The following is a 72,089-nucleotide window of genomic DNA, read 5'->3' on the forward strand; positions in this document are numbered from 1 at the left end:
GAATAAAACTCCACCTATCACCAAATCATGTTGTCTGTGATATTCACACCTCTATTTTCCTTCTCCCGGCTTTTCTAGCCAAATTGGATCGATAAAAACAGACGTGTCAGGCCTGTTATGCTCTATTAAGTCCAGCCTAGCAAAATCATCCATTAAATCTCCTTGCAAGTCGTCCAAAATTTGAATCTTAATCGGCCTCTCGTCTGCAACATTTTTCTTTCCAAATCTTTCTTTTGAATTTGAGAAGAAGGTGCCCCATATCCTTTGACGGGGTGAGAATAAAAATGAGTGCTAAGGACAAATTTGGGTGCTGAGGACAAAATTGGGCTATACATATCCTTGGGTGCTCCTTAACCAAATATGGGGTCCGTTTAGCAACTGTCCTCCGAGGGTGCCTTGAGCAACTTTTCGAGCCGAATTTTCCAAAAATGTTTATTGGACAAAAATACCTACACACACATAAAACACCATAATTAGTACAAAAATAAGCACTACCAATATAAAGAATCGAGACAAATCAGACAAAAAAATGTGTCTATCATGAATGCACGAAGCTCGTGGAACTTCTCAAAGAGTACCGGGACATATTCGCTTGGACGTATGAAGAAATGCCCGGTTTAGATGAAAAATTGGTCACCCATCATCTACATGTCATACTTGGATCCAAGCCGGTTAAACAGTCTCCGAGGCAGTTCAGACACGAGGTAGAAGAGAAAATCATGACTGAGATTCAGAAGTTTCTAGTTGCTGGCTTCATCAAACCCATTCATCATCCAACCTGGTTGGCTAATGTGGTTCCGGTAAAAAAGAAAAATGGACAGATCAGGTGCTGCGTGGATTTCAGAGACTTGAACAGATGTAGCCCCAAAGATGATTTTCCTCTACCTAATATCGACGTGTTAGTGGATTCCACCAGCGGACACGGCGTGTTTTCCTTCATGGATGGATATAGCGGCTACAATTAGATAAGGATGTATGAGCATGACGCAAGTAAGACAGCTTTTCGAACTCCTCTCAGGAATTTTTATTATACTTTAATGCCATTTGGTTAATGCCGGTGCAATATATCAATGCGCTATGACGACAATCTTCCACGATATGATGCATAAGCAAGTTCAAGACTACGTGGATGATATAGTAGTCAAATCAAAAGATCGGGCGTTCCACACAGGAGTCTTACGATAAGTGTTCGAAAGGTGACTGTTGAGGGAATCAAAATGGACCCATTCAAGACCCAAGATATCCTCACGATGATGCCTCCGCGAACTGTGAAGGAACTCCAAAGCTTCAAGGGAAACCTGTTTTATCACAACTTGTTGCTTCATTCACCCCCTTACTGGATAAAGGAGCAAGTTTCATCTGGACCGCACTACAACAGGAAGCGTTTCGGAAGATTCAACGAATATTGTCATCTCCAAATCATCATAAAGGGTTCGCCTATTATGTCAGCCCGGACGAGAGAGAGAGCGGGACGTCTTCATATCTACTGGAGCCGACACCTCAAGGAAGCACCCTCAAGAAGATAGCGATGTCCGCATCATCATGTAGAGAAAGAATCTGCAGCTTGGGAAAATCACTCTGTCAGACTTAAGAGGAATGCTTCAGCGAAACAACGAACATCCAAATGATTATGTCAAGAGGTCCCGAATTCAGGCACTGGAGGGTCACGATTCAAATGTGACTGCACAACAAGTGGTGTAATTGTGCATCAATAGGATGGTACCTGTCTATCGTGCTTTGCCAAGAACCTGCGCTTTCAGACATCCTCTGAACTCCGTGAAGCTGTTAAACGCTCAGTTGCGACAGCACCTTCCTTGCTAGAAAGAACAAGCCTGCCAGTAATGAAGAGCCTCATGATGTTCGTGGAAGCATACATCTCACCAACAGGCAATACAACCTTCAGCCTTCTGTAAGCAGTTTCGCTGAAGCAGCAAGAGGAAAACCACCGAGATACAACATCTTGTGCGTCCAAAATCGCCAACTCCAACTCCAATACCACATGCACGACTGCCACAATGATGAAACAACGTCCAAGATATTCCATATATGTATCGACGGAAGAAACATCAATGAGAGACGCTTTCAGAATGTCTCCCGTAGAAGAAGTAGTTGCAAGCCCAAAGGAGATTAACTTCCCTACTCCTCAAAGACACGATCCAAAGATGATAATGGCAAAGGAGTGTGACTGGGGACTGCTTAGCACTGCCCATCTCAAAGATGGTGAATTTAGAGAGATGCAAGCACGGTATCATTATGATTCCAAGATGTCCAAAGACGAGGATATACTCAAGAGAGCAGACGTATTGTCAAAGACCAGTGATGTTCCTAGACGTCTATGAAACGCAATGCAGATGTAAAGACGGCCTCATGAACCCAGTGTGACAACGTCTATCAAGTCAAAGGCTCAGTAGATACTCGTGGGCAGGGGACTGTCTCCGTATTTTTCACTTCATGAGGAAACATCAAGGAAGCTATCGGTTCCATCATTAGCTTTTCCCTCTAATAACGATCCAAGCTCTACCACTATATGAAGACTGCCAATCCCGAGCTTCACCATAGCAATAACCATTACGGATAGAGGTAATCCGAACTTCTGCATATTTTATTTTCCCATCGAGAAATAATAGAGACACGGAGGCGAGATGGCGATATATTTATTATGGTAAACCCACCGACCATACAAGATAGAACTATATAAATCACGCTTGGGGACTGAGGCTCAGCATGAAATTCCTGCGCTGTCAGTCAAGGACTTCTTCAACACTCTCTCAGGAAGAAGGATCTTCAACTCTCTTCAGAAGAAGGCGTTTCAACTCTCTCCAGAAAAAGGCGTTTCAGCTCTCTCGCCATAAGAAGCTGCTTCAACGCTCTCTTCGGGACCCTCTTCGACGTTCGCTCCAGAAGCTGCTTCAACGCTCTCTCCAGGAGACGCCTCGACGTTCGATCCAGAAGCTGCTTCAACGCTCTCCCCAGGAGCCGCCTCGACGTTCGCTCCGGAATCTATATCAACGTTCTCTTTGGGAGCTGCTTCAACATATTTTTCAGAAATTGCTTCAACAGCCTTTTAAGGATATTACTCATGATATGGCTCGTCCTCATCAGAGTCGAGGATTACGACCTCGTCATGAATAGTTTGAGAATCCAACCAACCATATGCCTAATCTACCTGGGGCCAACCGACATCATGCTGGGGGAACGCTCACTTGGACGCCTCTTGAACGTGACATGCTCCAAGGACAGGACGACCCATCTCTCCTGGTGACATCTAACTTTGTCTCATAAGTTTTATATTTATTTGTCACCATCTAATGCCTACCCCACAATAGTGCAACCATTGCGTGCTAGGCAGGGGAGTTAATGTTGATAGTGGATTTTAGTTCAGGGCTAAAATTGTAAAACCAATTTTAATATGTTGACATCCTGCAAAGGATAAAGCCATTTGATAAGTGATGAGCGCAGAAAACCTCTCGCTTTATTTATTTAAGGCAATTCGATAAATATACAAAATTCACCTAGAATGGATAAATATTCTGTGAATTTATATCATTATTAATTAATGCATGATTTGCCTAGTATTTCCTGTGTTGTTCTTAGCAGAACTCTCATTATTGGTGCGGCATGATGACTGAGTGTTACCCTCAACAGAGTAACATGAATCTCCAAGTGTCAATAGTGAGGTATGCACGAAATGCCCGTAAAGGCTTCACCATTCTCTAACAAAGAGAATCTCGTATCGGCGTGCTTATATTATCCCGATCGAGCATATTTAATTCCCTAAGGGAAATCTGGACTGTCCGTATCAGTCTCAGAAACGATCACGGCCACGCAAGTTGACCGCATGATTTAACCAGCCTAGACGAACCCTAGCAGGAGCAGGCGATCACCATGATGACCACCGACGGGCCCGCTTATGCCCTAGACGGTCGAACACACGCTATACTCCCAAACACCCGTCGAACGCCAGCCCTAAAATAGGGTGGTCGTGTTGTTTTGGGAAAGGCTCGAACGAGCGAGACTGATCAGGTCAGTCTTAAAATCATCATGACCGTCCAACTTCGCCAGCCTAGTTGGACGGCTTGGATCGTCCCGCGATTGATCAGTGAAGCGCTAATCCACACATTGGCGGATCCACTCCTCACCTACCCAATCGACTTTCTCACGGCAATGCCATGGAGCAATGAACGTTTGCTCGAAACATGGTCAGCGTGATGCTTTAAAAGATCGAGGAAATTCCACTACTGTCTTAAAATGATCACAACCATCCAACTTAGCCAACATATTTGGATGGCTTAGATCGCGCATATGACCATCAGGAAGGTGCACATATGTTCCCCGTCAGTTCAACATGGGCCCACACGGTCGGTCTTCCCAAACCTTTTGGCCAAAGTCACGCGTGCGTGACTGTTTAAAAACCCTAATTAGGGTTTGCGGCATGCATATCTGTCGTAGTTTGACCGCGTCCATCCATCTTCGCCAGCCTAAACGGAGGGTGTAGAGATAGACTCAAGAGGTCCCAAGGATGTCGACGTGATCATCGTGGGCCCACCTGTGCGTGTGACTTGCCGGCCTAGGCTAACCATGGCCGAGCGCCTCGAAACGCACGCCCGAAGGTGGCATGTCACGCGGCTTCCAAATCCTTTGTGGCAATGGATTTCTGTCGCAAATCGATCACGACCACTCATTTTTTCCAGTCAATTTGAGTGGCCTAGATCAAGCCTTCATGGGACTGAGAGGTATAGACGTACACAACAACGGACCGCCTCCATACGTGACCGACTGGTCCCACCAAAATTAACGCCCATGCTTGAATTCGATCAAGCCAAAGAGGGATGCTTGTGCACCTCTTAAAAACCCTAAAATTCCATCAACGGTCGTAGATATATGTCGTAAACCATCTCGTCCGTCCAAATTTTCCAGCTTGGTCGGACAGCCTAGGTTAAAAGCTAGACGATCAAAGAAGCACCTCGGTGATCACCGTCCGCCACTCTTCCACAGGGAGTGATCGACCAGGGAATGGCTCGCCCATGCGTCCTCTCACTCGAAGATGGTTGGACGTGATGCTATTTTAAGACGCTTAATCCGCGACTTATTCGGTTAAGTTTTAAAACAGCGATGTTTCATACATATTGATTGTTTTCGATGCATTACATGCATCGAGTATACACGATATTTCATGAATATAAATTTCTTAAATAACTTAGTTATTTAACTTAATAGCACCGTATGCTATTTCCTGCAATGGGTCCCATGATCCCTCATTCGAGACATCAAGGATGTCACAAACTGGGGGATACTTACTGGGGTATTGGTCTGGCGGTTTACGGCGTGCAGCGTGCAACGCGCCATTACAAGAACGTGTCAGGAAAAGGTGTATGGTTAACAGTGATGAGGGAAGTGAGAAAAATGTGTGATCGTGTAACAATCACCACTCCTACACGACCCCACTACTCCATCACTTCACCTCCTCCACTTCCTATAAGATGAGGGTTGCGCTCAATGACTTGTATAAATAAGTCATTCACCTATTTCCAAACAACACAGAAAAACCAAGTGTTGTCACAGTATCCAGAAAACACCCAGAACTGATAGCTTTCATTGTGCAAGCCAGTTCATCATTCTGATACAAGTCATAAACAACCAACACTTCACAATCTCAACACCTTATTCGCTTCCCTCCCTAAGATCAACCCCATCTCCTTCACTTTGTGACCGAAGCAAGTCTGGAACGACCATTTCTTGGTTTAGGCCAGAATTGTATAGATTGATCTCTCGAATCAAAAGCACTCCCGTGCAGTGCATTTGTTTAGGGTTTAGATTAGTTTCTCGTCCGCACACCCAAATTTACCAAAAACCAGTAGAAACAGTTTTCACCCATAAACAATCCTGATAGAGTGAGATATATTTTTCGGGAATACTTGATGGCAAAATGTTTTTCTGATTTTCTATGCTATCCTCTCATCGTTCTTAGATGGATGATCATTCACAAACATTTCTGCTTAAGTATTTGTACTTGGTTTTTTCATGGTTTCTTAACCTTAAATCTTTTTGCTTTGTCAAAATTGCTACTCTTACTCTAAAAATTGCTACTCTTACTCTAAAAAATGTTGAAAATTATGCATACTCCAAGCTACTTTTTGTCAAGAATGGCATCACCTTCGGGAACTTGTTATTTTCCAAGAGGTTTTCTTGATAAGGGCTTTGATCTCACACTCGAGGAGAGGAAAAAAGGAACTCTCGTGTAAGTTGATGACACATCTTCTCAATCTCCTAATAACTTGTCATATATTGAGGATGATGAAAAGATTTCTAATGAAGTTGTTCAAAACTTTATCGATAAGTTTAACGATGCAAAACTGTTGCTTGTTAACACTCTAAAAGAGCTATATGGGTTAAGAACTGAATTGATAAAGGTCAACACCAAACTTGCTCTAATGAAGACACGACTTAAGGATCACCTCCATACCGTGTCTGAAGATGCTGTCAATTCTGTCTGTCACAAGCTTGAAGGTCTTGGAACCAGTGAAGATTTCGTACCAGAACTCTGACTATCGCTTGTGATTGCTATTTCAGTTTTAGAGCTGTCTTTTTTGTCTAGTAAATCTTCTTATGATAATTTATTTCTTATGTTTTTAGAAGAATAACCAGGGTTTGGAATAGCCATTATTGTGAGTACACATAGATATGTCCAACGTTTTCATCTTCATGTTTTTAGATTTATTTATTTAAATTCTAAGTTTTTTGGAAGATGATTTTTGCAATTTTAATCTTTATGATTTTATATATTGCAAATTGTTATGGGATATGTTGTTTACGTCCGTGAACCTGTGACTCTCCCATACTTGTTCAAAAGTTATCTCTATTATGTAGGTATGAAAGTATTGATAAAAGATAGAATGAACTTTTGACTTACAAAAGTTAAAGCCTTTTATGTCATTGTTTGATGGAAGAAAGGATAAAACTTTTGTTTACAAGGATTATGTCTATTGTATGTCATTGTGCAAATAGTGATGGAAAATAGAATGAATTCTTGTTTATTCCGCAATATTGGTCTTCTCCGATCCACATTCTTGTGCATATACTATGTTGCTCCGTAAGTTCTCTTATGTTGAGCATGGCCAATTGAATTGATCACCTTCTTGTGGTTAATTTAGTTGTGTATTCCAATTGAACTAACTATGGGTTCTCTTGTGGTTATTCAATTGAATTTTTTGGATACAAATTCATATTTTCATGTAATTTGGTTTATCCAAAGAAATCCTTCTTTTCTTGTAAAAGCAAGGTTGCCTTTGTTGTTCTTTCGGGAATGACATTTTATGGGGGAGAGTTCTTTTTGAACTTGTGCTTAATTGCCAAATCTTTGTGGGGACTGCGGCTGTGGAATATTATAGGGGTTATCTTGTATCTTTATAAACTCGTTGATGAATGCATTTAGCTTCGGCTTTATGATTGCATATAAATTAGTTGGTATGTTATTCTCTTTTGGTCAGGAAGTATCTCTATGAAAATTTCATGAGGATCCCACTAGTTTTCGTACCTTTGCCAATTTATATTGACAAAAAGGGGGAGAATTAATGTGTAGTTTCATACTACAAATACATATGGTTTACGGATCATTATGTAAGGGGGAGTTGTTTTCATGTTAAGATGAAGAATTGACTAAGGGGGAGTGATACATATCACCATAGTATTGTTGTCAAAGTTGTGATATAATTGAACTTTGATGTTGTGTAATGATACTATGACATTGTATAACAATGATCGAGAGCATTTATTTTCTCATTGTTATCGCTACGGATCTTCAACAACTATGATGCTGAGTTGAACACGTTTAGAATCATGGAGTACTTGGAAGTGACGAGTTTTCGAGTCGTGTTGAAGATGCCCAGGAGATCAAGCATTTGGATGAGAAGCTACAAATTTTTATTTATTTTGCAATCCATATGTATTGATAGTTCTGTCACTAAAATTGACAAAGGGGAAGATTGTTAGAGCACTGCTCGGTTGAACTTGCATGTGTTGCTCTCTCAAGCATGTTTGTCAATGTTAATGATCAAAACTATAAGTCTAGATTTCTAGCCTATTAATAGATGTCTTGGACTAGGACATAGATTGTGTAGTTGAGCTTAGTCATTTGAAGATGAAGAACTCCTACGGCTAGCTTGTGGAACTTCATCGACAAAAGATATGTAGAGACTTAAACTCATCTATCACTTGGAAAGTCTATTTCTACTCTATCTCTTATATTGAGACATAAGTCGTATTACGATATAATTTTCTATATACACATTTGAGATTTCGAGTTGAGTTTAACTCGCTTACATATTTCTCGAAATATGTGTTGGCAAGCTTTCGCTTCGACCAAGTTCATCTTATATCATGTGAAAATTGCCGAGTAACATCTTACATGGTTTGTGTGATACAATCATTGGTGTTGTCTTGGAATTTAATAACTTGAAAATCGCTTTGATGAAAAATAGTTTGTGAATAACAACTATATAACATCCTCTAATAAAGTTTCAATGATTGAAATAAAAACTTACAACACTTAACCATTATTGGATATGTCATGTTGTGCACTCTTGCACATATGTAATCCATGTCCGGGAACCATAGTATGCGCACCCGTTTGCGTACCGGTTGGTTTGAGAAATCCGGGAACCTAAGTATGCGTACCCGTTTGCGTACTGGCGTACAGGTTCATGTCCGAGAATTTCTGTTGGGGTTTGAAGTTTGCGTACCCGTTTGCGTACTGGCGTAACTCAATCGTAGTCCGGGTATGTCAAGTATGCGTACCCGTTTGCATACTTGAAGGTTAAAGTTCTAAAATCGGTTATGAACATGAACATAAAAATTTATATAATAAGGAATGCAATCTTTGCAAACCTTGGCTATAATGTTCGTGATTGATTCAAGTGAATCAAACTGATTTTGCTTCAATTGTGTTCTTGTATAATTCTATGAGAATATAGCAATTGAACAACTCTTTAATTAGTTTCATTTGAGTCATTTGAACTAGTTATGGTTAAGATGAATAAGGTTGATATGAGAGTAATCATATGGCTAACCTCGGTTAACTATTTGTGAACCAACATGGTGTACACGTGTAGGTACGGTTACATAAACCTAAATGAGGGTACATTTCATTTGTGTGTAACAAGCTAAGTTCGGTCTAACGGTTGAAAGATATTAGCTTGGTTGAATCAGATTTTTCACCTAACGGTGAATATTGAATGCTTTGTTACCAAGGTAACTTGGATTGAAAACCCTGATTTGAAAGTTATATAAAGGAGAACTCTAGCAACTGGGAAACCTAATCCCCACACCTCTTGTATGTTACTAGTTACATAAACTAGAGTCGATTCTCCTTTAACCTTAGGTTTCTATCGAGACCCTGTAGGTTAACGACTTCAAAGACTTCATTAGGATTGTGAAGCCAGACCCAACTATTTTCTTTGTAGTTGTGTGTTCAGATCTTGCCTGATTCTATCGTATTGAGTACAATTGAAATAATTAACTCAAGATTAATTTCTCCGATAGGCAAGATAAAAGTAATCACAAACATCTTCGTCTCATCGTTTGTGATTCCACAATATCTTGTTTCGCTAGTCGATTAAGATTATTGTGAGGTGATTGATAATACTAGGTTGTTCTTCGGGAATATAAGTCCGGTTTATCAATTGATTCTTGTTCTCCTTGATTTATCAAAAGACGGAACAAAAACTCTTGGGTATTTCTGTGGGAGACAGATTTATTCAATCTATAGACTTTTCTGTGTGAGACGGATTTGTTTATTAAGTCTTCGAATTTGGGACGTAGCAACTCTTGGTTGTGAGTGAGATCAACTAAGGGAATCAAGCGTGTATTATCCTGCTGGGATCAGAGACGTAAGGAACGCAATTGTACCTTGAATCAGTGTGAGATTGATTAGGGTTCAACTATAGTCCAGTCTGAAGTTAATTGGTAGTAGGCTAAAGTCTGTAGCGGCTTAATACAGTGTGGTGTTCAATCTGGACTAGGTCCCGGGGTTTTTCTACATTTGCGGTTTCCTCGTTAACAAAATTTTGGTGTTATTTCTTTTCCGTATTATATTTTGTTATATAACTGAAATATCACAGGTTGTGCATTAAGATCATTCAATTAGAATATCCAACCTTTGGTTGTTGATTTACATTGATTGACACTTGAACATTGGTCTTTGGTATCGTTAAAGTAACTCCTCTTATATTCAATCGGGATCGCAGATTTCTATTTGCTGGTTGCGGATTGAATTAAGAGTTAGAGATATTAAGCTCTTTGATATACTTTACTCTAGATTGAATCTGTCTGTCTAGTTGATTCTCTAGAAAGTGTACTGGAATAAGTCTTCTCAGATTGCCAAACGAATTGTTGGGTGTGGTTGTTAGACCCCCTCATTTTCATGTGATATGTACATCTTTAAACTAATTCCAATCATTACATTATGTTTCAATTAATTCTGGATTGACTAGCAAAAATTTTAAATTTACAATTTCTTTCATTAAGTGTTCTATAATTAACAATCAACAAATGTCAAACTTAGTCGATCTAAACACAGGGAAACAACATAGTAATTACCAATTCTAGATGCTGGCTCAGTTTCTTGCCTTTTCAAAATGCTTTTATCGATTCTTAAATGTGATATGCCAACTCTCATATCTAGTGTTCTACATTTGGAACGACCATGTAGCAATAGCTCATCTTAGTTTGTCATAGAATAAAGACATTGCACATCCACTCTCAAGTGTAGTTGGCTCAAGCATAAAGCAACAACATAGCAAGTGCATTCGTTGTTGGTTTTACCAAATACCCAATTGCATATGAACTACTAACTCTAGTAAGCCATTAGACATCCTGATTCATTAAACATATACTCTACTAAAATCCAAATACAGTTGGTCCAAATGTAAGCCCGCTACTTATTAACTACTCACTTGGCCTAAGAATAAACCGACTACTTGTCTATATAAGTTGCTTAGCAATCTTCAGATACCTTACAAGTTGCTTTCGAACTCTCGTATAGGTTCGTTTAAAACATAACCGACTACGTAGCCTCCACTTGACCGAGTAGACGACTCTTTATCCAACTGATCGATTATAGGTTTCCGACCGTCAAATTCAATTGTCCTTAACCTAAAGAACTGTATGGCCACAACTTGTTTTAAAAGTAATTTTTCAAACAAAAAATAAACATGTGAATTTTCTTTTTTTTTGAAATACTCAATTGGAATATCAGTGTTATTTTACAATTGGTAGATAAAAGTCACTCATACCGACCGATTGTGGATGATGTTCTTCGTGAATGAAGAACATCGTACTCGGAATAATCGGCACGTTTTTAAGTTTCTGACCTACTGACTATACTTCTTGAGTTTGTTATGTTTAATGTACAAAAAAATTCTGTACAACCGGTAACATATAGTCATTCCAAACCTCCCTATTGTAGAATTTTCTAATTTGGATATTGGTTAAAAATAAAATAAGATTGGGGCTACTAGTATAAGAGCTAGGTATATTGTTACATAGCCTCCCGATTATAAGTCTTCAAAATATTCGAAAATTGAGGCTACTCAAAATCGATAAGTCTATATTTCACGAACCTATTGATTATATAACTATTCAAAAATCCGTAGGTTTGAACTTCACTAACCTGTCGATTTTTGTGCGTTAATAGTAATTTTTCCCTACATCGTTTTCTTCTCTAGCACACTCTCGCGACAACCGATAGGTCATATAAAAAATATACCCACCAATTGCAAATGCCAGTTTAGCCATTATGAAAAATTGTTGGGGAGGGTTTTTTGAAATTACTTAATTAGTCACAACGATCTTATTTCGTTTACAGTAATGATTTGTGTGCCGAGAGATTTTTCCCATTAATTCTCGCAACACACATGTGGTGGGACCAAAAACCCATCACCTGTATTTCCTCAGCGGGTCCCAGAAGCTATGTGAGTGTATCGGGATTTCTCCGGAGAAAATCCTCGGTCAATGTATCATTCCCATTTCGTTTATGGGTACCCTTTAATTATTTTTGATTTATATAGCACCTTCCCTACCACCTAAAGTTATTCAATGTGGTCATTAAAACTCCAGCTGAAGATGTTGATCATGTTATTTTTATAGATGGTTCTTTCAAAAATTAACATGGGTTTTGGTATTGTTCTATGTGATACAACAGGTAGAATAAAGTATTCAAGATCGGACTTTGGACTGATTTCAGATGCAGTTGGAGCTGAGGCAACTGCTCTTATTTTGGCTATCTCCTGGGCAGAGGAGATGAATCTGTCCAAAATTCTGCTAATCAGTGAACGTCTTCAGTTGGTGAATTTTGTTAATGGAAGCAATGAAGTGGTAGGATGGAGAAGCAATGATATTTTGGAAGACTATAGGTTATCTTTAGCTAATAGAAATGGTTTTAAACTTGTATATATTAAGGGTACTAAGAACAAGGTAGATGACCGTCTTACGCGACGGACTAGAAGGCTTTGTATTAAAAATGTTAGTGTTTCTTTTCCTTCATTTTTGGACAGTGTTGCAAGGAAAGAACCAACTGGCGATGCTTGTAATTTACTTCTTAGTTAATGAATCGGCTTTTCTCAGCAAAAAAAAAAATTTGACTAGCTCTCAGAATGACCAGGTTAATTATAGTCTCCTTGGCAATTACAAATTGGCTCACACATGTATCAGTCGATGGGAATTTGTTTTTGTTTTTTTCTCTCTTGTCGTCTTTCTTAACAGGACCGAAAAATAAGCGTGTATATCTAGTTCCCAATTTCCGTTGTCATCAGTGTAGTCATATCAATCCATACTATAGTCCGAAAACTTAGATTGATGTTTGGAAGGTCTTGTGAAGGCCTATGACAAAGTCCCACGGGAGGTAATGTGGTGGGCACTCGAACAAAATAGAGTATCACCTAAATATATATCCCTTATCAAGGATATGTATGAGGAAACGGTCACAGGGGTCAGGACATGTGATGATGTCTCGAATGACTTTCCTATCAACATAAGACTACACCAAGGGTCAGCTTTGAGCCCGTATCTGTTTGCGCTAGTACTGGACCAAGTCACAAAGGATATACAGGGGGAGATCCCTTGGTGTATGCTCTTCATGGATGATGTGGCACTTATTGGGGAGTCCAAGCAAGAGATAGAAGGTAAGCTCGAGTTGTGGCGCCAGACTCTGGAATCGAAGGGCTTCAGACTCAGTAGAACAAAGACTGAGTATTTGAAGTGCGATTTTGACGAAACCGGTACGGATGATGGAGAACTGTTACTAGACGGCCAGATTGTACCAAGGAAAGAATCCTTTCGATATCTGGGATCTATGATCCAGAGTGATGGGGACATAAAGGAGGACATTAAAAACAGATCCCAGTCAGGATGGGCTAAATGGAGACTGGCGACTGGAGTCCTCTGCGATCGTGCTTTAGAGATGGAATCGTCGGCTTCTTAAGTCGAACCAGTAGTGAACCCGGATGCTAGGACTTCGAGAATGTTGTTCGGGCTTTGGATATAGATATCTGAAAGTCTGTTATTGCTGAACTAAGGAAAATTACTATACAAAGGGTCCAGTATATGCAAATTTCCACAATGGTCAGAAGTTTCATTGTCTCATATGTTACGTAAATCTGACGGGAGACCCCTTATGCATCCAGCCTTCTATTGAAACTCCCGTCTCTTAGCGAAAAGACCCCTCTCTTGCCCAAATCCGCTATATATTTGACACGGGTTTGCCGTAATAAGTAAACTCCTCATTTGTGAAGAGAACTGCTCCTGTGGCTGAGTTTCATTAGTACTGGCAAGTTAAACTGAACGTAAAATTCTACAGGACAGCAATCAGACCCGCGATGTTATACAGAGCGGAATGTTGGGCAACTAGAAGCTCGCACCTCATGGCGCTCCATGTGACGGAAATGAGGATGCTAAGGTGGGCATGTGGACACACAAGGCACGATAAAGTTAGAAATGATTGTGTCCGTGGGAAACCTGGGGTAGCACCAATGAAAGATATACTGTCACAACATCGGTTACGCTGGTTCGGGCATCTCCAACGAAGACCACCGGATGCCCCAGTTCGGTTAGGACGCATCACACAGCCGGAAAGTAGAACGAAGCGTCCGGGACGACCGAAACTCACATGGGATGAACTGATTAAACGGGACCTGACTGACCGAGGCTTGGAGAGAGAGTTGGCGCTCGACAGAAATGCGTGGAAAGCAGCGATCCACGTGAAGGAGGTATGTACACGAGGTACGTGAGTTGACCCTATTACCTTTGAATTTTGTCACTTTTATTAGTAGGATTATCTAAATTGTGAACATGTAAACAACCATAGCAGAATTGTGAATCGGGAAGACCCCCCCTAGTAGCTCTGTAGCTCGCGGGATTGTGAATGGGGGAGACCCCCCAGTAGCCTTGCATCCGGGACACAAAATATGTGGATACATCACCTCAATGGTCGCGAACGCGTAATACCACTGAAGTGATGCCCACTGCACCCTCTGTACCGAAAGCGAACAAGACACTGGATGTGTTAAGGAATTACTCTTGCCTTCGGGTAAGTTGCGCCCAGGCCTGCAGGCAGCCGGTGTAAAAAACTTTAACCGCATCTCTGGAGATAAGATCGTTACGCGGTTTATCTTCGCTCGACCCGGTACTTGTTATTGGAAAACGAGCTCAGGTTCTGGTTCTGGTTCTGGTTTGAAAGGCAGGTGAAGTTTTAAGACTCCACTACAAGCTAGGCAACTGAACACCAGCAGTGTTGTCCCGCACTGTCGCGTATAAAGGCGTTATGAGCTAGCGAGTTCCTACCGTTAGATTATATCATCTACCCATCAGACTGGCTAAAATTAAAGAGATAAGACTGATGACTGATGAGTTATCATATTAAATACTCCATCCGTTTCTAGTAAAGTGTTAATTTCACTTTTTCAATTTGATCTATTTTATGCTAAAATGAAAAAGTGAAAGTAACATTTCTCCAGAAAAAGAGGGAGTAATTAATTATGAGAAGCCCTTTCAAGTCATTTTCCTTAAGATTGCAGGTCCCCGCAACAAAAACCTCTTTTTCTTCCTTCTTTAATATCAAGGGGAATTCCACCACGCCACTATTTCAGTCACTACCAACCTCACCACCCATTTCAAAACATTTCACCACTTTAGGCATGTAATCTCCAGATTTCCATTGTAAATACTTGTATGATCGTGACAAATAAGAGGCAATAGCACCATTTTTCTTTAGTGAATAATTGTTAAATTCATAAGACCTATGCATATTCATTTTCCCAACATAAACACTTTTATTACGTTATATAAGTGAAGCCCGAACGGTTTGGAAGAGCAAATGACGGTTCAGGCTTCTCCAGCAATCTCCTGAAGGCAAGCAAAAAGCTCGTGAGGCCTTGACATCATAACCATGTGATCAGAACCACCGATTTCCTTTACATCATCCACTGAATCCTTCTCGATTACCCAACGTTGAACATCCTTTGGTATACCTTTATCTAGTTCGGCTATGATATAAACTCGCTTGACTGATCCATATTTCTGCTTGGACATTGTCATTTGCTTTGACATGTCATCCGCACTGAAAATGCGTATCGGTCTCGCCAACATACTTGCTAGATCCAGATCCTGCAATATAGATATTTATTTATGATCATTAAGGTTTTAATTTGTAAACTAAACAGCTTTATTACGTACCTCAGGTGAACTGAGATCATACAGATTTGACGATATGTAGCGGGGACCAAACATGAAATTTGTAGACGTCCCCTTGGCCGTAAGTATATATGCTGTCACCTCTGGAACCCTGTCACCCCGTATTGGTAATCAAAATTTGACTTGCTACATTTTTGTAAGGGTTAAGTGGTAAAATATCCAAAAATCGATCTCAAGGTTGTGAGAATGTCCCGAACGTTAGGGAAAAGATTAAAATGCTCCAAAATCTTATCAAAATGCCCCATTCCGTTACTTTTACCTATAATAGACAGAATGGAGCATTTTGACAGATTTTGACTGGTCAACTGTGTTATGAATGGTCTCTTTTGCCCTTCGACAGAATCTATAATTTCAGGGTTTAGGGTTCAACGCTTGGGGTTCAGGGTTTGGGGTTCAGAATTTAGGGTTCAGGTGGTGGTGGTGGTGGTGGTGGTAGTGGTGGGGGTGGTGGTGGCAGTGGTGGTGATAGTGGCGTTGGTGGTGTTGGTGGCGGTGGCGGTGGTAGTGGTGGTGGTGGTGGTGGAGGAGGAGGTGGTAGCGGTGGCGGTGGTGGTGGAGGAGGCGTTAGCGGTGGCGGTGGTGTTGGTGGTGGTTGTTCTAGTGGTGGTGGTGGTAGTGGTGGTGGCGGTGGTGGTGACAACGGTGGTGGTTGGTGGTTGTTCGTTTGGTAGTGGCGATCGTCCAAAACAGTCCTCCTTATGTCAGCTTATTTGTGATAAGGGTATAAATGTCATCTTTTCACACGTACGGGATCACATGCTTGCTAATTTGACCACTTAACCATCTCTAACGGCAAAAGTAACGGTTGGGGCATTTTGATAAGATTTTGGGGCATTTTAATCTTTTCTTTAACGTCTGGGGCATTTTCGCAACCTTGGGGTCGATTTTGGGGCATTTTGCCACTTAGCCCTTTTTGTAAATCTTGCAAAATCAAACCTCCTTTCTCTGTTTAAACAAAAACACGTCCCTCTTTGAAAATATCAGGGTACTTGATTTCTTGTAACGCGTTAGAGCAAGTCTTATGGTGGAATCCATCCATCTTCCATCTTCCACGCCACCTCAGCACTTGGAACTGTGGATGGAAGCGCAAGTATAATGGTGGAATAGTAGAAACGTTATTTTTAATGGAACTAAAAAAACGCAATTAAGAATGGAGCTTTTTTCTCAGCTGTTAGATTTCAACAACTCATTTTAAATCTACGGATAAACAAAAACGCAATTCTTAATGGCATTTTTTTAACGCTATTCTTATTAGCGTTTAGCGCTATTCTTATTGGCGTTCAGATGGATTCCACGAAATCGTGGAACCTTACTTGGATTTTCTGTGGAAGACCCGACTTGGAAGCCATTAGACTTGACATTCCATAATTTTCCCACACTTGGAATAGTTGGATTCCACCATAAGACTTGCTCTTAGGCATGAAGGCGGTGAGAAAAACAGCCAAGGAGATCTTTTCCGGGAACGTTTCCATAGCTTTCAAGATCACCACCAACCCTCCCAAGCTGTGACCCACAAGGATGACCTTTTCTTCTTGTTTTATGGAAATGGAGCTGGGGACAGAGTACTCCATGAACTCCATCAATGGCTGGACATAGTCTGAAAATGAATGAAGGTCGTTCACCTGCTTTGGGTTGATTCCAGAAGCTGCCATGTCAAGAACTGTGACACGATGACCTGCCGATTTTAGTAGAGGTGTCAACTTATACCAACACCATGCTCCCTGACAAGCTCCGTGAACAAGCACAAAATGCCTCTTTGTCGATCCACCGTTGGTTGCCTGTGGATTGATTTATTCATATATATTCTTACAAATCAAACTAACGGAAACAAAGCAGTGAAAGATGTTAGATATTTTCAATATTGTTTGCAGTTATGAAGGGGTCCGGGGAGGCGTAATCCCTCCCGGCTGTGTTTGACCTGACAGGTCAGGTCGTGGAGGTTTAGGGGGCAACGCCCCCTGACAGAGTGCGAGACAGCGTCTCGGAGAATTTTTTTCTGATTTTGAAATTCAAAACCTAATTCGGTTTCCAAAATTTTCTACAGTCGCGTCTCTTCCCATTAATGGATGACGACCTTTGATAGCGTCTTTTAAAGATGAAACGACATCTCCAAAAGGCATGAAACCCTCTATAAATAGCGAAGGATTCTTCCCATTACAATCATCAAAAAAAAAAAAAACTCTTTCTCTCTAAGCATCTTCAGAAACAAATACAGTGTGTTCTTGGTTGGCTCAAGGGAGTACAACCTTTGAATCCAACAACGTTGTTAGGGCTTCATTGTATCCTGACAGCAATATTTCGCTGACCGATTGTACTCGCCAATATATTGGGAAGGATCGAAATAATTGCTGAAAAGAATCGCAAGGCCTTGAAGCTCCAATGATACAACATTCTTTTCGTCCTCTGGTTTTCATCCTCTGTTACCCTGATTTTCCAACAAAAGAAATTAAAAGTATACCATTAAGGAATTATTTTCTTCATCTCCATCTTCTTCTTCTATCTGTTATTGAGTTTATACGGTGCTTTCCTGCTTTTTCTGTTCTTTTGAAGCATATTGTGCTTCCTTTATATACGTAGTCGTGTAGGTCACCACAAAAGAAGTGTTAATGAATTTCTCTTGTACTTTTTTCGACTGGGCAGCCTGCTTTGAACACATAGAAATGGTTAAGTTTTTGTGGGAATGATGTGGCAAATGGCAACTACGAAACATCTTCATCGATCACCTTCATGAAAGGTATTCGAAAGGACTGTGAATCTAATAACAACAGTAAAATTAACTGAGAGGAGTTTATTCTCAAGCTGCAACGATATATGCTTTATAGGTCATGTAGAGTGTCCGTCCTAATGCATTTCACAACTGGCCAGTATCTGATCAAAGCACGTACTTCCATGATCAAACATATGCTGCGTGTCTAATTATCACTTGCCCAAATACCGTAAGTAGTAATACTGGAGACGAATCGATACCTTTGTTCTTCCCTTTCTCAGTCTGATTTCATGTTCTTTGTGTAGTCCATATTGACTACTGTAGATATGGCTGGCCCTGCTTGGTCGTAAAATCGTAATTGCAAACTTTCGTAGTCAAGAACCACGGCAAGAGTATTTACGTACTTTGGCCCTCATGTCATGTTGGAACAATTACTGAATTATGCTCGCACAAAAAATAAAAATCAAATACGAAACAATTAGTATGGATGAGTAGCGGACTAGGTCGCTTTATTTAAGACGTTTCGCGGCTCTGCCCAAGATTGTGCAAGCAGTTCTTCAATGTCGCGTCGTCCCCAGGATAAAACAGCCGAATTCAATCTCTTACACAATCACTCTTGCACGATGAGAGGATGTGAAACTTCTACACTTCATTCTTGCTCAGAAACACTTTTAGAAAAATTAAGGATGATCACACACTTGTTTTTCTTTCTCACACAAATTCATTTTTCTGTAAAAACTAAAGAAACATAAAATGAAAAAAACTCTTTATAAGAAAAAGGCTCCTAAAACTCTTCTTCTTTTTTTTTTCCTTTTTTTTTTCAACCAAAATTCTGGTTTATACTAAGAGTTTCAAAACATTTAAGTGTTATATGAAAATGTTGTTATGGTGGAGTTAACACCATTAAAACCACAAATATATAAAGGTCAAAATTAATGCAAAATTAATTTTCTTTTATGGAAACCATTATTAAGATGTTAAGTAACATCATTAACTCAATCAAGAAAAAAAAAACGGTTTTTAACATTAACTCAATATAAATTTATTCTTAAAGATTGAGAATAATTTTCATATTAAAACCATTTTAATGAGACACTAATTTATTGGAATTAAATAATGTTTTTAAAACATATATTCCCAACAATCCCCCACTTATATTTTTTCAAAACATTGAACAAGAACGCACAGAGTTGTGCATAAGCAAAGGTGTCTCGCGACTTGAACCTTTACGTAGTGTTAATAGGCTCTCTTAAAATCTGAACATAGAATGAACATAAGTCTTGAACTCTAGGAGATAAAAAGATTACTCAACACACACGACTATACTAGTGTAAAGCCTAAAGCCAGCACATTACGGCCCTGCGCTTGTATCCCAGTTTAATGAATAATCTAGAGAACTGCCCATATTCTCATAGAAAGCGGCCACACTTTCACATTCATATAGGTGATTCTATCAAGAGTACTCCTGAATGTACCCCACTCTAAATAGAGATATAAACATCATTAAGAGTTTAAAATTTTAAAATTAAAAATTAAACTCAACCTTTACTCGTTTCAGGATGTCATGTCGTGGGATGAATTCTTCAAAAACATGATTCTCGCATCTCCATATCACCTATGACTTCGTCTAGTCCCTTTGAACATATTTCTAGGTTGGGTATCCATCATAGATGACTCAATCTCAATGGGCATCAACCTCATCCCTAAGATGTATTCATATCTTCTTATCAATCCTTTCGTCAAAGGACTAATGGAAACTCGTTTCAGACACTATATAATCCATATTCTCATAAAATCAACTCTTATAGTTGTCGTTACATTCTCAATTCATGCAATAGCCGCGGTACTATCACATTGGATTAATATGTATGTTCCTCTATCTATTAGAGGATCGAATCTCTCCATCCCTTAAAGGATTCAACTGAAAGGATGTCCAATCAGCTTCGCAATATCCTTAAAGGATTCCGGTAACCATTTAGATAGTGTATTTCTAGGCGTATGATGTGTTTGAAACACCTCATAACATTCTCAATATTTTACCAATTTTCCATACTAGGATTGGAAAATCTGAATATAAAACCCCCACTATAGAAGCAATATATTACACCCCCACTACAAAAAATACTTATATATATAGTCAATCACGTAGCAAAGAAGCATACTGAGCTACGATACTCATGTCTAGTGCAATCACACACAATCTCAAAAGCATTAGCACTAAACCAAATGAGTGAAAACTTGTTTACAGTCAGACTATATATATATATATTTCTGTCTCTTTTAAAAATTCTATTTTCATTGAAATGAAAATGATCCAAAGAAAGAAAAAATTCATTTCAAAAATATACACCATCTTCACTCAAGTCTTTCATGTCAAATAGCAAACTAAGCATGTTCTCAATTTCATTTTCATCCTATAAGTTAGAATAAAAATTCGAAAAATCACTTATGCATACAAAACAAAGAGTATTGTGCATTTCACTTTCATCAATTCTGAAATCACCCGAATGAATAAAGTAAACAATTTTTATTTTATAAATTGTTTTAAAGTTGTTTTTCAGAATATAAAGGATAACTTATCTAACTTATATGATTTCTTTTATTGTAGAAACTACACAGTTTTCCATGCTTGGTTTACATAGATTCTCATCCTTAACTTACACAAAAGTATATATTTCTACTTATGACTATAACAAATCATACATTGTAGAAACAACATCAACAAAACAAGCATGTAAGTTACTTAGCGACATGAATGTAAGAGACAACAATTTTCTGTTTGCTTGTCTAAAAACAATAGGCTCATAAAAACTTTTTGCCAAAGATTTAATAGTTTGAAGAACAAAGTTACTCTCTATAAGAAGTTATCTTTCAAATTATAAGCAACAAAATATTCATGACTAAAATTTATTCTCACTATATATGCTTTTCTAGGTTCATTCTTAGTGAATTATTTGTCACCTTCATTTTTCTAGTTTCTCTAATTCAAATCAAAGTTTGTAAAACATAGGTTATGGAACCCCCACTATTTTTTGACTCAAACAAGAATTTCGAAACAATATCAAAAGACCCCAAAAATTGTGAAAAACTAATGAACCAATGATTTAAATTCAAAACATTTTACACAAGATAGCGGATAAAAATTCAAACAATTTTCGTGAAGACAACATCACCTAGTTAACTACTCAAAGTATCATATTTGATATCAAATACAAGTCACTCGAAGCATCTTTATAAAATTCTCAAATATTTTATTTCATCCAATATCATTGCAAGTTGTGTAAGATTTGAAAATGTTCATGCTTTTATGAGTTAGGTAAGATTATTACATACATGTTACTCAAAATTCACCAAGTTCATAAGAAAATATAACATGCTCATATTTATCACTAACTCATTGAATTCTTCTTAAAAGCATGACAAAAAATCATATTTCAATTATTCAAAATTCAATTCATGTTATGATTAAATTGTAATATTATATTCAAATATTTTATCCATAACCTATCATTTGTAGTAGTGCCTCAAATTCAACAAATTTCTAATCTCAATCTTGTTAATAACAAGATAGGAGGAAACTAGAATTCTTTCTCATTTCGGAAGTATGAACATCTTTAACAAGATTTTTCTACCCAAAGTAAACTTTGAGATCGTTCCAATACCGAAAATCCTAGTGATGTGAGTATATCTCAACACCACTTTCTTTCAAATGATTTGGTTCAAATTTTGAACCATAACCTATCAAAAAAAAACATGGTGTAAAACACCAATATATACCAACCTCTCACCTTATCCACAATTCACATTAACTTAGCTTGAAAAGCGTTGTTAATAACATTTGATATCCTTTGCAATGCCGTTCAAGAATAGCAAATAAATTCATAATCACTATTGTGTTCATTTCTTGGTGAGAGTTGATATTCACATTAGTTTTGACTAGGTTTCTAATTATTTCGGTTTTGGGTTTGTATATAATTCCATCTCATTAGTTCCAAACTTATATGAGTCACATGTTTATTGTCATACACAATAATTCTCAATATCTTGTTTCCCTAAAATTTATTCTAAGATTGAACAATCAATTTATTCAATTTAGAATGTCATTATTTGATCACTACAATAATTACAAATAGTTCATCAAACATACCTCAATTGCTTTTAAATCTCAATTGGTTATAAACCATTGTCCATTCCTTGCGCACCAACATAGAAATCAGCAAAAATGTTGCTCCACTCATTGATTAATCTCCCGCAATTTTATTTCATTGGAAAATAAAAATTTGCTCAAGTAAGTAAATTTTCACCTGTCACAATCATTCACATATGAGCATTTAAAACCAAAAAATAATTAAGGTATATGCACTCACATAATTACTTGAAAATCAACTAATATAGTACTCCAAGGTTCTCTTAGTTGTCAAACAAAGATACAAAGTTATAATTATAACATCATACATATACTTATAACTTTCTATTAAGCATATTATCAAACATATGGGGTGCATTAGTTTGATTGCTATCAATGGTATTATTTTTCATTACCAAAACAAGAGTATGAAGTATAAAATCAAAACATGATTTTTAATATAATTTCTTACATTTCTAATCTCAAGTGTCACGTCTACTATTTTGGACAAACATACACAACGATTTGAAATCACCACATCTCTCAAAATAAAAACCCAAATTGAAAACTTTAAAATGGGTTTTAAGATAAGTTTCTGATCTACAAGTTTCGTGTACTACACGGATTCAAATTTTTTACACAAAAATTAGGAAAAACGGATTTAATAAGGATTAATTTTCTGCCCGTCAGAATTTTTCAGATACGTTATGTAGTTTTCTAAATACTTTAAAAATACTTTCCAGACTCCAAAAATTCTGAAATTTGACATGGATGATTCTCATGATGTCTAATACACCCGGTTAAAATTTCAAGACCCAATTCAATTTCTTGTAGGAGATAAAAATAAGACTCTACAGCATGTTAAAAACATTCGTTTAACATCAACAATATTTGTCTATGTCAACTGTTCACAAAGAAAAAATATTTAACCATGTTATTCCTAGTCCGTCAATATTAGACATAAAATTAAATTTAGGTATCAGGTTACCTAAAATCTCAAGCATCATGTTCAATCGTTAAAGAAAAAAATATTCTGGTTATAATTCTATCAAACAAAATAAAACAATGATACTTATCGCGTTTGAGCAATTGTTTTCTTTTGGTATCCATGGCAGAATAAATCGTCTTAAAATTGTTGGAACAATTACTGAATTATGACTGCACAAAAAATAAAAATCAAACATGAAACAAATAGTATGGTTGAGTCGCGGACTAGGTCGCTTTCCTTAAGACGTTTCGCGGCTCTGCCCAAGATTGTGCAAGCAGTTCTTCAATGTCGCGTCGTCCCCAGGATAAAACAACCGAATTCAATCTCTTACACAATCACTCTTGCACGATGAGATGATGTGAAACTTCTACACTTCATTCTTGATCACAAACACTTTTAGAAAAATCAAGGATGATCACACACTTGTTTTTCTTTCTCACACAAATTCATTTTTCTGTAAAAATTGAAGAAACATAAAATGAAAAAAACTCTATAAGAAAAAGGCTCCTAAAACTTTTTTTTTCCAACCAAAATTCTGATTTATACTAAGAGTTTCAAAACATTTAAGTGTTATATGAAAATGTTGTTATGGTGGAGTTAACACCATTAAAACCACAAGTATATAACGGTCAAAATTAATGCAAAATTAATTTTATTTTATGGAAACCATTATTAATATGTTAAGTAACATCATTAACTCAATCAAGAAAAAAACGGTTTTTAACATTAACTCAATATAAATTTATTCTTAAAGATGGAGAATAATTTTCGTATTAAAACCATTTTAATGAGACACTAATTTATTGGAATTAAATAATGTTTTTAAAACATATATTCCCAACATGTCACTTCGGTCTTCGGTAGCTCTTATCTTTGACCTTTCTCTAGGAAGTCGTTGCCTCTCTTCAGCTAAAACCTCTACTGCCCCACTCGCCAATTTTGAGAGTGACAGCTCTTTTTGTTTTCTTGTTATTATAGATCTAATTCATGGCTTAATTGGGGGCCATGGAAAATAATTATGGGTCTCACACAATTTATACCCATCCCATAAAAGATAGAGGGCTTCCAAAATGTTGGTGAAAATATCAATTTAGCCTTCTCTAATAACTACCCTAAAAATCTCATTAACCAGTAACCTAGGCTCCCAATCTTCAGTTCAATCAAAATTTTCTTCTCCTCCCATTCTTCTTATCCTCCGCTCCCTCCCTCCCACTGTCTCCCATTCCATTAACGACTTCTGAGAAAAAAAAATTCTCACTGATTCATCGTCGTAAGTGAACTAAAACCCTCTAATCTAAGTTGAGTTTGCGTTTTAATTTGATTTGTTGATTGAAAAATTATGTTTTCAATTGCAAAATTGCAGTTACAGTTCCAGGATCGTTAACCACGGTTTTTTATTGCTTAACGATTTTTGATATACATGTTGAATTGATGAAGAATCGTTAACCATTAGGGTGTAGTAGATAACGACCCTAAACCTGGTTTTCTGCCCTAGAATAGTGTCGTCCAGGAATTTCTAAATCGTTAACGATTCTTCTCGACGACCCTTTTTAAATACGAACAACTCTGTCTTATGCAGAACCACCTCTCTGTCCCAAATAGTGATAGGGTCGTCAATATATTTGTAAAGCATTAACGATTCTTTGTTTAACGACCCCTTTATGAAACTGACGACTCTATATGATAGAAACTTTGTTCCCTGTTCAAAAAATAGGAAGGGTCGTCATGTCAAATGGTTGTAGTCATTAACTACGTTGAAGGGTCGTCATGTCAAATTTTTGAAGTCGTTAATGATGTTGAAGGGTCGTTTGGTTTTATAAATTTTGCCTGCCGACCCTTGATCTATGAAATGACGCCTATACTATAAAATTTATAAAATCTTGAAGTCGTTTAAGTGATAGAGTCGTTACTATTTATACATGTGGGGAATGACGACTCTCGTTAATCTATGAAATGTTCGATAGGGTCGTCAGTATATAGGAATGCCAAATTAACGACCCTAAGAGTAACATATTCAGAGAGTAAAAAGTTTTAGAGTCGTTGGGTTCAAAACATATTAAGTTAACGACTCTATGTGACCTAACTAGCTGGAGTCGTCAATTATATCACACTTGGTTGACGATTTTTCATAACCTGCAAAAGTTGCAGGTTTGAGTCGTCAAAGATTGTGTCAAGTAATTGACGACTCCTTAGAGTCGTTCGTTTATTACCCTCTCAACTTAAAGACCCTCACTCTGAGTAGTTGCATAATATACATGAATCGACCACTTGGAGCATCATTCATACAATTTGAAGAGTATAGGAAGTTTACCTGATTGTTTTGAGCTTCGGGTTCTTCATTTTGAGGATTGGTTCCTTCATTTTGAGCAATAGGATTCCTCCACTGGAATCACTCATTTCAAATAACCCTAAATTTTCCCCAAAAAACTCAACTTCTTCCTCTCCACAACACAAAAACACAATTTTTCTTTTATCAAAATTTTATCCCTAAATCTGATTTTAATCTAACTAAACTAATTAACAATTAATTAACTTAATTACCACTAATGATTCGGGGGTAGTTTAGCCATTTAAAAAATGGGATAAGGGGTAACCCCCGATTACTGTTTCATGACCTTTTTTGTTCTGTAGCTAGGGATCCCCAATTATTTTCCAGGGCCCCCAATTCAGCTCTGATCTAATTTTGTTCTCCTCTATCTCCGGATAAATAAGATATGAGGAATCTTCTCAAGATTTTGTAGGTACCTACCTATCAACCGCTATGGTTTCAAAGTCAGGGAAGGATTTCATTTTTAATTTTCTAGGGGGACGCATAAAACTTTAGGTCATTTGCATTAACCCCGTTCAGGGACGGGCCTGTCAAAGAATTAACCTAGGCCATATAGCCCATCTCTATCTGACCCAAACAAAAATAGATATGCAATTTTCTCGATAATTTGATTTCAGCCGGTAGAACATTCCCTCAAAAATTGCCCGGAAAATACTCCCTCCATCCCACGAACCAAGGTTTTAAAGCGTAAAGCGAAGCATGACTCTTTTTTTATTTTCAAGAAGTGAAGCGTATGTTAAATCGTGAAGCGTCGTTTTATGTTGATATTTGAAGCGTCTGTAAATAATAATAGTTGTTATAAGTTAGTTGGAAAATTTAGATTTAAAAAGATAATATTTATATATATATATAATATAAATCCAATTTTCATCAAAAATGTAGCCGTGGCTTGGTGGTTTAGATGAGTATCAGTGAGTAGAAGTTGTGTGGTTCGAATCCCCTCGAAGTGTTTCCAAATATTTTGGAGCGAAGTGTATTAATAGTTGACCTATCTCATTAAACAAAGAGATATTTTATAAATTACGTACTCTTTTGATTGATTACTGTTATTATAAGAAATATGTATAATTTGATATCCATGTTTATATTCGTTAAGTAGGTGCTTTAAAATATTTTTCAATGATATAAAATTTACGATTACCCGTGATATAGTTTGAGAGATAAATCATTTATACATTTTACTAGTTATTAACCATAAGGGTATAATTGTAAAAAATACTTAAAAATATTCTTTCCCCTTCCTTATCTCAAGAATTGTGCAAACTTGAACTAAGTCATCTAATAGTGGGATGAAGGGAGTATACAATAGTGGTACAATTACTAAATGAATAATTCAGTAATTGATAGTCTCTTTTTGGTTCAAATTTCATCAATAAAACATGATAATATGTGCTTGTTGTCGGAAAAAAATTGCATTAAGAGGGCGTTCTAAAGTTCTTCGTCTGGGTTCATCGAAATATCAGATATGGCGCCCTTAGGGTAACTATACATAGCAAATGTATAAACTACCTTTTGATTAAACCTAAACCCAAACTTTACTTAGGATTCATTCGTAAACAAACAAAAAAAAAATCTATTCATTTTTTTGCTTTTCTTCTCCTTTATTAGTCATTATTTTCCCTTTCTTTTTTCTTCTTCTTTGCACCAAGTCGATCCTAAAAATTTAATCATTGTTGATTAAACTCTCTAAAAAAGAAATGCTAAAAATGAAGACTACTAAGATACATATATATATCGAAATCCAAATGGAGGAAGACATGCAAATAATCCACCACCAAATGATTCAAATGATGAACCCTAACAACAAAATGAAGAATTAATCAATTAAGAATTTTAAACACCTCAAGAAGTAGATATATAATTTTCTAGATATGACTTATATTATGTAAAAATCGACAACCCACATTTTTTGTGGTTTTTTATTGCTTAAATAGGTTATATTTGTTGAATTTAGAATTCAGTTTTCAATTTGAGGAACAACCTACGGCCATGAGTTCATTAATTCTTAGTTGTAAACAACCAATTATGGTTGGGAATTGATGAACTTCGAGCAGTATAGTATATATTTTTACTATTACGGCTGGGAATTGATGAACTATCAACCCTAAAAGATTATGAAAAACTTGATTTTGCACAAATTTCCTAGTTGTAAAAAGCACAGTGAAACCAAAAACTAACTTTTCATCACAAAATTCTTGGCTGACATGAGTTATTCCTAGCGTAAGCGTGTTTACGGCTTGGTCCTGGTCTTGATTCCTAGTTGTAAGTGACTCTGAAAATTAACAAAAAAAATAATCAAGTTTTATTTGTTTGTAATATTTTGAGCTCTGTTATATGTACTTCATCAACAAAAGGTATGTGGAGACTTTAACTCATCTATCACTCAAAAGTCTATCTACTTTATCTCCTATTTGAGACAAAAGTCGTGTAGCTATATGGACTTCGATTATACACATTTGATATTTCGAGTTTAGTTTAACTCGCTTACATATTTCTCGAAATATGTGTTGGTAGCTTTCACTTTAACCAAGTTCATCTTATATTCTTTACAAAAGTCAAAAGATGATCATGTGAAAATCGCCTGGTAACATCTTACATGATTTGTGTGAGACAATCATTTGATATAGACTCGGAATGTATCGTATTGATCATTCGATCACTTGAAAATTGCTTTGAAGCTAACAGTTTGTGTGAGAAAACTATTGTCATCTTCTAAGAATGTTTCAATGGTTGAAATGGGAGTTTAGAATGATTAACCATGATTGGATATAAACACAGTATGCGTACTTGCATATGTGTAGTCCAAGACCGGCAATCTAGTATGCATACCCGCAATCTAGTATGCATACTCGTACGCATACTGCTTGGTCAGGTGAAGTCCGAGAGCTATATTATGCATACATGTATGCATACTGGCGAAGTCAGTTGAAGTCCGGGAACCTTGGTATGCGTACCCGTAGGCGCACTATATTCAACTGAGTTCGGACGTGAACGACAATATGCGTACCCGTTTGCATACTGGCGAACACAGTCCAAGTCTGGCTACTTAGGTATGCGTACCCGTTTGCATACTTGAGTAGGTTATGTTTTAAAATCAGTTTGTTCATGAACTAATACATTTATATAATAAGGAATGCAATCTTTTGCAAACCGTGGCTATAATATTCATGAATTGATTCGAGTGAATCAAAATCGATTTTGCTTCAATTGTGTCTTGTATACTTCTATGAGAATATAAACAATTGAACAACTCTGGAACTAGTTTCATCTGAGTCATTTGAACTAGTTATGGTTAAGATGAATATGGTTGATATGAAAGTGTTCATACGGCTAACTTCGGTTAACTATTATTGAGCCAACAAGGTGCACACGTTTAGGTACAGTTATTCATATCCAAATGAACTCACTTTTCACTTGTGTGTTACAATCTAAGTTCGATCTAACGGTTGAAAGATATTAGCTTGAGTCTAATCAGGTTTTCTTCTAACAGTGAATATTGAATGCTTTATTACCAAGGTAGCATTGATTGCAAACCCTGATTTGAAGACTATATAAGTGAAAACTCTAGCAAATGGGAAACCTAATCCTCACACCTCATGTGTGATACTAGTTGTGACTAGAGTCGATTCTCCTTTAACCTTAGGTTTTTACGAAACCCTATAGGTTAACGACTTGAATACTTCATTGGGATTGTGAAGCCAGACCCAATTATTTTCTCTTTAGTTGCGTGTTCTGATCTTGTTGTTTTCTATCGTGATTGAGTACTATCTTCTCTAAGATTGACTCGAGATTTAATCTCTAATATGCAAGATAAAAAGTAGTCACAAACATCTTCGCCTCATCGTTTGTGATTCCACAATATCTTGTTTCGCTACCATACCATTAAGATTATTGTGAGGTGATTGATATTACTAGGCTGTTCTTTGGGAATATAAGTCTGGTGTATCAATTGGTTCATGTTCACCTTGATTTATCAAAAGATGGAACAAAACTCATAGTTATATCTATGGGAGACAAATTTATCTATTCATTAGACTTTTCTGTGTGAGACAGATTGGTTTATCAAGTCTTCGACTTTGGGTCGTAGCAACTCTTAGTTGTGGGTGAGATCAGCTAAGGGAATCAAGTGCATAGAGTCCTGCTGGTATTCAGAGACGTAAGGAGCGCAACTGTACCTTGATTAGTGTGAGATTAGTTAGGTCTCAACTACATTTCAATCCGAAGTTAACTTGGAGTAGGCTAGTGTCTGTAGCAGCTTAATACAGTGTGGTGTTCAAATCCGGACTAGGTCCCGGGGTTTTTCTGCATTTGCGGTTTCCTCGTTAACAAAACTTTTGGTGTCTGTGTTATTTCTTTTCCGCATTATATTTTATATATAATTGAAATATCATAGGTTGTGCGTGAGTTCAATCAATAATGAATCCAACCTGTGGTTGTTGATTAAATTGATTGACACTTGGATATTGGTTTTTGATACCGTCCAAGTTATTTCTTATATTCAATCGGGCTCACAAATTCCTATTCGTTTGATTGCGGATTGAATTGAGAAATTGAGATACAACTCTTTGATATACTTTTCTCAAGATTGAGTCTGACTGTCTAGTTGATTCTCTTGAAAGTATATTGAAGTTAGTCCATACAGATTGTTGAGAGATATTTTTATTTATTTTGATCTTGGAGAAGAAATTGATATGGAAGAGTCTCCTCGACATAGGGATATACCTTCTTATTTAAACGAACCTGAGTATGGTCCAGTCGCACCACCACCTGAGCCTCCTCAGAATTGGCAACAAATGGTAAGTTCTTTGTGCAGTTCATTTCATACCTATGGCTGACTTCGGTAGCAAGAGAAGTAATTGATGGTTTTATTTTTTGGTTTTAGTTTCACAGAATAGATACGATGATGTACAAGCACATGCTTTAGCTGCTGGTGGGTACCAAGGAGAGTGGCAGAATTACCAATACTCTGAACAACAAATGACTTATCCTGAACAGTACCTCCAGCAAGATCTTCAAACTTACGGTGCACAAGGGGACCCAACCATTCTACAAGATCCACACTTCATGACCCAAGAAGAGAAGGATCGATGTCGGATCGGTGTTCAAACGTGATGATCAGAGGCTTCAGCAGCTGAGAGAGAAGGATGCTCGGGAAAAAGATCTCAATTTCATATCGGACAGTTACTCTGAATGTTATCCTGGTTATCAGGAGTATAATCGTGAAGTTGTGGCCTTGTGGGCAGCAATGATGAAGATGATCTGTCAAAAATGGATATGGGTGGCCGGGTGAGACCTCTCTTCCGACTTAGTTGCTTATGATTTTTATTTTAATACCAATCTCGAACTTGAAATTTTTTTCTTTGGACATGCCAAGGGTCGTCTTCATCGCTGGGACTTTGAGACTGAGGAGGAATGGGAAATGTACAACGAACAAAAGGAAGCAATCTCTTGAAAGTCTTCAACGACTCCACTTCACTCATAATCATCTCAATTTCCCAATGAGAGACATAGTAAGTTATTCCTCGGAGCTAAGGGCCATCCAAATAATCTATGCGCTTTATGCTACGATTAAATTCAATATTCCATTTGATTTTATCGAGATCACAGAGGAAGTAACCTTGCATAGCTTGGAAGAGCGTAACAAATCCACCATCACACTCATCTAGCTTCCTCTTGAATCGGTTGTGATAAGACTTCACCGTGCTCCTAGCTTGGTTGTCATAGTGTTTGTATTTGTTTATGTATGCACTAACAAAAATTTCTTTATAAGGAAACAAATATGTACCCAAATGCTCTACAACCATGGGATAACTGTTCTAATACGCCATTAACATACTCTCATTTCTTCATAATCTTCCTCATTGATTGACCGTGTCAAGGCATCCCACTCCCCTTGGAACTATCTCATTTTACCTTTTTTACACTGTTATTTTTCTCAGATTTCTCGATCTGTTTTTGTTGTTTCTCTATCGGTAGTTTTTAAATCATCTCCATCTCGATTTTCCTTAGTGATAAAATTATAGGCTTGCACTTAGTTTGAACATTGTTCCATCAGTGGAACGTGCAAAGAAGATGACGTGCATGGGGGATAAAACATTTTATCGAATTCATCAATATTTGCTACTTATCTGTAATCATCACCTTATTAGGATAACCTTTTTGGTAGATTAACTTCACTTTTTGTAATGACCACATGTATCTTTCCCCGTCTCGTCTTGCAAATATAAAACCCAACACTAAAGGAGACTTCGTAGATGTTTTCCAATAAAGTTCAACATCGACATATTATACTTGTTCGTTTTATACTTGCAATCCATAAAAAGAACTTGATGAAAGCATCTTGTCATCAACATTACAAACTCTGTATGAGCCACTAGAAGATGTACTATTACCTCATTCTCATCTTTCTCATGGATTGACGTGTAATTCTCCTTTTCTCCCAAATACAATAATTGTTGCATAATTTCTCAAGTTCCCATATTTCCTTTCTCAAATTTTCGGATAAATTTTAAAGTTTGAGAATTTTCGACGAGCAGTTCGAAAAATAAATTATTTAAAAGTGCTGACATCATCATGAGTTATTTTGGACTAAATTGTAAATCATGAAGATTATTTGTGTATTTTTCATATTTCAAACGAATAAAGGATTAATTTGTATCTGGTTGAATGGATCAGGACTAATTAGTATATTTGGATGGATTTTTAACTAAACCATATTTTTCCCCAATGCAAATGGGTGATTTATGTTATAGCTTAATGCCAAATTTGGTATTCCAAACTAGCAATTGCCAAATTTAACCGGACTCGTTCTGGGAAGGGGTGTCTTTCAGACTGCTTCTAAGAAATGGTCTAGCACGCGGACTAGTTCTGAAAAATGACTTAACTCAAGGCTGGATTTGAGTACTGGCGTAACCCGAGGCTAGATTTGAGAACTTGCTTAGTATAGGCTCACTTTGGGAATTAGTTTCACTAAAGTATGGCTTTGATAGCCTAACATTATGCTGGTTCACATATAGTTCGCGCAAATAAAAAAAATTGCCCACTACCAACACTGCCTTGCTAAACCCGAATCCAAAGTTAAATTAGTGGGATCTGGTATTTCCCTATATCGTGCCAACACGGTGTCATGGGAAGGAACATCAATGTTTAGACTACACCTGCGCTCAGTGGAGACCATAGAGCCAAGTCTTGTGGTTCATCGTTTTTAGTTTGCTTGTAAAAATAAGAAAGTAGCAATCCTTACAGAACTAGCTGCTAAACAGATTTATTTCATACTCTGAATCCGACTCTTGCCATATGACCACCGTTACTACCTGTACATTATTCATCAAAGCACGATAAACAACAAAGCTAAGAAAACTAAATGACCATTAAACTGGAGACCTCTTGAAGTGGTATATCTGGATGTTTTCAACATCAAGTTTCTTGAAATTGCTCATTTTTCTTGTCTTGAAAAACTTCCCCCAATTATATTCCTTATATTTAGCTGGGTTCTGGTTGTCTACAAGTTCTTCTAATGGCTTTATCATTGCGTGGTGCGAGGGGTTGAAGAAGAAAGGGATGGAGAATCTCTCCCTTTTCGAATTAACCGTAACTCTATGTTCTGCGCTTTCGTACTTATCGTTACTCCAAACCTGCAGATTTTAAGTAACATACACTTCATTATAACCATTCAGTAATGGAATAAGAAACAAATTTTAGTTTGAAATTAGCTACCTGAATAATGTCACCAACATTGACAATGTAAGAACCTGGAATTGGTTTAACCCTGACCCATTCGCCATCTGTTTTTCGTTTTACATCAAGGCCACCAACATCATCCTGGGCAAGAACAGTTAACGCGCCAGCATCCTTGTGTCGACCAACACCAAGAGCCAAATGTGGTTCCGGACATGGCGGGTAGTGATTGAACCGGATGAAACTAGTATGGTCATCGTTAAAGTAACCATTCAACCTCTTCTCTGGCAACCCCAAACTCAGTGCTATCATTTCCAGTAACTCAAACGAGAGTTTCTCCAAAGCGCTAGCATATTCTTCACAAACCTCCCTATATATGAACAAGCGAACAACATCCATGCACATGCATTAACCATCATGTATATGTTGCACACTTAAAGCAGGTCAAAAGAAATAAAGAAAAAATTACCTTAGCTCAGGGGGAACCATCATGTATATGTGTTGCGCACTTAAAGCAGGTCAAAAGAAATAAAGAAAAAATTACCTCAACTCAGGGGGGTAGTCAGGCCATTGGTTCCTCAACTCCTGCAGTTCTTGGTCTTCCGGTTGGTGAGAAGCTGGTAACAAGGTCGGGTTCTTCACCGTGAAGTCGAACACCTCCTTCCAGTCTCGGACGTTTTTAGTATGCTCCGTGTCATAATAACCCATTGGATTTACCTCGTCTCTCTTCACTTTTCTCTTCTCCTCTGATGACAAATCAAAGAATTTCTTCGCTGCTGCCTCAACTCTTTGCTGGAGATCAGCCGATACACCATGATTGAAAACTTGGAAGAATCCCCACTCCTTGCATGCATTACCGATCTTTGCTACTAACCCAGCGGTATGCCTAGCACTATCATTTGCTGAATCCTCATGATAACAATTATTTAGTGGGGATAGATCAATCAATGGAATTCCGCCTGCCTCAACAATACTGTCAGGCTTCGATCTGTGTTCTGGAGCTTGAACAAAAGCCACATCAACTTCACCCATCTCTTTTCCTCACTGTTGAAATCTGAACTGAATAAAATGGTCTTAGAAAACAAGGGTTGATTAGCTTCTTTTATAAAGAAGAAAGTAAAAGGAGATACATTGAATCTGGACAGCTTCTAGCATGATGACACATGACTTGACAGCTGAAACATACAAATAATACATTCTTAATCCATCTTAGTCAAGAAAATGAAGAGGTGTTTGATTCCATTTAACCACTTGTGACATCTGCAAGCAAAAAAACGCCCATCATAGATTGCACGTGCATACGCCTTCTTTTCATTGCACGAGCATTAATACAACTGAACGGAAACTGGAAACTAACTAAATCTGTAATTTAATTATATAGTGATTCTAAACAAACCAAGAAGGAAGGTCTATACATGTAGAATTGTACTTCGTCCCCTGGAAAACCACCACCTACTTTTGCCAATTTATCTGCACAAATCAAACTCTGTCAGATAACTGCAAACCTTGAGACAGCAACCAATGCAGATTATTTGAAGAAAAAGCTGAAATAGCTGCTTCAGAATCAGAATGGAAGCAAACCTGAGTGAAACATTCACCAGCACACAATACAACCATTTATGTCAACAAAATAAGTTGTAGCTACTCCCAAACCTCCAGCTACAGCAAAAAGATAGTCTCCAGTATTTCCTAACAATGAATCCACAAGCTTGATGATCCGGATAAAGTGGGTCATTGGAATCATAAATCCAATAATGAGATATAGCTAAGGCCATCACTTTGATCAGAGACCTCGTGCGTGGAGTAAAACATCCCATATATGATCAGCTAAACCAATCAGAAGCGAATCATAGGATTCGCCCTCCTATCTTTTACGGTTAGATTCCTCTTCCTGGTGGCAGAGTTCCTGAAATCTTTTGAAACTGCACAAAGAGGAAATCTAAATTTAATGAGAGTTATCCTTAGCTGAATTAAGAGCCATCTGTTACCTACAAAATGCATGATCCCACGGGACTAAATAAGATACTGTGCACTTACCTTCTAAGAAGTGGAGCAGGATTATATGGAAACAAATTCTTCTCATGAAGACTTCTGATGGATCTTTCGAGAGAAAGCAAACACTCTTTGGCGTCATTATAAACAGTTCCTCTCATTTGATTATCATCCCTATTGAAAAAAAATTGCTTTCTTCTACAGTGCTCAATATCCTTCCTCGCTCCTATTGACAATGATGGGGTTTCAATTTTCCCACAAGAATCTGCACCTTCCTTGTGAACCTTACATTTCTTGGTGGTAGACTGACTCGTTTCAACACAATGAAATGGATACTCCACAAATGCTTGCCATGAGTTGCTAACTGTACGCAAGCACCTGAATAACCACCCACAGGTACAGAAAATAAATATATCAAGTCAAACAAGTGTGGAGTACAAGAGCACCAAATGGATTCCCTCATGGTCAAAATTTTTAAACTGAAAATCCCGTACTGTAAAATTACAAACTCTTGGCAGTTATACCTTAAGAGATACTTTACACAATTAACTCCTGTGTCTTTCGAAATGAGGTAATCGAGAAGCACTTGGTGATCATATTGTAACTGTGAAGGAGAAGAGGGATACAATAAGTAGGCAGGAACACATACATGTCGGAATACATGGATGTGATGCTCTCATCTCAAAAGATACATATCAGCTCAACATGTCAATAGATGTGATGGACTCACCTCTGAGAGGAATAGATGGAAAAGTTGTACAGGGTTTAGTATGTTTGAAAGATGATAGAGGATTTCCTCCTCTATTTCTGACGAGGCCTTGCCTTTTCCAATGTGCACCCTGCAAGTGCGAGCGTTGTACAAATGAATAAATCAAACATCCGCCCAATCTGAATGTTTAAAGAAATTATGAAGGAAATCATTTGCTTACACTCGCATGTCGGGGAAAGGTATACTCCATAACTGCAAGAGAACTTCGAACAGAAAGTCATCCTACGATTTAGCGAGAAAAATAAATTTCCATTAGACAACATTAGCTACATCTTATAAACTAAGAGAATGCAGTTTCTTTGAATTCAGTATAAAATCACTGATAAATGGGTCAATTTTCTGAACAAAGCTATAAAAGAACAACAAGGTCAAAAGCCCTATAATATTTCGAGACTTGATCCAGAGTAAAAAAGGACACACCTCATCAATAAATAGCCACAAGAAGGATAAGGCAAAGGTCCTACACTTATCCAAGTATATTCCACCATCCATAATTATCTCCGTAGATACATGCCTCTGTAGCCACTCAGAAAGTGCTGACCAACCTTTCTTCTTATTGCAACACTTCTGCGCATATTGCATCTCATGGGTCAAACAAAAATTTGACGATGGACATGAGCATTTCACATCAGTTTCTTTATTAAGCCTGATCAAATTGAAAGAGCATCTCAGGAAAAGAAAAATGGTTTGTCTTTGTAAATGTGGCATACGTATCTTATGCACTTTTCCACACAGAACATCAGCCTGAAATGGAGAACCTTCAAGACTATCACTCTGGCCTATCTGATGGCCAGATATGGATTGGTGAAGAACATCACCGCAGTATTCTCGAAGCAATTGCAACCACATAATAAGAGTGGAGCACTCCCATTGGATTAGTGAACTTAGTCTGACCATTAGCATCTGAAGCACACATGTCAAAGAACATGATTAGATTATTTGTGCAAGGATACATCATCGTATGGATCACCACTAATATAATAGGATCAACAGACTGAAGAGCCCAACATTCCTTTAATAAAACATAATATAATGAAATCATATACACATTACAGTAACGCTTACCAGTATCTTGTGTCTCAAGTACTGAGAACCAAACATATAGTTATAATCTCCTTCCTTGTAGTAACACGAGTCCAAAAGCGTAGGAACCAAGATGGCTATAAAATTAAGACAGTGCTTATCCTAGGAACCACCACCGTCTTCCACAAAATTGCTTTGCTGAGACAAGGAGCATAAAAGTTGAAGCAGGGCTCCCAGAAATAGAAACCTAGACTTCGAAGAACAAACTTTTCCATGGCCCACGGCATTCGACATAGACATCATCTGTGGTTCACTAATCTTAAAATTGTTCAGAAAATCCCATGAAATATCCATAAGACGACAGCTAACAGAATGGACATACATCTCCATAAGTTCATCATCATCATCTTGATTCAGACATTTCAAGATACTACGTAACACTTGAATTACACAAGCCAATGTTAACCAGTTCTCATTTCCGGATCCTCCTCCTTGTCCAGCCAAAGACAAAGTAAAGGTATAACCATCTAATTCATTGTTTTCAACCGTCGAAGCCAATAATGTGTTTGAATTAATAGAGGAAATCCCCTGTTTCAAGCATACGCACAAATATTGAAGAAATCCACACCATTTCTCAACCTAGAAGAATACTGTCATATTGTTAGACAAATGAACAAAAACCTAAGATAACCACCACAAACCAAGAAAACTATCCTGGTTACAGACTTACCGATGTAGTAAGGAGGTCGGATATGAGCACGAGAAGATTAATCGTAGACTGTCGAACAAATTGACTCTCAACCGTCAATAAGTTTACCAAAACAGAAACGATGTTAGCTAAGCAATTATGACCATGATCCTCACCATCTGGATTGCAGTTGTGGAGATTCTCCCAGCTACGAATTTCTTTTGAAACCTAATTCTCCAAGAAAATTAATTGATTACAGTAAGTACATGTGGAGTTGTATGAAGATAGGAATGTAGAGAAAGTGAAGACGCATTAGGGTTTAAGTGTAATGTACCTGAGAGAGAATGATCATAAGATTCTTCTCCTTCTCTTTCCTTACAGTGACAGTGTGAGAAAGGAGAGAGTCGCTGATGAGTCTGCAGAGCTTCGCGCAATCAGAAATGCAACCCATTCTCTTGAACTATTTTTGGTCGCAATGGCGAAACTCAAAAAGTTATACTCTTCGCTCTTAAGGGGCTTCACATTCCTATACAAGGGCTTCATCTATGCACCTAATGTCTAGACCCGTCCTATTGACAGGGCCGGCATCTTGTTCCCAGGGACGTGATGTCGGAAGGGACGTAATTTTTTTACTTTTTTTGATAAGTATTGTTCACAGGGCCAAAGTTAGCCAGCTTTTAGAAAATCTCTGAGACAAATCTGGCGGCGGCTGATTAGGAGGAAGATTTTGAATCTTTTTAAGCTGTATCGAACTATCGATCTCATCATCATAAGAATGAACATCACTTGAGCTTAATATTTAGGTTTGAAAAACAAATTCTTCATAACTGATGCGGTATGTGTTTGTTTTGATCAATAGTATCTGAAAGAATGGATAGTTATAAATCTTTAGATAAAATATTGATTATCCAACTTACAGCTACTAATTCACTACCATCTTAGACACCCATTTAGTTGAGAATTTAGTAACATGAAAATCCCATTTGTCGTTTCATTTTTTTTGTGATCGGCCCATTTGTCGTTTCATATAAACCTCATACTACGTTTCAGTCCTATTTATGTTTTCACATTAATTAACTTCATTCCAAGTTTCAGGTATTAAACAGTAGTGCAATAAGGAGTTAGGGTTCATCCTTATACCCCTCCAGTAAGAAGTATCTTTTTGTCTAGCTGCAGAGGAAAGTGATTTTCCCAAAAAAAAATACTATCCCTTCCCTTTGTATATTTCAGATTTGTGTTGGTTCCTGTAAACATATGATTTCAACCAAAAGCCGAGGACAGTAATGGGGACTCCGGGGTAAGCCAAAGCCGCCATTGACAGGGTCGGGGTCACCATGAGCGATGACGCGACGCAGGGAGGCTGCCCCAAGGGCGGGTTGCCCAGAAGATAGTGATTGTTGGGTGCTTAAATAATCTCAACTGTAGTAATAATACATGTGTACGGCTAATAACAGAGGACTTACTAGAAAAGGTATTGAAGTACACGTGTACGGTATCTGTACGTCAGGCTTTGCCTATAAAAGGAGAGAATCCTCCCCAAAAAAGTAGAACTCTCTGGATAATTGTATTGTGTATTGGGATCAGTCTCCTCATAACCCTATAATAACATTTGTATATTTACAGTTCCTTTATATATATACCCTTTTCAACTTCAAGAGAAAATCATTAATTAGATACCGATTCTACAAAACTAGAAAAATATTTCAAAAGGACTCCATTAATGGCAGCTCGATGGTGACAGTGGTGATGGTGCATCGGAGAATGGCAGTGGGAATTGGCCCTGTGAATCAAAAGATGAAAACGGAAAAGGTCAAACCAAGACGTTGCTTTTTCAAAGTTTATCGCTTTTTGGTCCTTATTCGTGTACTTTAAGTCAACAGAATTTTGGCCCTGTATATAACACAAAGGGGCCCTGTTAATATCCACGGCCAATGTCTATTTGGTTGGTTAGGTGGTGCGTTAAAGCCATTTAAAAAGTCTGAATTGCCCTTCCCTCTATATTCAATAAAATAAAGTGGAAATATTTATTATTTTTAAATTTATTAATGGATAAAGAGTATTAAATTGACTAGCTGGAAGCCTAACAAGTTAAGCTCCAACAACATACTAATACATTAATTGAACAGGTTGCGGTACTAACCTACCAGCGAGCCTCATGGGTAACCTAACCAAGGGAGCCGAAGCGGATGGGGGGCTGAGATTGTGTCTAGGGACAAACTAACACTACCTTCCATGTTAATTTTCGTAATATTACGTCATTGGGGGTTCGAACCTGGGACCTCCTGGAGCGCATGAAATTTTGAGAAACGGGGATGACCAGCTGAGTTAGGTGCCCGTTTTTTAAGAAAAAAAAACTAAAATTAGAATCAATTTTTCTTTCATCTCTTCTCCTAATCAACAGCAGTGATGGTGACCGACAATAATCCAACGAAAAATTGATAGTCAACAACTCAATCAAGATAACCAAGATGAAACTGGTACACAAAACTAAAGATCAAAATTTCATATCTCTTTTCAAGCTTGATGAAACAAGCCATATCCATTGGCGTCGCCAAGATCTCCCCATCCTTCGTTCCCATGATGTCTATAAGCATGTCGACCCTGATGCTCCTTTTTCTTCCTGGCTCAACTCCTACTAAACCTTTTCCAAACCCTTATTATCTGCAATGGTTTCAAACGAGTACCTCTTTGCTAAGTTAGCTTCAAGCCACTTTAACTCAATTTGTTTTCACTGACATCCGTGATATTACATATTCTCGTGAGTTTTGGCAATACCTAGCCAACACTTATGTTGCCCCAACTGTTGCCCGTGTTCAGTAACTCCAAACTCTCCAACGCGATAATTTTTTCATTCCTGCATACCTTGCTAAACTCATTTCTATTAGAGATTCCCTTTTAATCTCATCTTCTCCTTTAACTATGTTGAGTTTGTTCTTAATGTGGTTTAGGTCCATACTATCAAGCTTTCTCTACTGCAATAGGGACTCTTACAATTCAGACTTAATCGCGGGCATTTTAGCCATTTACAAAAATGATAGGATGAGGGGTTTTGTTGAGTGCTATTTGATGACCCGATTTTTTCGTCTTCTGAACCCTCAAAACCATTTGATTGGAGGCCCTATAATATGATTTTAAAACTTAGGCGCCCTTATTGTGAAGAATTTTTTTTCATCATCAAAGTTGTGCTAGCAATTTGGCTGCAAGAGTGATCCTTTTCCCTAACAACTTAGGCGTCTCGTTGTGAAGAATTTTTGCATCAGACATGTGCTAGCAATTTGACTGCAATCCCTTTTTCCCTAATAAGAGCATTTCTGTCCAATAATCTTTTATTTAACTCTAATCCTAAAGTGGAGAAGAAATCGTGATTCATGCCTATTCCTATGCACATGTCAAGCAGCTGATTTTTTGCCACTTTAACACCCACTATGTGTATGCCAAGGTGGCAAACATATTTGTCTAAGTGTCAAATATACCACTTAGGCACACACGATAGAGTATCTAACGAGCGATAGAATGTTCATCGATATATGGTCATAAGATCGATTGTTGGTCATTCCAGCGTTAACGATAGTCATGTTGTCGCTCGCTGAGTTGATCATCGCTTATCAGTTCCTCATTCAACAGCTACAATTTCCCCCCCTCTATAAGTACTAAATTTCAAACTCATTTCAACTCACCCGAGATTTTATAAATCTCTCTAAAATTTCTCAATCTCCAATTTTTTTTCATCACTCTTCCAATTCTTCAAAGAGCAAAGCTGATGATATGAACGCGACTGAGTTCATAGGAAACCAACATGCTGTCGAAAATCAAAGAGTTGCTAATCGTGCCAATGTGCAAAGTCGAATTATGAGGCGATTACCGAAATTTACTACTCAAGAAGATGAATGTATTTGCAAAAATTGTGTTTTTTTTACTGAGACTATATTCTAGATGCATTCCATCCCCAAACATTTTGGAAAAGGATATCCGGAAAATTTCAAGAACAAACAATGAACCCCAACAATCGTGATGCTTTAGGGTTGTCTCATCGCTTCATTGTAACGAATAAAGAAATTAGTATGTATCTTGTTTTACTTCAGCAAGAAGGTCCAAACATGAGGGATGGTGAAACCATGATGGAACTTGAACAAAGGTGTCGTGCGGAATATCGTCGAAAGATTTCCAATTTGGAAGTTGTTTCGAGATTTTAAGAGTGTTGCCCAAATATAATCCAATATTTATGTTTTAATTTCTTAATTATCAACTTAAGTCTAAGTATTAAGTTTTAATATTTTTCTTACGTTAGTTTAAACTAAAATGTAACTCTAATTAAAATGTAAGATTGAATTAAGAATAAAATTAAACTTAATTTTCAACAATACGAGTCAAATTTTCAAACTCATTAAACTTTGACTTAATCATTAATAGTCATTTTACAATACATAAAACTAAACAATAATAATTTGAAATTTGTTTTTTCTTGATTTTCCTTGCCTTGAACTTTTCTTTGTCTTTCCTTAGTTGCAGTTTTGACTTCGTTAATATCCAGAATTTGAAGACTTCTTTTGCCTTTTACCTATTTCTTTATAACTATCATATATCTTCTTAACGGCACCTTCAAGCACTATTTTAGAAAAAATCAAGTTGCGTTGCCGAATCAAGTTTGGTTTGAAATTGTGTCATTTGGAAAAAAAATTGAAAAAATAAATTAGATTGAGAAAAAGAGAAATAGAGCAAAATTGTGTAAAAATTTTGGTGTAATTTTGAAAACTACTTATTTATAGGTGATAAAGAACTAGTTGTTGGCGCTAGACTTTATATCGAGCGATATTCATAATAGCGTTGGCGATATTTTCTATTTCCTTCCCTAGAACTCTGTCGACTTTATATCGAGCGATATTCATAATAGTGTTGGCGATATTTTCTATTTCCTTCGCTAGAACTCTGTGGCTTAGTGGTTTTCCCAAAGTCACGCAACTCATTTGCCATCCAGTATGTCAAACAGATTTTTTCAACATTGTGCATAGGAATTGGCCTTGATAAGAATGAAATGGTTCCCCCACTATGGTTTCCCATAGTGTCGCAACTCATTTGCCATCTAGTATGTCAAACAAGTTTTTTTATCCTTGTGCATAGGAATAGGCCTTGATATGAATGGATTGGTGCCTCCGCTTGTTCACCAGGATACGCCGACTCGCTGAGACAAATTTAAAAATCCATCTCTAGGGAGGTGAAAACCCCAAGATACTAATACTATAGTATATAGTTTTTTTTTCCCATCAACTGAAAAAATAAAACAGATAATGATACAAAGAATTATACTGCGAAAGATCTGACTAAGATCGAAAGGATAATTTTAAGATTGTGGGCAAGTAACAAACTCAGGAGAATTAAGCAAAGTAAGATCAAAAGGATAATTTTAAGATTCTGGGCAAGTAACAAACTCGGAGAATTAAGCAAATCCATAATATATGATAATAACTACATAGACACTGCCATCCTACCGTACAATCGCAAAAAAAGTTCCGCTGCTGCAGCATCTGCGACTACCTTTGCTTCCTCTCCTGGTTGAACCAAACTTTCTTTTCCCTTGCCCTCTCCTGATATCTCCCAAGCCGCACAATATTTTCTCTTCTTAATCATAGACGGCATAGTAGCAAGCAAACTGCCTATATCCTTGACCTCTCCTGATATCTCCCGGGCCACACAACGTTCTCTCTCCTTAATTTCCTTACTTGCCTTCTCCTTAATTCCCTTAATTGCCTGTGCCTTCTCCTTCTGTATCTTAGATGACATAAACATGGCTTCCTCTCCTGATGGATCCAAACTGTGTTTTTCCTTGACCTCTCCTGATATCTGCCGGGCCACACAACGATCAAGCTCCTGTACAATAGACAATAATATCAACCAGAATCCAATAGATACTGAAAACTTGCGTGAGATCAACAGCTCACAAAGCAATAGCAGAACTAGAGAACAGTTACTTTGACAGAATGTCTTTCTCTACAATAATTCCTAGAAGTACTAGGACTAGAAGAAAGAAACCATCTAAACTAGGAACAAGAAATCCAAAATTAAATAACAGGCTAGAAGTAGGAAAAGCCGAAAGGAAATCCCAACAAGAAACATAATAGAATATAGAACCAACAACACAACAGCAACTGAAAAGACATTAAACCAAAATAAAAAGTTCTCCCAAAGCGATCACAGAAAAGAGCTGAATCAGCCCAAGAGCTCATACCACTGATAAATAGAACAACTCTAGCGGGTTAGAAGAAGTAACAAATCCACATTCCCCCTCATGGATAACCACACCACGTCGCAGATCAAGCATCTGCCGACTCGGAGCAACCTGGGTGTTTAAGCCAAATATAAAATTTGTAAACTGTGCGTACTTGAACCAAACAAGTTAAGACCAGGAGAAAACCTCTTTGTATGAAACAGCAAGCTCGTCCTTGCCGACGACGCTGCCGACGGCCAAGCTGGCCACAATGCTGGCATCGATGGCGGCAGCAGCAGCGCTGGCAATGATGGCGGCGACGGTAATGTCGTCGACGGCAGCATCGATAGCTAGCTCTAAAGGTTTGACGAGCAAATTTAACTGTTGGAAGACTGAAGGAAGCACGAGTGAGGCCAAAACAGGAAAGAGGATAGTGTCGCCACTTGGAATCCTGTCCTCAAATGTGCATTCAAAAACCTCCCCTCCTGCAACCTGCACATAACAACAAAATTAGAAACACAAAACTGAAAGCCTATCAGCAACCCTCAGGATCTCGATACAACTGAAGTGTGTATATGCAATTCGAACATTCACATGGAGGAACAGATCCTACCAAGTAATACATTGGACAGCAGTGCAAAACATAGAAGGATCTAAAACAACAAAGAGGGTTGCAACATGTTCTGTAATTTAGATACCAATTAGAGAACTCAAAATAACAACACCCAAGGGCAAATACAGAACAGGGGATTTTGTTTCTAAACTCAGCACACAAACCTGATCAATGTCCCCCAGAATTCCGCTCGTAGTCTAAATTGCACCTGCGAACCTATCAATTTGAAGTTTTGGTTCAAACATTATATGAGCAGACTTCCCGCTGGGAACAAAAGTTCCTATCCTCCCTACTTCCAGCAATATCTGTGTGTCATCTTTAAAATCAAGAACAACACCCTTGGCCATAATCCGAAATGCTACCTGATTCAAACGCATATCAAACAAAATTCAAGATATGACCAACCAACAGTTGGTTAAGCAGTAGCTTTCAGATTGCATCCTTGAATTAACCATGTATCAGATAGAACAACGAAAATTATTCAGTTATAGTGGAATACATCAGACCTTATTTTTAAAACAATAAAATTTATTCAGTACAGCAACAATTCTGGTCTTGGGAGGTGCTAGAGGGCCCCAAATCACTGCAAGACAGTCCTTGTTTTCTGGAGTTCTAGTGAGAAGTTGATGCTGTCCATTTTCATTTTCCATGGCATAAATAGCATTTGTCTGATAACGCCTCCAACCAGCCGAAATAGTGATTGGAACTCCTGACATAAACAAATTCATATGCCAACTATGCCGCCTAAGTTTTACCTGAAAAACAGCACAAAAAACATGATCATACAAGCCGCTAAAGTAGATATAAGGAACAGGTATAAACGCCTTGCTACGAGCTTATATTAAAATGAAATCCAACAGCATGATTAACGACTAACACTAACATGGTCCCAAACAGTGCAACTAAAATTTACATCTTACTTTGCAGTAGTAATAAAACTTAGAAAATGCATAATTACCAGCATAAATCCAGATTTTTCCTCTTCCAGAATGATACCTCCCACGAGAATAGGATGATGGGAATCAAAATTTTCAACTATCTCAGGAGGAACGTCAAGAATATCCAACCTTAAATAATTCCCTGTTTTGAAGTAGCTTTGTCCAACAACAAAGAGCGGATAAGGATCACAATAATGATCATCTAAGTTTGTAATGCCGGCTAAAGAGAAATCACCAGCACCAGCAATATGGACCTGGCGCAATACACTTAAATTCAGTTTTGTGTAAACAAAATACAAGTAACCATGTGGTAAAACAAATGAACAATAATAGTTGTGCATGTCGAAAACAGAGAGATGAGCATGGATTAAGAAAATAGTCATGGTTATTTCCTTTACAAGAGCCTACCAAACAAGAGCCTACCAGACTCATGTAGCACCCCCTAACTTATACAAGACACGGAGAACTTCTATCACATACATGAAAAGTTAACTCTACTTTGTAGCTGAAATCTTCACTAAATACTGTTACCCACACAACACATTGTGCAGGCGACAGTTACAGAACCAACATAAATAGAGAAGTGATTAAAAACATAAACCAGGAAAAAGCAGCGTAGATAATCTAGACTGAAGCTTTTATTAAAAAAATATTGACAACCAAATCGAATCAAATATATTATGATATAAAAGAATATTTGACAAGGGGACAGCAAGAAGGACAGCAAGAACTACGAAGGACATTTGACGGTAAGTGCACCAATGAAATATACTATGATTGAGAGACACAATAACGGAGTTAAGTGAAATACCTTAGCTCCTTTCTTGATATCAGAACCTCTGAGATAACCGTACAGACTTAAGTTTCTATTGAATTGTTTATGCCCATGCACTCTTTCTGGAGTAACATCTTCAAAATGATCTACCAGCACATAAGGATGTTCAGCCCGCCATGACAAAGGAAGGAATTGAGAATCTGAAAGCATTTCTGCCAGACCATAAATTTCAAGCATTTTGTACCTGTTAATCATAAACTGGATGAGAAACCGTGATAGACTTTCCTTTAATTCAGTTGAAAGGGAAAACTTAATATACTACTGATGTGAATTGTGTGATCTTTGATCTTTGGATCAACTCCTACAAAATATTTATATAAAAAAAGAAAAACTTCCTTGGCAAAAACTATGAAACCGCTAGACTAGGAAGCACTGTTAAAACCTAAACTTAAGCTAAGGCGTATCATGTGACAGGAAGCCTCCAACAAATTCACAGCATTTTTTTTCGATTGTTGTCATCCCCTTGAAAAAGAAAGATTTAAGCAAACATAATCCTCCTCCGTCTAATAAGAACTTACAAGCCATCTTCGAGACCGCATAAGGAGAATACTTTTGCTCCTTCACATATTTCAGTACAGAAATGATCCTCAAGACGCTGTTTGACTTTTAATAATTTATGTTGATCGACCTTGTCCAGATGTGTAAGAACCCCAATAACCTTTGGAAAGCCATGAACTTGTAAAAGGTTACGGAACTCAAATGTTTCCTGAAATCAACAAAAACATTTTCCTGAGAACTCAGACACGCCATTCTCAAAAACCATTTTACTCGTAAAGATCATTCTTGTAGCTTACTCACCATTTCAAACCCATAACTTGCGTCAACCATTAGTATCGCCACATCAGCATACTTTGCAGCATCAATCATGCCACTAATATCATCCGGACACTCCACAAACTGTAGCAGTATATCTTTACCTAAGTTACCCCATGGATGCGCAACATCAGCATACTACTACATGCATACTAGTAGATAAACAAAGGAATTTCAGGTGAAGAATATAAACAAATGAAATTGAACCTGATGTGGTCGTGACGGGGAGGGTGATTCTGTGGGAGTCAGTGGACGGGGTGACTCTGGGGGACGAACAAAAATGACCAAGCCTCGTTAAATTATTTTCTGCTAGAGAATCAATCAACAGGGACTTCCCAACCTACACAATACGAAACAAACTGTTATAAACCACAATTGGGATTGCTATAACAGTTCAAAAGTAAATAGGGGTCTTCTTACATTGCGAGGTCCCTGCACGACAACAATGTAAGGTGTGGGATCATGAATTCGACGATGAAGCTCGACGTCGTTAGTGTTCTTGTTTAGAGGTGGCTCATCGTCGTACAATCTCTGTCCTCTAAATATACTGAAAGCCGAATGATCAACAACCGCCATTTCCTACCTAATGAACACAAAAACCTTCTGACAAAAAAACCCTAATCAAAGGATATCCCAATTTCATCAGTTACAAAAACCCTAAAAAAATAAGTAAACCCAAATTTATAAGTCAGGAATCACCTTGAAGGGGAGAAAACTTTCTTCGTTTTGAGATGTCGGTTCGAATCTGTAGTTTCCTTTCTAGGTCTCTCGCCTCGAAAGAAGATGGTAATCAGCTTATAAAAAAAACAAAAAAAAAGATGGACAGGACTTTCTCGAGAGAGGTACTGCACCCATATATGTATAACCGCCACTAGGTACTTTAGGCCGGATCTGGCCCTCCTCTCCTTGGGTTTTTACTGGCACGACCCTGGGCTTCAGCACTACGGTTGAACCAGCCTGAAATCTGTCGATTCAATCTGGTCCAACCGCATTTATGCTAGTGCGTGTCCATATGGGGATGCTCATTTTGGATTGGATGTTGGTGCAGTCCTAAAAATTCGTTAGGTATCTGCATCTTTTAGGTTAAGAATATTTCTGAAATCTTGTTACACCGTATTCTACATAAATAAATCTGTGATTCTAAGAATCTTATAAAAATAATTTTATTTTTAAAATTTGGTTTAAACTGTAATTGGATAAAAGATTAATTACCAAAACTAAATTGTGCTACCTAATTATCATGTTGTACAGTATCATTTCATTTTTTATGATCAAACCAAAACAGCATAAGCTTGATCAAGCTTGGGTTACTATAAAGTGACCTTTTGATCCATCTTTGGCCCCTTTCTACAAGCATATAAAATGAGGGAGGGCATGACACGATCTGTAGAAAAATTATTTCAAATATATTAAAAAAAAACGAAATTACTTCACTTGGTTGATAAAGTTTACCTGATTTTGTAAAAGTAACTAGAAATAGTGAAAACTATCACCGGACTCGTTTTTCAAAAAAAAATATTCAATGTCAAACCTACAGATGAAAAAACTCACCAGCGCACTCGTTTTCTCGTTCAAAATTTATCTCAGACCCATGTTTTCCAAGATTTTGTTTTTCGTTTTATTTTAAGTCCAAACTACCCTTTTTGCATATGGTTTTCTTCCTCGTTTGTCCGTTTAGTTTCGAGTGTTATCTTTCAAAAGAGAGGAGAGAGAGTCGAGAATAACAATGAGATCTGCCTTTGTTATGTACTAGTGACAATCTGTTATGGTCTTGCATAATAAATGTAATTGATAATCAGTGAAGATGAAACAGATGATAAAATTGTTTGGTATCGTTGGAGGGATGTCGGACCTCTAGTATCATTCATGGGGACACTAAACCTCCTTGTTAGAAGACTAACACTTTGTTTACATAATAACTTTATGCCTTCCTTCATTCATTATTACTTAAAAAATGCACATACATAGAACGAAAGTTACATAACTGGCTAACTGCACCTAACCCCTTATAATTTCTTTAGAAAATCCTAAAGAAGATACCTACAAACTAGGTAATACAGGATGGACTCTACCATACACCAATTCCATATGTTGGATATCCTAATTAGACTAACTAGAAAGTAACCCGTGATACGCACCGGTTGACAGTAATTTCCGCACTACTCATATCAATTTGCTTGTACTGAATTTCAAAAGAAAAGAGTCACCCTACTAATCGACCTTCTGGGAGTAAGCATGTTTGCCCAACAACTTTAATTGAGCCTAACCTTCTAGTAATAAAGGTTTGCCCAACCATTTTCTCTACACATAAAATGAATCATAATGCAATCTAAAGCACAATTACATAAGTGATAGTGTATCCACGATACTGCCAAGTTTAATAATTGCGGAACGGGCTTCCCAAGGAGAAAGAGTTTGCCAGAGTTTAGTAGTCCAATCAAAAATAGGGAAGAAGTAATTACAAGCATGGCATAACGGAATATACAAAATAAATAAACACAAATGCATGAATAGTTTTTTTAGAATTGTTATCAACAGAAAGAACTTGAAGTGTTCATGACATCAAATAAACTAAAGCAAATACATGGTCTCTATCGATGTCGTCTACGTAATTCTCAGCATGTTACATTGATGTTGTCTCAAAATGCACGCAATCAGCACGACCACCACTTACATGGATTGACAGGAAAATCGCACTGTTGGATGGAAAGCTGAAAGAAGCAGAGTGCATGTTTCAAGTTTACTCTTATTACAATACAATTACATGGGCCAACTTTTGTTTGTTCCTTGCTTATTTCTTTAATCAATAGCTGGAGGAGCATCCCAGATGATTATGGAATACTGCTCTAGATAGTGTTGAATGCAAACATAAGATCATGTTGTCGATTACCATATTTAGAAGGGAACATTCGTTAAGTTCAAAAAGTAGAACAATTGCAGTATTGGTTAAAGAAGTTTTAAGTTGGATACATGCCTGCTGCGGGTATTTGGTGTGACAGGCAAAGACACACAGAAGCTTGCAAGTATACAAGGCCAAGTTTATAATATAAGAGGAAAGCAAGGGAAAGTCCACAGGGAGTGGGAGCACTATAAGAGAAACCTAAGCTAACAATGGTGACAATGCAAGGCAAAACAATATGGCATACAAAGTGGCAGAAGTGAAGAACCAAAGCAGCAAGGAAAACAGGCAAGAACCAAGGCTTGGAAGCCAAGGGCAGAGGTGAGTTTGTGCACTGACTTCAGTGCACAATAGGCTTCAAAATGCAAGAACTAAGCAAAACAGTAAAGGAATGTAACTTAAGCAGTGAAATAAAGCAGTGAATAACTAAGCAGTGAATAAAGGAATGTAACTGAAGAAAGGAATTGTGGCTAAGCTAAGGCTTGGATTCCACCTGGTGTCCTAATCAAATAGCATATTCCTAGGTTGAGTTGGGTCCTATGCATACAATAGAAAGGAAAGAAAAACAGCTTGCTAACAGAAATACCCCTAGTATTGACTGTCTTTTGACAGCACAATCAATCACAAGCAATCATAGCACTGCTTTCTTCCCAATGCACAAGAAAAACAAGCATATGGCATCCTATCCTAGCAATCTACCATTTGACAGTGCACCAAGGCTTCATCACAGCCTTAGCTTGTTGCTAATTAGCTCATACTCAACATGTTACAAACACAAGCATTCATCATGCAAAATAATTCAAACATAACATACACACAACAATCAACTGTAACTGCATAAGAAGACTGAAATTTTGAATTGCATAAATTTTGTTTCAAGTTTCTACTGGCTAGTCCCAGAGAGCCTCTCCCCTCACACAAAACATTCCAAATTTATACTCCCCCTATCAGAATTAGGGTTCCAACCCCTTTTCCCCAAAAAACAGAAAATTAGGTAAAATTGATTTACCTAATGTGTTGAGATACTCACTCCATCTCGTCGACCCACTCTCCAATTACTTCTCCTCGTTCATCTCATGCTCCAATTGTTGCTTTAACATCACTTATATCCCCAATTTCTCACCTAGGGTTTCAGTGAGAAGAAAGATGAGAAATTGGAGAAATCAGTGGTTGATAAAGAGATAGGACGTGATGGTAATGATGGGTTTAGGTGTGGTGGTGGTAGAGTGATTTGGGGAGAAGATGGTGGAGTGATTTGGGGAGAAGCTGGTGGTACTGTTGCAGAGAGGGGGGGGGAAGATGGTGTCGATGGGGTTTGAGGAAGGGTGTGTTTGGCGATGGGTATAGGTATTAGGTACTAGGGTGTTGAGCAGGTGTAGAGGATTTTGATGTTTCGCGAAGCTGGACCGATGGATGGGAAGATGGTAGGTGGATCCAATGGCGATACGGAGGTAAGAGTGGAGCGACCGTCGGATGAAGGGATGTAGCAAAACGGACGATCCAAGATGGAGATGGGCGTTGCGATGTAAAGCGGGGGCTTCGGAGTTTGATGTGCGATGATGGAGCGACCGTAGGATGCTGAAATGCTTCGATCTGACGGCTGAAATCCGAGACGGGCTTGGATATAGAAAATGGGTTTGGGTAAGGGTTTTGGGACTTGGGTATGCCAAGCCCATATCTTCTTTAAGAACAATTCTTCCTTCTTGAGCCCATTCCTAACTTTTTGGTCTTGTGCGCACCATTCTTCGCGGCTTCCTTGCGTGATTCCTCCCGGCTTTTCACTACTTTTCTGCTCTATTCCGCTTCGCAATTCATCCAGACTTTATTTATTACCTAAAAATGCAAAATTAAGTAAGAAAAATATTTATTCTTGAAAACAATGAAAATACAGAATATGGGATAAAATGTAGAATTAATGCACAAAAGATGAGTTAAATGCCAACAAAAAGGGATAAATATATACATTATTTGGCACTCATCAAATACCCCCAAACCTGAATTTTACTTGTCCTCAAGTAAAACAAAACTAAGGAAATCCTAACTATACCACTGTCGCTGGTCTCTCGAATGCATTTAGCGTATGCACTAAGCCTTTTAAACCACTAAGTGTCCCTAGTGGGCGAGTTGAAGTCTCGTGAAGGTTTGCTTAGAATGTACCTACAAAGTTCTAGGTCAAAATATAAGCTCAGATTCCATCAAATGTGACATGTGCAAGTCAGTTAAGCTCACAGCAAAATGGAGATGTCAATCTAGCTATCGAAGGCACAATCCTAGCACTGATAACAAAAAAAGACATGTGATAAGAGTTTAAAGTGTATCTACACATGTGTAAAGAAAGATCTGAAGTTATGACTACTAATCACCAAGAGATAGTTTCTCAGGCTAAGAACTGAGGTCGAAATCTAGCTAGCTGTCCGGACTTTACGAGAATTGTGAATGAGTTGGAGGTATTTCACAATTACTCGCGTTGTACATCAATGGCATACACCCTCCTTGCTTATTACAATGAAACACAAAAGATGACTCTTTACATGACTCTTATTTACATTGACTACTCTCTTTTTATTTTTGGAACAAGAGAGGATGGAATTGATAAATACTTGATTGATTTTTGTATTTTTCTGATTTTTTTTTTTTTTTCTGAATATACATCGTTTTTTTTTTTTTTTTTTTGGAACAAGGAAACACTTTTGATACATATACAAAAGGAAACAAAAATTACATGACACTTTGCAAGAGGTAGCCCTTTTTGATGCACCCAGTTAAATTCGATGGTTGTCTTTCTTAATGTAACCTCCACCTTCTATCCCAACCAACCAAAGAACAAGCTAGTCAAGTTTCGTTCAGTATTCTAAAGTGATTGGCAATCGTAACTTCCTATCAAACACCTTGAAGATCGAGGCCATACATGTATTGGTAGATCGTGCGCGTGCAAATTTCTTATCACAATGTGAATTGTGCTAGAATCAGGGTGCCTAAATATCTAGACTAAGACTCCTAATAATTACATATTTGCACAAGAGTCAACATTTCAAGGTAAATGAGCTCCATTTTTTTATGATTTTTTTAATTTTTTATTTTGATTTTTCAATTTTTTTCAAAAGAAGAAGGAGTTCGATTTCAATTATAGCATATTATCATGGTATCTACTCTATACCCCCAAACCTAAACTAAACATTGTCCTCAATGTTTCAAAATATGGAAAGAATTATAAAACAATATATGAAGAGGAACATGCTGAGTAGAGTAAAAGGAGAGAGAATACCCGATTGTACGGCGAAAGCTCGATTAAAACTCCGTTATTCCAAAAATCCATCATATTAGGAGTCACAATGGATGAGCACAAAATATATACAAAAGGAAATTTAACTAACACATTATCTACAAGAAAATTTGGTTTTTTAATGGGATTGGACTTTTTGGAAAAAATTTGGTTTTGTTGGGAAACATTTGGTTTTGATGGGAAAACGAAAAATTTTGGTTTTTAGGGAAAGATTTGGAAAACTTTTTGGTTATTTAGGGAAAGAGTGGACCAGTTTAGTCCACATAGACTGGGTCCTCCAGGTTGGTTGTTTCAATGTCGGGTGGAAATGGCTCAAGGAATGGCTTTAATCTCTGCCCGTTGACTTTGAAAACGTTCTTGTTGGAGACATCCTCCAGCTCTACAGCTCCATGAGGAAAAACTGTGCGTACTAGATACGGACCCTGCCATCTGGAACGCAGTTTTCCTGGAAAAAGATGTAATCGGGAGTCATACAGCAAGACTTTCTGACCAGGAGTGAAGGATTTGCGCAGAATACGCTTGTCATGAAACATCTTCATCTTCTGCTTATATAACTTGGCACTATCATAAGCCTCATTTCTCAATTCTTCCAACTCGTTGAGTTGAAGTTTCCTTTGAATTCCAGCTTCGTCCAGAGAGAAGTTCAGCTCTTTGATTGCCCAGTAGGCACGATGTTCTAATTCCACAGGTAGATGGCACGGTTTTCCATACACTAGACGATAGGGGGACATGCCAATTGGTGTCTTATAAGCTGTTCTATAGGACCACAAAGCATCATTCAATCTCAATGACCAATCTTTCCTGGACGGGTTGACCGTCTTCTCCAGAATGTGCTTAATTTCCCTATTAGACACTTCCACTTGTCCACTAGTCTGAGGGTGGTACGGAGTAGCAACCTTGTGAGTTATGCCATACTTGCGTACTAAAAACTCGAAGTGCCTATTGCAGAAATGTGAGCCACCGTCACTGATGATAGCTCTAGGGGTACCAAAACGTGAAAATATGTTCTCCTTTAGAAATGAAAGTACCACCTTGTGGTCATTTGTTCTGGTTGCTATGGCTTCTACCCACTTAGACACGTAGTCAACGGCGACTAAGATGTACAACTTGCTGTCAGACATGGGAAATGGACCCATGAAGTCTATCCCCCAAACATCAAAAATCTCCACAATCAAAATGGGGTTCAATGGCATCATGTTTCTCCTCGAAATGCTTCCTAGATTTTGAAAGCGTTCACAAGCAACACAATAATCATGGCAATCCTTGAACAATGATGGCCAATAGAATCCACACTGCAAGATCTTTGCAGCGGTTTTCTTGGCACTGAAATGGCCTCCACATGCTTGGTCATGACAGAAAGATATCACATCTTTCTGTTCAGTGTTGGGGACACATCTCCTAATGATTTGGTCTGGGCAGTACTTAAACAAATATGGGTCATCCCAAAGGAAATGTTTGACTTCAGCCAGGAATTTAGATCGGTCTTGTCTCGACCAACGTGAGGGCATCCTACCTGTAGCGAGGTAGTTAACAATATCAGCAAACCAAGGAAGGTCTGAGATAGACATCAGCTGTTCATCTGGGAATGATTCTCTAATCAGCTCACATTTATCAATAGACTCTAAAGTTAATCTAGACAAATGATCAGCAACCACATTGTCACAACCTTTCTTATCACGGATTTCGAGATCGAATTCCTGTAATAAGAGTATCCATCGAATAAGGCGAGCTTTAGCATCCTTCTTGGAAAGAAGATACTTCAAAGCCGCATGGTCTGTGTATATGATGATCTTAGACCCTATCAGATAAGATCTAAACTTGTCTAATGCGAAAACGACGGCAAGCAATTCCTTCTCGGTAGTTGAATAATTGAGTTGGGCATCATTAAGGGTTTTGCTAGCATAGTATATCACATATGGTAGTCTATCAACTCGCTGTCCTAAAACAACACCAACAGCATAATCAGAGGCATCACACATGAGTTCAAACGGTAGTTCCCAATCGGGTGGTCGGACTATAGGAGCGGTGGTGAGAAGGGTTTTTAATTCCTCCCATGCCTTCACACAAGCAGCATCGAAATTGAAGGCAACATCTTTTGAGAGAAGACTGCACAGAGGTCTGGAGATTTTGCTGAAATCTTTGATGAATCGCCGGTAAAAACCAGCATGACCTAGAAATGATCTGATCTCCTTCACAGAGCAAGGTTGTGGTAGATGTTGAATGAGGTCAACTTTAGCTTTATCCACTTCAATTCCTTTTTCTGAGATGATGTGTCCTAGAACTATTCCTGAATTCACCATAAAATGGCATTTTTCCCAATTTAGAACAAGGTTCTTTTCTTTACATCTGGATATCACGAGGGCAAGATGCTTCAAACATTCGTCAAACGAGGAACCAAAAACAGAGAAATCATCCATAAAGATCTCGAGAAAACTATCTATCATGTCAGAAAAAATGCTCATCATGCAACGCTGAAAAGTAGCAGGTGCATTACACAACCCGAAGGGCATACGTCTATAAGCAAACGTCCCAAATGGACACGTGAATGTAGTTTTTTCCTGATCTTCTGGGGAAATGTGAATTTGGTTATAACCGGAAAAGCCATCTAGAAAACAGTAGTGACTGTGTCCAGACACACGTTCTAGCATTTGGTCAATGAAAGGGAGCGGGAAGTGATCCTTCCTTGTTACTGTGTTCAACTTCCTGTAGTCGATGCATACTCGCCATCCTGTGGTTGTACGAGTAGGGACTAATTCATTCTTGTCGTTCTGAACTACAGTAATGCCTGACTTCTTAGGCACAACTTGAATGGGACTAACCCATTTGCTATCGGGAATTGGGTATATGATACCCGCATCAAGTAGTTTCAGGATCTCTCCTTTGACTACATCTCTCATGTTAGGATTAAGTCTCCTTTGCATTTTCCTAGATGGTTTGGCATTCTCTTCAAGGTTAATGTGGTGCATGAAAATGGTGGGACTAATTCCTTTGAGATCTGAGATGGTCCATCCTAAGGCCTCTTTGTGTTCCTTAAGTACTTCTAAAAGCTTACTTTCCTGTTCCGTGTCTAAACATGATGAAATAATGACGGGTAAAGTATCAGAAGAACCTAGGAATGCGTACTTCAACGTACTAGGCAATGTTTTCAATTCAAGCTTGGGTGGCTCGACAATGGATGGAATAAGCTTGGAATCAGAGAGTAGGGGTGGTTCCACTTCATATTTCCTTTCAGTGATGTCCATTTGAGGTACAGATTCGAGCAGAGATAGGACGTCACTACAGTATGCATCATCATAGGAATCTGGGTTAAAGTTCTCCATACATGCTTGAAAGGGGTCGACGGATAGAATGTTAGTCAATGAATCTTGCATTAATCCTTCAATCATATTAACTTCATGCACATCATCATCATCAAGATTCACAGGTTGTTGACTAATATCGAACACATTCAATTCTACCGTCATGTTGCCAAAAGACAGTTTCAACACTCCATTACGACAATTAATGATCGCGTTGGACGTAGCCAAGAAAGGACGTCCTAAGATGACAGGAATGTGACAGTCTGGGTTTTGTACAGGTTGAGTGTCTAAGACAATGAAGTCTACGGGAAAATAGAATTTGTCAACCTTGATCAAAACGTCTTCGACCACTCCACGAGGAATCTTGACAGATCGGTCTGCCAGTTGTAGAGTGATAGATGTTGGTTTCAACTCCCCAAGACCTAACTGCTCATAAACAGAATATGGCAGTAGGTTAACACTTGCACCTAGGTCTAATAACGCTTTATTGACCGTGTGTTCTCCTATAGTGCAAGAAATTGTTGGACATCCTGGTGGTAGGCCTCAAAGATATTATATTTAAATGCAAAATGATCCCCGGCAACGGCGCCAAAAACTTGGCAGGCCTCGAAAAGGGTATTAGAAATTATCCCCGGCCAAAAACTTGGTGGGCCCGGAGATATGTATAAAAATGAGCGCAATAAAAACGGGGGCCTACAGTAATACCGCAAGTGCACGGTCGTCGGTTGTAGCTCGTGCAAATACGGGTCGATCCACAGAGATCGGGTGTGTTTTGGAGTGTTTAGCTATTTTGGGTTCTAGTTGCTATTGGGCTAAGAAGCCTTTTGGCTTAGCTTGGGCTTTGAGTACTAATGGGTTTGTTCACAATAAAATGAACTGAGCTTGGGCTCAGTTGGTCTTTGAAGTGTGAATGGGCTTTGGCCTTAAACTTAGGCTTTTGATTAAGCCCACAGTTGATTGGATTGGGCTTTTAAACTTAACCTAAACTGGGCTTTGAGCCTTAATGAAATGGGCCTCAGTGAACTAAACCTTGGGCTTCTGTTTTGGAATTGCACTGGGCCTTGGGCTTTGAACCTTTGGTTTCAAAAAAACTGGATTGGGCTCAGCTAGCTTTGGAAGGCAGCAGCAGTAGCAAGACTGCACAGCAGAAGGGCAGCAGCAGCAGCTGCAGGGGAAGGAAAACAACAACAGAAGAAGTAGCAGCAGCACAAGTGCTGCACAGCAGGGAATGCAATGCTGCAGTGCAAAAAAAGAAGACTGCAGCACTGTACACAGCTGCACAAGCAGTGGAGAAGCAAGGTAGGGAAACAACAAGATAACAGCAAGCAAAGATGACAATGAAGAACAATTACAGGACAAGGACTAAACAAGCAGAGAGCAATGCAAAACATCAAAGGGAAAGAACACAGCAACTACAAGCATAAAACAGTGCAAGATGAACCAAGGCCTAAGCCAAGGGCAGGGGTGATAAAGAAACTGAAATGAACAAGGCTAGACTAAGGCATTCAGGAGGTATACTAAAAGAATGGGAAGAGAACTAGCTTGCTATGAGCACTAGTTTCTCCCAAAGCTCAATCAACACTGCAACCTAAGCATACACAAGGAATGGCAAGAAAATCAGCTTGCTATGAGCACTGATTTCTTCCATTGCACAATTAGTTCAAAGCTTCACAGATACCTAGCCTAGCATTCCATCAATTGTGACAGCAAAACAAACATGACAGGAACATTAACAAACATCAACAGGAGACAACATAACAGAACACAAGTAACATGAACATGAAATTTTAGCTGAAATTGAAAATTAACAGGACATGAAAGTCCTGGATGTTGGCTACTCCAAGCATATTAACAGGAGAATAACAAATTTAACATATGCAGTGAAATTAGAATTGAAACATAACAGGGAATTAAAATTGAAACCCTAAAATTAAACAGTTGAAATTGAAGTTAAAAATTAAACCTAAACTAACCCAATTTTGGGGGAATCTCGGCTAGCCCAAGAACACCCTCAAATTGCTCTACACACTCTCTATTTATAGCATACAATTACCCAAATTTTTCAAACCCTAAAATTAGAAATTAGGTATTTTTCAATTCCGAAATTTCTCACCAAATTCGCTGAATTGGTGGTGACCCATGCCTCTTTTCTTCCCTCTCGGTCCTTCTCTGCCTCCAATTGCGTCAATTTCTAGCTATCAACCTAGTTCCTCGAGTTCACATGCCATCAGTGAGAGGCGTGAAATGGATGAACTAACTTGACAGTTAGGAGAGATGGTGGCGTCTGTGATGTCGGGGAAGTGGGTGGTTTGGCAGTGGAAATGGGGGTGAAGTGAAGGCTGGTACGGTGGAGGCAGGAGATGGTGTTTGGTGGTGGCAGGACATGGTGTCTCTGCAGAGGTGAGGGGGGGAAGAGGAAAGAAAGAGGAGAAGAATGGGTCGAGTTTAGGGTATAGGTATAGGTTGCTAGTGTGTTAGGCGGATCCATCGAGTCTTGATGTTCTGTGACTCTGAGCTGCGAGATGCGAAGATGGTAGGTAGATCGGATGGTGATGCGGAGGCAAGCGATGAGCGACCGTCAGATTTTTTGATACAACGAAGTTAACGGCTCTAGATGGGGTTAGGTGTTGTAGTGTAAGGCGGAGATATCAAACGTTGATGAACAGCAAGGGAGCGACCGTTGGATTCAACTACCATCTAATCTGAAGGCTTGGAATTTCAGCGCTGTGGTGCTTGGTAGAGACTTCAGATTTTGATGCTCTATGAAGGAGCGACCATCGGATGCTTCTGAGAATTGATCTGATGGCTGAGAATGGAGGCGTTTTTGTGTGTAGAAAATGAGGTTGTGCGCACCATTCTTCGCGGTTTCCTTGCGTGATTTCTCCCGGCTTTTCACTACTTTTCTGCTCTTTTCGCTCCGCGACTCATCCGAACTTTATTTATTACCTAAAAATGCAAAATTAATTAATAAAAATATTTATTCTTGAAAACAATGAAAATACAGAATATGGGATAAAATGTAGAATTAATGCATAAAAGATGAGTTAAATGCCAACAAAAAGGGATAAATATATACAATATTTGGCACTCATCACCTGGATCCCTAAATTTGGGTGGAGTTTTGTTCAAAATGATGGAACTCACCTGCTCAGCTAAGAAAGCACGTTTTTGCACATTGAGCTTGCGCTTTTGAGTACACAAGTCTTTGAGGAATTTGGCATAAGCAGGGATTTGCTTGATTGCTTCAAGAAAAGGAATGTTGATGTTGACTCTCTTGAACAGATCTAACATCTCATTGTAATGGGTACTTTTCTGTTGATAGATCAATCTTTGAGGAAATGGGGCAACAGGAGAATGAGTTGGCAAAGGGACATTCACAGCAGTAGAATTGTCAGATTTTCCAACTTGCTCAGGTTCTTTGGTTTTATGGGGTTGTGGAGACAGCGTGGAATTTGTATCAGATTCATTAGGTTCGCCCACGTTGTTCTCGATGACTTTACCACTTCGGAGGGTGGTAATGGCATGGATTTGATCGGGTGAGGTTTCAGTGCAGGATGTTGTGCCTGTTTGAAATATCCTCTTTGGATTTTGTTGGGGTTGGCTCGGAAGTTTACCCTTTTCTCTCTCACACATTTGATCCATCTTTTGATCTAGATTTTTCTGACTTTGCATCAAACTCTGGAACATTTCCTCTAGGGTGTATAATCTCTTGTCGGTATTGTGTTGAGGATATGATTGTTGTTGAGAGTTTGATTGTTGTTGAGGGTTTCTCGGGTGTTGATAACCTTGATTGTTCTGATATCCCTGATTGTTTTGATAGCTCTGATTGGGTTGAGATGGTCCTCCCTGAGTGGGTCCTTTTGACCATGAAAAGTTAGGGTGGTTTCTCCATCCTGGATTGTAGGTCTGTGAATAAGGGTTATGCTCTGGTTTTTGAAACATGGCATGTGCCTGTTCAAGCCTAGATTCCTGGACTGCAAGCAAATCGGGACAATTTTGGAATTGATGGTTGGGATCGTTACAAGCGGCACAAACAGACGAAGCGACATGTTCTCGGAGAGTAGTGGTGGAAGGTTTTGAATTTTTATGTAGTTCTAACTCTTCTAATCTCCTAACTATTGATGCCATGTTTGCTCTTCCCTCGAAATCTGCTTCAATCCTAAAAGCCTTTGCTTCGGATGTAGTCTTTCTGGTTTCACGGATGGATTCCCACTGTTGCGTCTTTTCAGCTACTTCAATCAAGAAGTCCCAAGAAGCATCAGCAGTTTTGTCTACGAATAGACCATTACACATCGACTCAACCGTTGTTCGGGTGGACACATCTAGACCTTCATACAAAATTTGCACAAGTCTCCATTTTTCAAAACCATGATGGGGACATTGGAGCAATAATTCATTGAATCTCTCCAGGTATCTAGCTAAGGTCTCACCCTCTAATTGCACAAAGCTATTCAGACTTTGACGAATTGTCGCAGTCTTGTGGTTCGGGAAAAACTTTTTGAAAAACTCCTTTATGAGGTCATCCCATGTCATGATGGATTGAGGCTGTAAAGCATAAAGCCAGGCCTTTGCTTTATCTTTTAGGGAGAAAGGAAAGAGCCTTAACTTCAGGGTTTCGTCGGTCATTTGAGTGAAACGCAGAGTTCCACAAATTTCCTCGAATTCTCTCACGTGGTGGTACGGGTTTTCATTCTCAACACCTCTAAAAATAGGAAGCATCTGTATTGTGCTTGATTTCAGCTCATAATGGCCATTAGCCTCGGGTAGCACAATACAAGAAGGTTGACTGGCTCTAGTTGGGTACATATAATCCTTGAGGGTACGGGGTTCTCCCATTGTTTCTGGTTGATCTGGACTGTCTCTCTCAGAACTTAGAATTTCGATAGGTTCGTCTGGGTTAATTCTAACAAGTCTGTTTGTCTGGTCTCTGTAGGTCACAATCATGTCCTAGTAGGTACCTTAACTAACATGTTGGTCAGACAGAGCAATCGGAAACAATTTGGCCCACAAGGGTTATGAAGATTTGGTTTTGAATGGGTGTTGGACTAACAAGGGATTTTGGTTTTTGGTTTAAAGTTGGGCTTTGGAAAATTTTTTGAACTAAACCTAGCATAAATTAGCATAACTCATAAAAGAAAATAAAAACAATAATAATAACTAAGACAAGCCCATAAAAGAAAAAAGAAAAATAAAAGAAAAATAAAAAAAACAAAAAAATAATTACAGTCCCAAATATAAAAAAAAAAAGAAAAAGAAAATAAATAAAAATTATTACAATCCCCAAATAAATAATTAAATTAATTATTACAAGCCCGAATTTGAATTTAAATGAGGCCCAAGTGGGTTAACTCATGGGTTAGGCTTACTTGGTTTTTGGAGGGAAGCCCAAAAATAGGCTTTTAGTCCCCTTTTAGTTGCACAGCCCAGTTGGGCTTTAGGATCGTCCTAAGCAGCTCACGCTCAAGCCCAGCAGCAATTGAAGTGACTCAGCAACACAGGCCCAGCAGAGTCTGCAGCGAAGCCCAGCTCAGTTGGTTCAAGCCCAGCAACAAAGGTTGGAACAGAGCCCAGCATCAAAGGTTGCACAAGCCCGGCAGCAAAGAAATAGGCGAGCCCAGTTGACAGCTTCAGTTGGCAGCCCAGTTGGCAGCAGCAGGCTTTGGCTTGGCAGCAGCAACAGCACAGCACAGCTTGGCAGAGAAGGCACCAGCAGCAGCAGCACATCCAAGGTGGTACCTGCAATGATCACAGAGTGCAAAGATAGTCAGCCAAGATAGTCAGGCCAACCCTGCAAAGATAGTCAGGCAAGTGTGCAATGATCTGTTGCAATGATTGCAAGCAGAGGGTTGCAATGATAGTGAAGCAGGCCTGCAATGATTGCAAGGCAGAGATGCTAATGGAACTCAGCAGTGGCAACACCACTCCCCGGCAGCGGCGCCAAAAACTTGGTGTGACAGGCAAAGACACACAGAAGCTTGCAAGTATACAAGGCCAAGTTTATAATATAAGAGGAAAGCAGGGGAAAGTCCACAGGGAGTGGGAGCACTATAAGAGAAACCTAAGCTAACAATGGTGACAATGCAAGGCAAAACAATATGGCATACAAAGTGGCAGAAGTGAAGAACCAAAGCAGCAAGGAAAACAGGCAAGAACCAAGGCTTGGAAGCCAAGGGCAGAGGTGAGTTTGTGCACTGACTTCAGTGCACAATAGGCTTCAAAATGCAAGAACTAAGCAAAACAGTAAAGGAATGTAACTTAAGCAGTGAAATAAAGCAGTGAATAACTAAGCAGTGAATAAAGGAATGTAACTGAAGAAAGGAATTGTGGCTAAGCTAAGGCTTGGATTCCACCTGGTGTCCTAATCAAATAGCATATTCCTAGGTTGAGTTGGGTCCTATGCATACAATAGAAAGGAAAGAAAAACAGCTTGCTAACAGAAATACCCCTAGTATTGACTGTCTTTTGACAGCACAAGCAATCATAGCACTGCTTTCTTCCCAATGCACAAGAAAAACAAGCATATGGCATCCTATCCTAGCAATCTACCATTTGACAGTGCACCAAGACTTCATCACAGCCTTAGCTTGTTGCTAATTAGCTCATACTCAACATGTTACAAACACAAGCATTCATCATGCAAAATAATTCAAACATAACATACACACAACAATCAACTGTAACTGCATAAGAAGACTGAAATTTTGAATTGCATAAATTTTGTTTCAAGTTTCTACTGGCTAGTCCCAGAGAGCCTCTCCCCTCACACAAAACATTCCAAATTTATACTCCCCCTATCAGAATTAGGGTTCCAACCCCTTTTCCCCAAAAAACAGAAAATTAGGTAAAATTGATTTACCTAATGTGTTGAGATACTCACTCCATCTCGTCGACCCACTCTCCAATTACTTCTCCTCGTTCATCTCATGCTCCAATTGTTGCTTTAACATCACTTATATCCCCAATTTCTCACCTAGGGTTTCAGTGAGAAGAAAGATGAGAAATTGGAGAAATCAGTGGTTGATAAAGAGATAGGACGTGATGGTAATGATGGGTTTAGGTGTGGTGGTGGTAGAGTGATTTGGGGAGAAGATGGTGGAGTGATTTGGGGAGAAGCTGGTGGTACTGTTGCAGAGAGGGGGGGGGAAGATGGTGTCGATGGGGTTTGAGGAAGGGTGTGTTTGGCGATGGGTATAGGTATTAGGTACTAGGGTGTTGAGCAGGTGTAGAGGATTTTGATGTTTCGCGAAGCTGGACCGATGGATGGGAAGATGGTAGGTGGATCCAATGGCGATACGGAGGTAAGCGTGGAGCGACCGTCGGATGAAGGGATGTAGCAAAACGGACGATCCAAGATGGAGATGGGCGTTGCGATGTAAAGCGGGGGCTTCGGAGTTTGATGTGCGATGATGGAGCGACCGTAGGATGCTGAAATGCTTCGATCTGACGGCTGAAATCCGAGACGGGCTTGGATATAGAAAATGGGTTTGGGTAAGGGTTTTGGGCCTTGGGTATGCCAAGCCCATATCTTCTTTAAGAACAATTCTTCCTTCTTGAGCCCATTCCTAGCTTTTTGGTCTTGTGCGCACCATTCTTTGCGGCTTCCTTGCGTGATTCCTCCCGGCTTTTCACTACTTTTCTGCTCTATTCCGCTTCGCAATTCATCCAGACTTTATTTATTACCTAAAAATGCAAAATTAAGTAAGAAAAATATTTATTCTTGAAAACAATGAAAATACAGAATATGGGATAAAATGTAGAATTAATGCACAAAAGATGAGTTAAATGCCAACAAAAAGGGATAAATATATACATTATTTGGCACTCATCAGTATTGAAGGCACTAGTAAGAGAATAGAAGCAGATAACTCTCCACGCAATCTTTTAATGAGGGAATCATTGGAGTACTTGGAAGTGACGAAGATTTCGAGTAATGTTGAAGAACCAAGGAATTCAAGCATTTGGATGAGAAGCTACAAAGTTTATTTATTTTGTAATCCATATGTATTAATAGTTTTGTCACTAAAATTGACAAAGGGGGAGATTGTTAGAGCACTGCTCAGTCGAACTCGCAAGCGTTGCTATCTCAAGCTTGTTTGTCAATGTTAGTGATCAAAACTATAAGTCTTGATTTCTAGTCTACTTATAGTGATGTCTCAGACTAGGATAGATTGTGTAGTTGAGCATTAGACTTCACGGCGTTCATCAATTGAAGACGGAAAACTACTAAGGAGAGATTGTGGAACTTCATCAACAAAAGGTATGTGGAGACTAAAACTCATCTATCACTTGGAAAGTCTTTTTCTACTCTATATTCTATATTGAGACAAAAGTCGTATTACTATATAGTATTCGATTATGCACATTTGAGATTTCGAGCTGAGTTTAACTCGCTTACATATTTCTCGAAATATGTGTTGGTAAGCTTTCGCTTCAACCAAGTTCATCTTATATTCTTGACGAAAGTCAAAAGATGATCATGTGAAAATCTCCGAGTAACATCTTACATGGTTTGTGTGATACAATCATTTGGTGTAGACTTGGAATGTTTCGTTATGATTATTTCAATAACTTGAAAATTGCTTTGATGCTAATAGTGTGTGAAAACGGTTATCGTTATCCTCTAAGAAAGTTTCAATGATTGAAATAGAGTTTAGAACACTTAACCAACATTGGATTATAAACATGTTATGCACTCTTGCATTTATGTGATCCATGTCCGGGAACCATAATATGCATACCCATGTGCGTACCTGTTGGTTTGAGAAGTCCGGGAACCTAAGTACACGTACACATACGCGTACTAGCGTAAGGTTCAAGTCCGGGAAATTCTGCTGGGTTTGGAGGTATGCGTACCCGTTCGCATACTGGCGAAAACCAAACTTGGTCCGGCTACTTAAGTATGCGTACCCGTTTGCACACTTGAGTGGTTAAAGTTCTAAAATCGGTTGTATCATGAACTAATACATTTATATAATAAGGAATGCATTCTTTGCAAACCGTGGCTATAATGTTCATGAATTGATTCGAGTGAATCAAAACGATTTTGCTTCAAGTGTGTTCTTGTATACTTCTATGAGAATATAGCAATTGAACAACTCTTTAACTAGTTTCATTTGAGTCATTTGAACTAGTTATGGTTAAGATGAATAAGGTTGATATGAAAGTGTTCATATAGCTAACTTCGGTTAACTACTGTTGAGCCAACCTAGTGTACACGTTTAGGTACGGTTACTCAAACCTAAATGAAGGTACATTTCATTTGTGTATAACAAGCTAAGTTCGATCTAACGGTTGAAAGATATTGGCTTGAATCTAATCAGGTTTTCATCTAAAGGTGAATATTGAATGCTTTGTTACCAAGGTAACTTAGATTGCAAACCCTGATTTGAAAACTATATAAAGGAGAAATCTAGCAACTGGGAAATCCAATCCCCACACCTCATGTGTGATACTAGTTGCGACTAAAGTCGATTCTCCTTTAACCTTAGGTTTTTCATGAAACCCTGTAGGTTAATAACTTATAGACTTCATTGGGATTGTGAAGCCAGACCCAACTATTTTCTCTGTAGTTGCGTGTTATAATCTTACTTCTACTATCGTTATTCGGTATTATCTTTGCTAAGATTAAAAGTAGTCACAAACATCTTCGTCTCATCGTTTGTAATTCCATAATATCTTGTTTCGCTATCATACGATTAAGATTATTGTGAGGTGATTGATAATACTAGGCTGTTCTTCGAGAATATAAGTCCCGTTTATCAATTGGTTCTTGTGCACCTTGATTTATCAAAAGACATAACAAAACTCGTAGGTATTTCTGTTTGAGATAGATTTATCTATTCCAATAGACTTTTCTGTATGAGACAGATTTGTTTATCAAGTCTTCGACTTTGGGTCGTAACAACTCTTGGTTGTGGGTGAGATCAGCTAAGGGAATCAAGTGTGTAGAATCCTGCTGGAGTTCAGAGACGTAAGGAGCGCAACTATACCTTGATCAGTGTGAGATTGATTAGGGCTCAAATACATTCCAGTCTGAAGTTCATTGGAAGTAGGCTAGTCTTTGTAGCGCTTAATACAATGTGGAGTTCAAAGTTGGACTAAGTCCCAGGGTTTTTCTGCATTTGCGGTTTCCTCGTTAACAAAATTCTGGTGTCTGTGTTATTTATTTTCCGCATTATATTTTGTTATATAATAGAAATATCACAGGTTGTGTGTTAAGATCAATAAATTAGATAACCCAACCTTTGGTTGTTGATATGAATTGATTGACACTTGAACATTGGTCTTTGGTACCGTTCAAGTTATTTCTCTTATTCAACAGGGCTCGCAAATTCCTATTGGCTCATTGCAAATTGAATTGAGAAATTGAGATATAAACTATTTGATATACTTTTCTCTAGATTGATTCCAACTGTCTAGTTGATTCTCTTGAAAGTATATTGGAGTTTGTATATTCAGATTGCCGAATGAAATATTGGGTGTGGTTGTTAGACCCCCGCTTTTTTCAGTTTGTATCCTTGGCTAAGGCGTCCTTCTTAGCTGAGATGTTTCCATTTTTATGCTTTGAAAACAATGTTTGGTACTTTTTGAACTCCTTTACCTGCCATGTAATATTTTAAGTGTGTAGGAATGTGGTGGATGCTTTGGTAAAAGTATTGGTTCTCTTTACTTTGCATAAGTTTCATATTTAGACGTAATATGTCTAATTGGTCGCACAATCTACCATTTATTAGGTGCTAAGGTATAGTTAACCTTGGTGGAACCTTCGACCTCCTACCAGGGTATCCTTTGGCCAGAAGGTACTATGGTGGCGAGGGTTCCTACGTGGGTAATAATTTTCATGTAACCCTACGTGTTCAGCGCGAAGGCTGCTTTACTTTCGACAGGATATCTCTATGGTGGATGTATTATTTTTTTCTGATGCCTCATGGAAGGTATCTTTGTCCCGAGGATCCGAGATCGACACATGCGCAGTTGTGCCTTGTCCTACCCCATCGTTACTCCTAACAGTGGGTGTTCATTCTAACCCGATTTATCAATTAGGTGTGTTAGGCATCAAAAAGCTAAGTTTAATAATTAAAGCTTCTTTCATTGATTAATAAGGTTTGTAATACCTTTTTTCCAGGATAGAATATGATAGGTTACTGCCCTTACCCTTCTTCTCCTTGGTTACCTTCATTCTCTTGCGGGTAGTACTTTTTTAGGTACATCGCATTCCATGGGTGTTGTAGACCTTCTCCTTCCACCGTTCTCAAATGGTAGGATCCTTTCCCCACAATATCGTGTATGATGTAGGATCCATCCCATGTTGGAGCAAGCTTTCCCTACTCCTTCTTCTTTTGGTACGGAGGTATTTGTCGTAACACATATTCTTCGACTACAAAGTTTCGAGGGATGACCTTTTTGTTGTATTCTTGAGCTAGCCTTCGTTGATAGTTCACCATTCGTTGCAAAACTACCTCCCTTCTTTCTCCAAAGTCGTCCATCTTCTCTAGCATTAGGTCCGTTGTTAGGTTTTTCTCACATGCCTTCGTCTTTGTTGTTGGAAGCATGGATGGCCTCTGTTGGGATGACTGCTTCGGCTCCGTAGGTGAGTAAGAATAGCGTAGCCAACTCCTTGTTGTTCTGTGGGCCCATAGGACGTTGTGTAGTTGTTCACACCATCTTTTTTATGCGTACCCAGCTTCCTTTTCAGATTCATTGCTATGGTTTTGTTTGTTGCATCCGCTTGTCCATTGCTTTTTGGATAAATCGGAGTTGATTTTGTTCTTCTGGATGTTGAAGGTGTCGAATAGCATGTCAATGTTCTTCCCTTGTATCTGTTTTCCATTGTCCGAAACTATGGCTGCAGGTATCCCGAACTTGCATATGATTTGCTCAAACAAGAATCCGAAGACGTCACAGCCGCTGATCCTCGCCAATGGTTTTGCTTCGACCCACTTAGTGAAGTAGTCCATATCCACGATCAAGTATTTTCTTTTCAATGGTCCCTTTACCAAGGGTCCGACTATATCAATCCCCCATTTGACAAATGGCCAAAGGCTGATAACCGAATTGAGCTCCGTTGTTGGGCCTTAATCTTCCTGGCGAAGAGCTGGCATTTTTCGCAGCGTTTTGCCATGTTCTGTGAATCTTCGTCCATGAAAAGCCAGTAGTACCCTTGCATTTTGGCCTTAATGGCCAGTGACCTTTTTCCGCTGTGGTTGCCAGCTTCTCCACTATGTATGTCGTTAAGTATCCTTTTACCTTCGGTCCTTGAGAGACGTCGCATTAAAGGTCCAAGAAATGACCTTTTATACAATATCTCGTCACGTAGCTCATACGTAGATGCCTTCGATGTGATCTTTCTACAACAAAACACACGTTTAGTGACAAAATTTTATGTGCCCAATAAAATTTTGTCTACAAATCTAGTGTTTTGGGAGGAATATATTTTTGGTCACCATATATATTTTTTCACGACCAATGGTAAATTTTGTCTCTAGCGTTGTCACTGAAAATTTTTGTGACCAAATACAGTGACAAATCCTGTCTCCGTCTCTAAATTCTTTTTTTTGTGACCAAATATAGTGACCAATCCTATCTCTGTCTCTAAATATTTCTTTGTGACGAATTATTTTGGTCACAGAATTGGAATCTAGCAACAAAGATAAAATACAGTCTCCAAATAACTTATTGCCAACAATTCGAAACTTTGGTCCCAGAATGTACGTTATGCTGACAAAATTAGTTTGTTGCCGAAATGATTGCATGTCAAATGAGGATTTTGCCCTTAGAACTATTAGTATCGGACAAATTATAGTCACAAAAGGATTGTTTTTTACTGATGAAAAACAAATCGGTCTCGGAAAATACTATTACCGACAACTATAACTTTTGACCCTGTATCTCTATTTATGCTGACAAAAACTGATTCGTCATCCAAATGAATATGAAACAAAGCTGAAATTTTGTCTTTAAAATTTGGTTGCGACGAGAAGAATTGTAGTCTGCAGACTCCAATATTCGGTGACTGCTAGTGATTTAGTCTGCTCAAACTGCAATAATCGATCAAAAAAAAAAAACTGCAACAAAATTTTGGGTGACATTACTGAGCCTCAGCACACATTCAGCACCTTCGGAAAATTTTGAAATATAAGCACTCAAAATACCATAGCACTCAAAATTTTCATTTCCGGCAGGCTAAGAAGAGGTCTTATGCAACGGTGAATAATTGGATGACGCCTCCAATCTGAACAGCATCACAACCGCGTATCACAACACCACATTCAGTTCCTTTTCCAACAGTTTCCACGTCCTGTTTCTCTCGTTTCATTGAGTCGCATGAGCCTTCAAAAATTATGTGTCCACTTTTCAACAGCCTCGGTATTGATGATTTTGTAACTAGGCCATCAATCACGTTACAACCAGCAATTTTTACCTCTCCTCCCTTGTTTTAATCCAGAAAATGTTCACTACCTCAGCCTCACCGGCTACAAGAGTCTCGAAAGTATCTGGGGCCTTGGAAACAATGTAATTCCCAAGATCCTCCAAAGAGATGGTAGATGACACGGTGCATCTTTATCTGCAGTGGTTGAAAAAGAAATTATTAGCAAGAAGTGATTCTAGACTGAGCCGTTCTCAGGAGAAAGAACACTCATAAGAGCAAAGACAGTGTACCTCTATGTGGGCTCGAGCAGCTGCGGCAATAATAGAACTAGGTGGTTTTGGTATACTGAACCCTACTATACATGCACCGCAAGCTAGGGCCAAACCACTGACGGACATACAGCTGGGCTAACCCGGGCTTTAGCCCAGATAGTCGTCACAGCCCAACAACCTAAAAACAACCTAAAAATTGAAATGCTATACTGGGCCAAGGCTATTAGCCCAGGTTGAGAAAACTTCTTGAGTCCGTCCCTGGGCCAAACTCACGTCAGATTGAGAAATGGGTCCAACACCGACATGGACAATATTCTCAGTAACCTGATGACAAAGTTAAGAGAAAATATTCAATAAAAAGATGAACTGATGCTATTGATGAAGCAGTACAATCAACTTGTTGCAGTCTAAATGAGCAGCCCAATAAATGAAAAAGAGTTATGGTCAACAATATCGTGCTGACCATGAAGTATAGAACCAGTGGCCACAAACACAGGTATAAAAGGGTAAACAGGCTACAAGAATATATAAAACATTATGTCAACTTTTACCTGTCTAAAATCCTAGTGCTCCATCTCGTCTACTCACTAACTATGACCCTTTACAAAATAATCGTTGACTGCTAGTGATGCAAATTTGATGATTTTATCTGATCATTGCTCCCTTCTGGATTAAGCCTTTTAAGCTTCTGATAAGAGAAAATAAAGATTTTCAAGCTACAGTTTAAATGATTAATCCAAAAAACCTATAATAAGTAGTATCTCAAACCAGTGCTTGTTAAAAACTCATTTCAAGGTGTAGCCCAAAGCCCAATCCAGAGCAATCTTTCATGCCTAAAGCTTCAGACTTGGGTAATAAGCAGTGTACAGAAACTGAAACCATAATTTTCCTTGATCAAGTCCCAATATAAAAGTCGGCTCACTGCCAATGAAGTTACCCCAGATGACATGGAATTCTAGGCATACAAACTGACAGTTACCCGCATAAAACAAGCATTAGATCGCTAGCACAAAACCAAGTCTACAATTCTCATTGCAAACATCTACGCACGTCCTTTAAACTAAAAAGCAGGAAACTTGCCCTATACAAGAGGGTCTGAAATTATCCCAGATGACATGGAAGTTAGGCTCTTGTACAACGTATCTATAGTGGTCTCTATTCGGTAAAATCATACATGCTAGTGAAGTTGTAAGCAAACCTTTATCAATAAAACAAAGAAATATTTTAATCTTGATAAATGGAAGTACAGATATTCCGTAATTTTTATAGGAATGCAAGAGGTAAATAGTTAAGGACATGTCAACACAAAGACAAGAGCATCATTTGCTCATTGACGAGTCAAAACAAAGGCAACTTCTACATAAATTCTCGGAAGAAAAATTGTTAGAGCATAGCTCGGTCAACCTCGCATGCGTTGTTATCTCAAGCATGTTTGTCAATGTTCGTGATCAAAACTATGAGTCTTGATTTCTATCCTACATAGCTAAGTCTCGGACAAGGATAGAAAAGTGTAGTTGAGCTCAAGG

The 72,089-nt window shown here is 38.4% G+C and overlaps 3 protein-coding genes and 1 long non-coding RNA gene across 9 annotated transcripts; 1 reads left to right on the top strand and 3 right to left on the bottom strand.

Moving 5' to 3' along the window:
- Positions 1-15,372: 15,372 nt before the first annotated feature.
- LOC113347440 (salicylic acid-binding protein 2-like) lies at positions 15,373-17,393 on the bottom strand. Its single transcript, XM_026591094.1, has 3 exons — positions 17,236-17,393; positions 15,724-15,832; positions 15,373-15,654 (listed from the first exon to the last, which is right to left on the bottom strand). The coding sequence occupies exons 1-3, from the start codon at positions 17,391-17,393 to the stop codon at positions 15,373-15,375; spliced, it is 549 nt and encodes a 182-aa protein (XP_026446879.1).
- A 13,393-nt stretch (positions 17,394-30,786) lies between these two features.
- Positions 30,787-31,740, top strand: LOC113331231. Its single transcript, XR_003350818.1, has 2 exons — positions 30,787-31,177; positions 31,266-31,740. It is a non-coding gene; the product is annotated as an uncharacterized LOC113331231 (long non-coding RNA).
- A 1,378-nt stretch (positions 31,741-33,118) lies between these two features.
- Positions 33,119-38,511, bottom strand: LOC113294365 (protein DMR6-LIKE OXYGENASE 2-like). Of its 4 annotated transcripts, none has more exons than XR_003332656.1 (12): positions 38,375-38,511; positions 38,217-38,268; positions 38,083-38,130; positions 37,395-37,991; positions 36,750-37,232; positions 36,490-36,551; positions 36,291-36,399; positions 36,085-36,164; positions 35,606-35,938; positions 35,150-35,490; positions 34,984-35,038; positions 34,610-34,828 (listed from the first exon to the last, which is right to left on the bottom strand). XR_003332656.1 is itself a non-coding variant. In XM_026542772.1 (6 exons), exons 4-6 carry the CDS (start codon positions 34,598-34,600, stop codon positions 33,262-33,264), a joined length of 1,083 nt encoding a protein of 360 aa, XP_026398557.1. In that variant the 5' UTR covers positions 34,601-34,622; positions 34,699-34,828; positions 34,984-35,038; positions 35,150-35,415; the 3' UTR covers positions 33,119-33,261. The 4 variants fall into 4 exon arrangements, 2 of the variants coding, with proteins under 2 accessions (XP_026398557.1, XP_026398549.1); XR_003332657.1 differs by having other exon boundaries at positions 35,150-35,257; positions 35,360-35,490; positions 38,083-38,268; XM_026542772.1 differs by lacking the exons at positions 35,606-35,938; positions 36,085-36,164; positions 36,291-36,399; ... (4 more) ...; positions 38,217-38,268; positions 38,375-38,511 and adding exons at positions 33,119-33,525; positions 33,608-33,938 and having other exon boundaries at positions 34,113-34,622; positions 34,699-34,828; positions 35,150-35,415.
- A 4,827-nt stretch (positions 38,512-43,338) lies between these two features.
- LOC113294376 (ribosome biogenesis protein BMS1 homolog) lies at positions 43,339-48,265 on the bottom strand. Of its 3 annotated transcripts, none has more exons than XM_026542786.1 (12): positions 48,141-48,265; positions 47,862-48,044; positions 47,649-47,781; positions 47,427-47,545; positions 47,147-47,334; positions 46,605-46,812; positions 45,814-46,047; positions 45,362-45,610; positions 45,020-45,217; positions 44,450-44,734; positions 44,264-44,374; positions 43,339-43,905 (listed from the first exon to the last, which is right to left on the bottom strand). In XM_026542786.1, exons 2-9 carry the CDS (start codon positions 48,015-48,017, stop codon positions 45,053-45,055), a joined length of 1,452 nt encoding a protein of 483 aa, XP_026398571.1. In that variant the 5' UTR covers positions 48,018-48,044; positions 48,141-48,265; the 3' UTR covers positions 43,339-43,905; positions 44,264-44,374; positions 44,450-44,734; positions 45,020-45,052. The 3 variants fall into 3 exon arrangements, with proteins under 3 accessions (XP_026398571.1, XP_026398559.1, XP_026398565.1); XM_026542774.1 differs by having other exon boundaries at positions 47,862-48,041; positions 48,141-48,253; XM_026542780.1 differs by having other exon boundaries at positions 47,862-48,058; positions 48,141-48,253.
- Positions 48,266-72,089: the final 23,824 nt, after the last annotated feature.

This window comes from Papaver somniferum, chromosome 1 (genome assembly GCF_003573695.1).
Source record: "Papaver somniferum cultivar HN1 chromosome 1, ASM357369v1, whole genome shotgun sequence".
NCBI classification, from domain to species: domain Eukaryota; kingdom Viridiplantae; phylum Streptophyta; class Magnoliopsida; order Ranunculales; family Papaveraceae; genus Papaver; species Papaver somniferum.

Coding starts and splice junctions, on each gene's coding strand:
- LOC113294376 (XM_026542786.1), bottom strand. CDS start 48,017: ATGGCGGTTGTTGATCATTCGGCTTTCAGTATATTTAGAGGACAGAGA. Junction 47,782..47,861: donor TCGTGCAGGGACCTCGCAAT/GTAAGAAGACCC, acceptor CGTATTGTGTAG/GTTGGGAAGTCCCTGTTGAT. Junction 46,048..46,604: donor ATATCAAGAAAGGAGCTAAG/GTATTTCACTTA, acceptor GTATTGCGCCAG/GTCCATATTGCTGGTGCTGG.
- LOC113294365 (XM_026542772.1), bottom strand. CDS start 34,600: ATGGGTGAAGTTGATGTGGCTTTTGTTCAAGCTCCAGAACACAGATCG. Junction 33,939..34,112: donor GACTACCCCCCTGAGTTGAG/GTAATTTTTTCT, acceptor GTTCATATATAG/GGAGGTTTGTGAAGAATATG. Junction 33,526..33,607: donor ATGTTGGTGACATTATTCAG/GTAGCTAATTTC, acceptor TAAAATCTGCAG/GTTTGGAGTAACGATAAGTA.
- LOC113347440 (XM_026591094.1), bottom strand. CDS start 17,393: ATGGCAGCTTCTGGAATCAACCCAAAGCAGGTGAACGACCTTCATTCA. Junction 15,833..17,235: donor GTGGGTCACAGCTTGGGAGG/GTTGGTGGTGAT, acceptor ACGGGGTGACAG/GGTTCCAGAGGTGACAGCAT. Junction 15,655..15,723: donor ATGATCTCAGTTCACCTGAG/GTACGTAATAAA, acceptor TCTATATTGCAG/GATCTGGATCTAGCAAGTAT.